A 72,089-nucleotide genomic window follows, 5' to 3' on the forward strand; every position below is an offset into this window, starting at 1 on the left:
AATCCAAAGAAGCAAGGAAAAGGTGGAGAGATGAGTGCCATAGTCATATACGTTTAGCATGATCTCTGTAATCTTCACTAGCATGTGGAGGGGTGTGCGCTTTAATATGCGTTTTGAGGATAATGAAGCAAAGGTCACTTAGTGGACACAATGGCCTTCAGTACAGAGAACTAGCAAGCTCACCACACGAGTGGCAGAACTACCTTGTCTTCTCAAGGCAGTCCTCCCACTGCTTTTGAGGCACCAGTGAGCCTTATCAGTTCTTTGAACATCAGGCCTGTATTATTTATTTCCTTGTCAGCGTTTGAGGCATTCCATTGAAGGCTTGGAGGACATTCTCTCCCTTGTGAGGAAATCTACAGGCCGTCTCTTACACTCAGTCATGAGGGTTTTAAATTTGCAAGTTTGTTCTTAATGCAGGCAGGAAGAAGGTAGACCAGAGTGGACATTTTGTACCCATTTGAGTCATTTGCTTGTCTAGCTTTTTGGTTTGTTGCGGACACTCTCCTTTCGTTAGAGATAATTTCCAAGCAATTTAAAAGCCTCTTTTGTATATTTACATATACTTATGATTTTAAGGGTCAAAGCCGTGGAGGGTAGAGAAGACTGAGAAAGCTGTTTAGGATCACCTCCTAAGAGCCACTAAGATGATGAAGAGCCTGGAGCATCTCTCATATGAAGAAAAGCTGAGGGAGCTGGGACCTTTTAGCCTGGAGAAGAGAGGGCTCAGGGGGAGCTTATCAATGTGTGTAAATACCAGAAGGGAGGGCATAAAGAAGACAGCCAAGCTCTTTCCATTGTTCTGGAAACCAAGGTGTGGGATTCGGATGATACAAGGCAGCGTGAGGATTGCCAACTGACATGGACAAAAGAAATTGGGACTTACTTTGCCTCTTTGTCTAGGTAGCAGGTTAAGTAGCAAAGAATTGTGACTTTTGTGACCTTGCCAGTTCATATACTTAGCCCGGTGTTCAAAGCTTTGAAAGCTGGACAGCAGAGTCTGATACATACCTGGGCTTCTTGACCTTCCCGGATTTTTTCAATTTTTGATACCCAAAAGCTCTATTTTTCTCTTCTGCCCTTTCTCTTATGGTATGCTTTCACTCTCCTCTCCACAGGCCTGTTTCTCCATTTTTCATTTTCTTGGAAAGATCCTGCAAACCTTTATATTCCACAGTGTTCTTAGATAGCTAAAGCCATGATCAACTCGAATCAGTTCTTATTTTAACCAGAGTGAGCTCATTTTACCTTCTTTCCTCTGAAACACTTTTCAGTTCTGGACGTACCCAGGGAGTCTACTGTGCTGTCTGGCATGATTGGAGGCAGAGTAGAGGCGCCCGAACCAGAAATGTTGAAGTTAATAGGCAGCAAGACATGTGGAGGAGTAAGCTACTGTTTTCCAGATTGCTACCTTGGCTGTTAAAATAAGATCCCTTTTGTTGGTTTGCATTATCCACACTTCACACAGTCCCCTGACCCAAAATAGACTTCACAAAGCTCTGATGAAGTAGGATCTTAGCAAAACTCCTCTGAAATTGACAGCTATACCCATGCCTGCTCAGCTGAGCAAATTCTAACGGGATTGTCTCACAAAAGTGCAATGGCAAACCTGCACTGGCCTTAGGCTTAACTTTTGCAGAACTGCAGACTGATGGCCTTGCTGTCGCTTTCAGAAGATTTTAGTCTGCAGCAAGAATGATGTAATTTCTTCAAAGGACCTTACTTCTGAACACAGTTTTCACACAGATGTGTGGTGCTCAGTTAATTTGTGGGGCTGTTCGGATGGGAGCCTGCAGTCCAGCTCAGGGCTCACAGGGGCTGCAGCCCATTTGAGCCCTGGTGTGCTGACATGCAGAAGGAGCTGATGGGCTGCCCCTTGCAGGCCAGGGCACTACACACTGGTGGGCCTCCGAGGGTAGGCTAGAGCTCAGACAAATGCTGAGAAAGGAGAGCAAGAAAAGGCTTGGCAACTTCTTTCTGCTGGGGTTTCTGCAACCCTCCCAAGACATAGTTCTGCTGGTAGCCCTTTGGCAGCAATGCCACCTTCCAAGGTGGGGAGCTTTTTCTTTTGAAATCTGTTGTCTTGTATGTGACTTGTAGGTATTTAGTTTGATTAAGCACATACCTAATGGATCTGAGAAACTTTTTCTTCTGTATCATTCCAGGGTGAGAAAACCAAACACATAAGAGATCTAATGCCAGGAAGCGGCACAGCAGCTACTTGGACCTATGAGAAACTGCTCTAATACATGAGAATCGTCACGGTGTTTGTCAACCAGACATACCTCTCCCGTTTCCGATTCCACCACCTGCTGCTTTGTAGAGGATGAGCAGAGGCTGGTGTGTACAGAAAGACTTTTGCCTGATGCTCTGTGTCTGCTTCCCCTGCAGGGCCACTTTGCTCTTCCAAAGGTAGCTCTGGAAAGCAAAAGCATATACAGCAAAGTGAGTTCTTGGAAGTGAACAACAGCTAAAGCAAAACCCAACCAAAGCCTTAAACCAGCTGTCTCCTTGGCTCTCTGATGCCCTGTTTTCTGTCATGTCTGCTGCACTGAATGGAAACGATTTGTAAAAGGACATCTCTGTGAACAGGTCTCTGAAGTCAGAGCCCAGGCCCTCAAGCTTCAGCTCATCTTGCAGAGCAAAGCATTCATGCTCTGAGAGGCAGTGACCAAACAGAGGCAATGGGAGAAGCAGAGCTTAGAGGACAGCACTTGATGCCCAGCCCTGCTAGAAGTGACGCCGAGGTAGGAGCAGCTTTTGCAAAGCATCTCCTAGATGCAAGCGAAGGGCAGATGCCAGACGTCAGCAGTGACGTTTGCTGTGTGAATCCTATCACTCTGACTGTGTGGGAAGCCTACCAGTAAGGAGAGCACCGCTGTCAAGTCTCGAGCGCTAAGCAGCTCTCTCCATTCGCACAGGTGTCCATGAGGAGCACAATAAGGAATAGGACCTTACACAGGGGTGACAACCCTCAGTCCCTTCTGATACCTTTGGATCTACCCACAGGTGCTGTCGACTCCTTGGCTAATCATAGAATGTGTTGGGTTGGAAGGGACCTTTGAAGGTCATCTAGTCCAACCCCCCTGCAGTAAGCAGGGACATCTTCAACTAGATCAGGTTGTTCAGAGCCTCATCAAGCCTGGCCTTGAATGTCTCCAGGGGATGAGGCCTCCACCAACATTCTGGGCAAGCTGTTCCAGTGCCTCACCACCCTCATTGTAAAGAACTTCATCCTAATGTCTAATCTAAACCTACCCTGCTCTAGTTTAAATCCATTGCCCCTCATCCTATTGCTCCATGCCCTTGCAAACAGCCCCTCCCCAGCTTTCTTGTAGGCCCCCTTCAGGTACTGGAAGGCCGCTATAAGGTCTCCCCAGAGCCTTCTCTTCTCCAGGCTGAACAATCCCAACTCTCAGCCTGTCCTCATAGCAGAGGGGCTCCAGCCCTCTGGACCCACTCCAACAGGTCCATGTTCTTCTTGTGCTGACGGCTCCAGAGCTGGACACAGTACTCCAGGTGGGGTCTCACGAGAGCAGAGAAGGGGGAGAATTGCTTCTCTGGATCTGCTGGCCACAGTTCTTTTGATGCAGCCCAGGATGCAATTGCCCTTCTGGGCTGCAAGCACACATTGTTGGCTCATGTCCAGCTTTTCATCCATGAGTACCCCCAAGGCCTTTTCAGCAGAGCTGCTCTGTATCACATCATCCCCCAGCCTGTATTGATAACGAGGATTGTCCTAACTCAAGTGTAGGACCTTGCACTTGACCTTGTTGAACTTCATAAGGTTTGCTCGGGCCCACCTCTCTAGCTCGTCCAGGTCCCTCTGGATGACATCTGGCACATCGACCACACCACTCAGCTTAGTGTCGTTGGCAAACTTGCTGAGGGTGCACCTGATCCCACAGTCTATGTCATCAATGAAGATGTTGAACAGCACTGGTCCCAGTACAGATCCCTGAGGGACACCACTTGTCACCCCTCTCCATCTGGACATTGAGCCATTGACCACCACTCTCTGGATGTGACCATCCAGCCAGTTCCTTTCCCACCAACCAGTCCACCCATCAAATCCGTATCTCTCCAACTTAGAGAGAAGGATGTTGTGGGGGACCATGTCAAAGGCCTTGCAGAAGTCCAGATAGATGATATCCGTAGCTCTCCCCTTGTCCACTGATGCAGTCACTCCATTGTAGAAAGCCACTAAGTTGGTCAGTCCAGACTTGCCCCTGGCGAAGCCATGGTGGCTGTCTCATATCACCTCCCTGTCTTCCATGTGCCTTAGCATAGCTTCTAGGAGGATCTGTTCCATGATTTTCCCAGGCACAGAGGTGAGGGTGACAGGTCAGTAGTTCCCAGGGTCCTCCTTTCTACCCTTTTTAAAGATGGGTGCAATATTTCCCTTTTTCCAGTCAGCAGGGACTTCACCTGACTGCTGTGATTTTTTCAGATATCATGGAGAGTGGCTTGGCAACTATATCAGCCAATTCCCCCAGGACTCTGGGGTGCATCTCATGAGGTCCCATAGACTTATATAATATTCAGGTTCCTCGGGTGGTCACAAACCTTGTCTTCGCTTATAGTGGGAGTGACTTTGTCCTGCAGGTGCCTGTCTTGTGGTCCTTCAACCCACGAGGTGTGAGGGGAGAGGCTGGCAGTAAAGACTGAGGCAAAAAAATTGTTCAGAACCTCAGCCTTCTCCTCGTCTGTTGTTACCAGATTGCCATTCTCAGTCATAAGGGAGGGCACGCTTTCTTTGACCTTCCTTTTCTGGTTGACGTACCTGTAGAAGCCCTTCTTGTTATTCTTAGCATCCCTTGCCAAGTTCAGCTCCAGCCGTGCCTTGGCCTTCCTGACCTCATCCCTAAATAATGGGGCAGTGTCCCTATACTCTTCCCAGGACACCTGATGCTGCTTGAACTGCCTGCGCAGTTCCTTCTTGCCTTTTATTTTGACCAGCAGGTCCCAGTTTAGCCATGCTGGTCTCCTCCCTTTCTTACACCTGGGGATTGAGAGCTCTTGTGACCTGGTCAGCTGCCTGTCTCTGTGGGAGCTCTGTCTGGGTTCCCACATGCTTTCTGGCTGAGGCTGAGCACACGACCTTCTTCCGGGTGGAAGCCATAGCTGAGCTCCTTAGCCTCTTCGAGAGTGGGATGACTGCCCTTGTCGTGGTGCTCTCAGGCGATGCCCCGGGCGACGCCCACTCACCGCTTGTTTACTCAAGTGCCCAGCGACCAGGTCGCTGTGCTCCTGAAAGGCTTCTTTTATGGGGGGGCGGGGAGGGGAATTTACGCCTCGTTTAGACCTGCCGCTGGGGGTGCTGGCTCGGCCCCACGCCCTCTCAGCTGCCACCAGCCCCCGGAAATGCTGGGTATCGGCCCGGGATGGCCACTTTTCCAGCCTTTGAAAAGCCCCAAAAACGAGCCTCTTGCTGGCCTTTTTTTGCCGCGACTCCCTTCCCCAGTATGGGCTTGCCTGCAGTTAGGCTGCTTTTGTCGGCAAGTGACCGTTGGCGTGTTCACGTCCCATTTAGATCTGCTGCCGGGGGTGCTGGCGCGGCCTCATGCCTCCTCAGCCGTCACCAGCCCCCGGAGCTGTTGGGTATCGGCCCGGACTGGATGCTTTTCCAGCCTTCGAAAAGCCCCAAAAATGAGCCCCTTGCCGGCCTTTTTTTGCCGCGATTCCCTTCCCCAGTACGGACTTGCCTGCAGCTGGGATGCGTTTGTCGGCGAGTGACCGTTGGCGTGTTTACGCAATTGACAGGAAGGGTCAGCCATCTCCTCCCGCAAAGATGTCACCACAGTTTTCAATCACAAACTCCACTAGCACATTCACTTGCACACATCAAACCCTTGGTCTCAACCCAGCTGCCTTGAAAATGTATCAAGCAGCCTTTCCCATTCCTGACCCGTGCCTTTACACAGAAGGCTGTGGCGTAGCTCTTCCAGGCAGCCACCCCACAAACATTTGCTCAAGAGAGGAGGCAGTTGGGGACCTCTGAACAGCCAGGCTCTGATGGGCCAGGAAGGCTACTGCAGCTGCTCAATACAGTGTGCCTTCTCGGTCCCCTCCAGCATGGCCTCGAGTGGGAGTAGGTCCTTGTTGGCTGGGCTCAGCAGGTTTGGCCCAAGACAGATGGCCAGGTTGCTGCAGCTCATCTGCTGATGGACACGTTGTGGCCGATGTGCTGGAGGAGGGACAGCAACCGACTCGGGAGAAGATTGGCTCCATGCACCCTGAGGGAACAGGAAGACAACATTAATAAAGCAGTTGTTGCCCACAGCTGTCCCTGAAGCATGCCCAAGGCAGTGGGAGCCAGCAGCTGTGTTGTGCAGCTTTCCAGGTGCCCTCAGCCAGCAGTCAGGGCTCCTGCTTAACAGGCAGAGCAGTTCCCACACTTACACTTTAACCTTTTTCACTTTGCCTGCTTGCTTGTCCTCTCCATGGCTTGCATCCAGTCCTCATAGAGGTTGATGACAAGGAGCTTGGAGGGGATGCTTTGGAGAAAGTCCTGCAATGCCAAGGGCTCCAGATGAGCCTTTGAACACTCCAGGGCAGCCAGGACCTCTTCCAGCTGCAGGTTAGGAGTGTTCACCTTCAAGATGACAGCCAGCAGCAATGCAGTCTGGCTTCTCAGGTCAACATCTGCACTGCTGTCCAGGACTTCCTGCAGCTCCTGAGGTGATGTCCCACTGGCAGCTCTGTGAAATATCCCCTCTGTCGATGGCCCTTTTTGCTGCAGGACAGCCAGCAGGTGCTGTAGGAGAGGCAGGAGGGCAGTTGCTTGGCTGAGGAGCTTCCTTCCAACAGCAGTGGCTACAGAGGAGGCTCCTTCCTTGGGATGAAAAGCCCACTCCCGCATCCAGACACCCCCTGGGGATACCGACCTCCTCTCTGGAGCATCTGGAGGCAGGGCTGGGGATGCCCTATCCAGGCTGCCTTACCTGGATGGGCTGGGGCAGCGTGATGTCCTCCCCACAGATTGCTGCAAGGGACTGTCCAAAGAGTGCCCTGCGGCAGCCAGAGCCCACCTGCCCTGGTGCCTGGGCAGGTGCTGGGGTCCATCACAAAGCAAAGGGCCAGGGCAGCCCCCTCCTCCTGCTCCTGCTGCTTCTGCTCCCAACTGCAGCAAAGCAGCTGGAACTGCAGCTGTGACTCAGCAACTGTGGCTTGGAGGCTCTTGAGAGGTGATGTGCCACTGGGACAGCCTGTTCCATCCCTCGCCCTGCCCTTCTCCTTCTCTGCAGCAGCAGAGGTTCTGTGTCCCCACAGACCACGGCCAGCAGCTGCTGCCCTGCCAGTGTCCCTCCTCGTCCAGGTGACGTCCTCCCATAGGGTGCTGCTCCTGCCCAGCGGCACTCAGGACAAGTGAGCACCGCTCAACTGGTTGCAGGAGGTTGCCTTTCTTTCCAAAACTCACCTGGTGAGCGATGAAGTCATCCTTTGTTGCCGGATGGGGCCATCTTAGGCCCTTGCTTGGGATCTTCTTGCAAGACCCAGGCTGTGCTTTGCCCCACAGCAGAAAGTGCCGCCGGCGAGCTGCCACCCGGCACCAGCAGCCTGAGTGCAGCAGAGCTGAGACCCTCTGTCCTCCTGGGCTCTCCGCCCCACGGGACAGGTTTCCTCCCAACACAGTCAGCCAGGATGTGCTGACATTCCTGGTGGCTTCCCAACCCTCTCTGCTCCTTGACTGGCACCGTGGGACCCTCCCTCCTACCTTGCGCAAGTTGACCCCACTCGTGGCACATCTCTGGCAACCTGATACAGAGTTGGGTGAAAGGCAGCCATTGTCACCTTTGCTTGGCCCTTCGTCAGCTTCTCCAGGCTCCTGGCCCTCAATGTTCCCCACGGAACAGCAGAGAAGGAGTGGAAGAAGGTGAGCAGCATTTTTTCTCTTGTATTTTTATTGATAGTCCAAAATATTGGTTTGTGATCTTCTCCGAATAGAAAAATCCCTTGTGTAAGTCATTACACCTGTAGCTGGTACCACTTTCGTAGAACCACTCAGTCCTCTTCAGTGAGTGTACTTGTGTTACAGGTGTACCTGTGTAATCTGTGTTGTGGGTACAAGCATGTGGCCATCCAGTGGGTTAGCATGTGGGCAGGCAAAAGAGGCCTGAAGTCTTTGAAGCGGCTTGTTAGGAGCAGGCAAAGCAAGCAGGAGATGTGCCAAGTGCTCATGGTGCTGCAGTTTAGAAATGTGTGTCAAGAAAATGTGTGGAGACTGGCTGTAGGGTGAGCATGGGACTGCCTAACAGTCTGTCAGGCCCAGAGAAGTCACCATAATTCATTGTTCGTCTCTTCTGGGCTGGTAGGATGAAGTTTGGGTATAACCTTGAGAACATACCTGGTAAGGAACACAGAGGAAGCAGTCAAGCACAGAATCTAAGAGGAGTGCAGTCCTGGGCATGTCCTTTATCGAGGTGCTTTAAAACATTCTCGGACTACAGCAGACACAAAAAAAATTGGTCAGCACATGGAAGAAGGCTCAGAATGATGGAAATAATACTGCCATTTACCGTAAGAAAGGTGCAATTTCAACATTTGTTTCTGTTCTTCATTCATTCTAGCATTGTTCAAGAGAATCTGGAGTGTCCAAGATAAGAAGTGACTGTGTCTGGTCCAACGGTTAGAGGAAATCTCCCAGCTGTAAAAGCAGCTGCTACTGCCTGTTTATCAGACGAAAACATGATTTCTTGATGGTAAGTTTAGTTCCACGTTCCTCTTTGCTAATGTCAGCAATGTTGCTGTTAATATATACACCATCAGGAGCAACAGAAGGAGTCACTGTGGCAACTGTATTTTTGCTTCTGCAGTCATGGGCATTCCTGCCTTTTGTTTGTACTTTGTCTTCAGAAGTAGAAGCAATGTAATAGGGTGTACAGGGTAACTTACCAGTTTCCAGCGGTCTTTTGTGAGTAAATACCAGTCCTGTAAGTTCTAACAACTGCTTGAGAAATGTGGGATGTGAGCCTAATACGATTACTGAATAGAGATTTTTTGTCAAAGTACTTACACATCCATGGAATTAATAAACAAAATGAAAACACCATGTTTTGGCATAGAATTGGCATTTGCCAATTGGAGTTTTGTTCTGCAGAACTAAGATTAAAATCAGGGCTCATTCCAATTGATGTCTGTCAAACAAATGGAAATGTAAGCCTTGCCTTTGTAAGACAAACGTGGGAGAGCTTGAGTATCAGCCCCCATTTCCATTCTATAGGTTGCTGCGTTCTAGGTTACACACATCTTCTCAATTAAAAGTCTAGAGGTTAAGTGGATGCTGTGTGTGCTTTTTTGTTTATTTATTTGTAGTTCTGTACAAAACAATCCTATGTGAAACCTTGCAGATGGCTTTGCAATAGGTGATAGCTAGTATGTACCCCCTTGCCATAGTCTCACTTGTAGATTTGAAATTAGTTGTTCTGTTCTATTAAGAAAGAGAAAGCTTCTTCAAATACCAGCTGCAGTTGCTAAGAAACTGGCAGGCAGGCAGGCCTGTTCCTTTCTTTTGAGGGAAAAAAATGCAGCTAATTGTTGTATTCACAGGCAAAAACATTCATATTTTTTTAGGAGGTGAATTAGGAAGACCGTAGAATTGGGTGAACATGTCTTTTATTTTAATGTGCCTCACTCAATACTTTGTACTGTTATGTGTAATAGATACATTTTCCATGGTCAAAATAAATTTCAGATATGTTGCGTATAAATAAAGCATTATTTGTAAAAGCAGATAGGCACAGAATGCTTAAAGTTTTATATGGAGATGTGATGGTAGTCTACCTTAATCATTATTTTAACTAATGTTTAGATCCTTACATACCATTCCTGAAGCAAGTGAAGTGAGGTAATAGTTAAATAACTTGGACAATTAGACACGAAACATACATTGTGGAGTTTTCAGATGGCTGCTTTTGCTTCATAAGTCAAAATATCAGAAATATATATAGTTAACAATATTTGCTATAATAGTTATTTATAGTTCATAAAGGGAAAATGGGCTTTTTACAGAATATGCACTTTAAATGAATTCAAGGCAAAAAAGCTTAAAAAAAATAACGGAGGAGCTATAGATATGTTACTGGTGGATAAACAGAAAGAACATACATGAGGTTTTTTCCCTCTTTTCTGAAGGAAGAAAACAACTACAGTGAAAAGAAGAATGCATTGAACTAACTTATGACCAAGGGAATGCAGAATAAAGCAGCAGGAAAAACCAGCTTTGTGAGACAGGGTTAGCAATCATCTTAAGTGCATAAGTATTCGTATGTGTTCCCTACATTTTCTGGGTAATCGCTCATAGTGCAATAGTGTGTGTTCAAAATTCTATTCATCTTGCACTTGCATTTTGCATTTTAAAAATTCATAAGCAAGAAGTTTTTTATTGTTCTCCAGCAGTAGAGATGAAATCCAGAGGCTTACAAAAGTCAGAAATATCAGTAGGAAAGAAGAAAAAGATCATTTGGTTGTAATCTTTAAAACTAGAGTTATCCACTAAAGCCTTTTTATAAGACAAGCATCTAGAACACCTTTGTTCCATGGGAAAATAATAAAATTGGTAGAAGAATGGAAGTCTTTCAAGAAAAAAGAAAAAAGAGGGTGTTGATGATGCCCAGCAAAAATTGTGATTTTTCTCTTGGATCTTGTGGTTTTTGGTAGGGTGTTTTAGTCCTGTTTTTTGTATTGCTCAAAGTCTGTTAAAAAGCTGTCATCCTATCTTGAGACACATGCTGAAAATATATTGGCTGTTGTAAAATCTCTCTTACCTCATTATTTGAGGGATAGGGGATATGGGTCTGATTTGCATTTCATGAATGTCTGGGGTTCTTAGTGACAGGAAAACATCTCACAACGTCTTTCATGGCATTAAAATTTATTTTCAAATGTATTTTCTTATTGTCTTCTGTATTGATGTTGAATCAGTTAGAGAACAGAAGCCTGAAAAGTGACTTGTTTTGCCAAGCCTAATTCCGATAAAAGAACAACACAAAACAGGTCATTGTTATTAAGTGAATTGGGTTAGTCAATTTTGTTCTATAACACAAGTGTAGTTAGTCTTGGTAATTATTGGTGGTCTGAGTGGTCAAGCAGCAATTTGCATTTAATCGTGAGGAAAGATTATTTTTTGATAGTGGCACATGTAATATGTATGTTTTTATCAGGTTAGAATAAGCTTAAATCCCGTTTCTTTTCTTCCTAGGAAATACCTTAAATGCCTGTTTAAAACGAAGTCCCTGTTTAGTATTTTTCATTTTCATTGCCGTTATTATCTGAATAATTTATCATAGAATAGTTTGGATTGGAAAGGACCTTTAAAGATCATCTGGTCCAACCCCCCTGCAATAAGCAGGGACATCTTCAACTAGATCAGGTTACTTGGACCCCCAGGTCCAGCCTGACCTTGAAAGCTTCCAGGGATGGGGCATCTACCACCTTTCAGGGCAACCTGTGCCAGTGTTTCACCACGCTCAGTGTAAAAAAATTCTTCCTTATATCTTATCTGAATCTACCCTCTTTCAGTTTAAAGTCATTACTCCTTGTCCTATCACAGCAGGCCCTGCTAAAAAGTTTGTCCTCATCTTTCTTATAAGCCCCCTTTTAAGTCCTGAAAGGTCTTAATAAGACCTTAATAAGGTCTCCCTGGAGCCTTCTCTTCTCCAGGCTGAACAACCCCAACTCTCTCATCTTGTCTTCATAGGAGAGGTGCTCCATCCCTCTGATTGTCTTTGTGGCCCTCCTCTGGACCCACTCCAGCAGATCCATGTCTTTCCTGAGCTGAGGACTCCAGAGCTGAACGCTGCTCCAGGTGGGGTCTCACCAGAGCAGAGTAGAGGGGCAGAATCACCTCCCTTGACCTGGTGGCCACGCTTCTTTTGATGCAGCCCAGGATGCGATTGGCTTTCTGGGCTGCAAGCACACGTTGCCAGCTCATGTCCAGCTTTTTATCCACCAGTACCTCCAAGTCCTTTTCCACAGGGCTGCTCTCCATCCCCTTCATCCCCCAGCTTGTATTGATGCTGGGGGTTGCCCCGACCCAGGTGCAGGACCCTGGACTTTGCCTTATTGAACCTCATGAGGTTCGCATGGGCCCACTTCTTGAGCTTCTTCAGGTCCCTCTGGATGGCATCCTGAGTATTCATCTGAGTATGAATACTTCAGAAATATTAATTGAATTATATTCAGTGAAAACCAGCAACATTTACAGAACAATATATTCACAGAATAGTATTGATAAGGTATACTTGCAACACAAACACTGCAGTCTTGTTCTACTTGAGAAGAATGTCTCGAGAGAAATGAAAGGATCTAATCTGCATTCTTTCTCTATAGTTCCAAAATTAACCAGCTTTAAGTTATGTTTGCAGGCATATACCTGGTTTGGGTAATGTTTTTAAGAATACACTTTTAAAAAACTTCACAGTATTTATTTTTTTTTAGGAAGGAGTGATAACTGAGAAATACTTGTAACTGTCTATCCAGAAGATAATGATTTTCTGTCAGTATGTTCAGTTGTAGTGCTATTAATAATAATGTTAAGTTCTTATATGCTATTTTTCATCCAGGGATAAAAAATGCCTTAGGAAAATTCATCTCAGCTCTGTGTCACCGTAAGGCTCGTGAAGTGATTAAAGCAAGGACATCAGTGCAGAGAGAGAACCCTTATGTTCCAGGCCGATGCTTGAACCAATCAATCAGTGTGCATTTTGGGTGCACTAGGACCTGCACAGTTCATCCAGGAATACACAGCAGATCAAAGCTAGTGATCAAGCAGTATATTTCCCAGTAAGGGTCATTTAGCAGCAAAACAAATAACTCCTGTAGTCTGAGTTTTGAATATTTCTAGGGAGGCCAAAAAGAGCATGCTGGCAATAAGCTCTTCATGAGCTCTTCAAAGATTTAACGTCTGTTACATAGTAAATGCTGCATAAAAGAAGTACTCAAGGCATTATGAAGAGATGTTATATTACCATAGCATATCTATATTACAATTAAAATAAGGGATGTAAACCTATTTTATGTGTTTCAGAATAGGTTCAGTTTGCAACATAGTAAATGTTACTGCTTACTAGTTGGATGAGTTCATGCATCGGCAGAAGACACAGTTAATACACAGAATATTTTAGTAAAGCAGATGAGAGAGGGTTATGTTCAATAACATTGCAATTATTAACCTCAAGTGTTTTGATCAATTTAGGTGTAACACTTCAATAGAACAATCAGTAGAAGTGTATACTATGAGTGATGGCTATGTGGGAGCTATACATCTGGGAGAATACAATAAATCCCTGTGTATTTTGATGCTGTCTTGGCTTGAACCTGAATGGCTATACAGGTCCTTTATTTTGTATTTGTCCTAACATCTGTATTATATGAGTGATGCTGTTTTAAGCTTTTGATACATGCTCTTCTGTCTTCAATGAATTACGAATGATCACAAACATGGAGCTAATGTCTTATGACAGTTCATTTAAGAAAAAAGAAAAAGAGGATGATCATTTGTGAGTTAAATAGAACCAGTTTTACAGAGTCCATTTCTATATCCCCACCATCAGCTATTTCCTCATCAAAACAACTTATCCGAGTATACCATTTAATTAGAGGGAAAATAGCGCGCATTGCTGCCATAGCCTTTTAAAGTGACCTGCATGCTAAACTTGCTGCATGTAACTAACCCTGTTAAAGTCCAACTTTGCCTTAGTTTTTAGTAAAGATGGTGACATAAAGGTAGTGCAGCTGGTGGAAAATAGTGTATGGATTGGCGTATTGCCACATCTAGAGTTAAGGCAAAGGACAAAAAAAGTTCTTTGTCCAAATTAGAACCACGTGAATAGCTATACATTTTATAGTAGTAATTTTTATTTTAATAGTAATATTTAAAAGTAATTGTAATAGTTCTTTAGTACCAGAGTTTCCATATGACTGAAAGATGGCAAATGTAGCAAATATACCTTTTAAACAAGGGTGGAGCGGGCTAGAGGTTGCAGTTAGCTGTAGCCCTGTTAGTCTGACCCTAACAGTATGCAAGGCTCCAGAAGAAATTCTGAAGTTGTAGCAATACATAATGACTACAGTAATAAATACAGGAAACACACAGTTTTCCTTTATCAAAGGAAGAAAACAGCAACTGTACTAAAAGAAGACATACCAAACTAATTTATGACCAAAGGAATGCAAATTAAAGCAGACAGTAACCATTAAAATCAAAACAACTTTTTTTTTTTTTTTCCAGAAGGTTAGGGGTCATCTAAATTGTATTAGTACTTCTTTGTGTTTTTTACTCTTTTAAAGTAATTGTTCCAGTTCTGTATTCTTGACGAATTATATATGGGGCACTTATTTCCCATGATCCAGGGATCTTAACTGTTTTTTATTTCAGTACAGTTTTTAGCTTGGAGTGTAGTGTAAGTAAAATGGCTGCTTTTAGCTAGATTGGAAGCCTTTGTAGCTTTTTCAACACGTGTATGTGCTTATGTCTTTGCAAGGTTGACTTAAAACCTGAGAAATAATCATCAGATTTCTGTTGTTCCTGGGGAGTTGGTTGAGTTACCTATACTTGCCTGTTATAATGTGGGTGTAGTGACGAACTCTTTACCTTCACGGAGTGGTTGTATCTGCAGTGCAGGTTTGTTATTAGGTGATAGCTTGTAGCTATCAGCCATTATGAGTTTTCCATGCCACATCACTTCTGCGTTTGGAGACAAATTGTTCCCCCTGATTCTACATTAGAAAAGCAATCTGCCTGGATGCATCAGCAGTTTGAAACAAAGTAAGGCAAAAGAAGTTACCTCTTGTGAGTTCTAGTTTTCTGTGAAGAGAGTTTAAATTGTAAAGAAGTCATCAGTAAAACAGATGAAAAGCCAATTATTTGGATTCTTTTTCCCAAGCTTTATCGTCTGTTGGTTTTTAAGCATAGTTTCTTTTCTGACTTCCTCTCTAAGTATAATGCTGGATGTGAGGATGTAATGTACAACCTTTTTTTGCAGCCTTTTAGAACGCATTTCACATCGTTTTACTTCCACAAAACATCAGAGAAATATTCCACTGCAATATCTGTTATGTGTTTTCGAATGTTCAGTGTTTTGCTGAAGTCCTATTTTTCCAGCTCACTGCCATAGGTCTGGAAATAAAGCTCTTGATTCTAATGAAAAGGTGAAATCACAGAAGAGAAAGTTTATGGCCATAGCCTTGTTCTTACAGGCTGACAGATTATTTTAATCATCAACCAAAGCATAGAAGCCCCTGCTTGTTACTGCAACCTTCTCCACCTTTGGGAGCAATCTTCAGTGACATCAACGAACTTTATGACAAAATGATACCATCTAATGAGCTGCAAGATAGAGGCATTTAAGGTGAAGGCTAATATTGAAAGGGACTGGAGTTCTTTGCCTCTTCTTCGTCTTCAATGTGCTACGTTAGTGCTAGATTGTGCCTGTCTGTTGATCTCTCCAGAGTAAGCAACATGCAGCTATTGTAACTCAATGCCTGTTACCCCAAGGGGAAGTAATTTTCTTGATCTTTTTACCAGGTGTAGCATACCTTCTCCTCTGTTAGGATGAGGAAGTGTTTTTGACCCTTTCCTTGTTCCCTCTACTCGCTTGTTTGTGAGAATGTGTGTGCATGTGTGTGTATAGCCAAACAAACACTAACATCTTATCACTCATCCCATCATTATTTCTTTGGGAACAGTGCAGTAATAATATGTCATTGGTTTTGCTTCAAAGTTTAGAACTAGCTAGAATCTGAACTTTAATACATAAGTAGCTCATTTCGTAAAGAGATGACTCATTTAATAAATACATGATCCGCTTATGAGATGAGAGGGAGTAGTGGTGACATTTTGTAGGTAAGGAGAACATAGGCTGGAGTTCAGCCTTTAAACTCTTTGTAAAAAGTTTAATGTATTTTCTTTTTGTATCAGTACAACTTTCTGGATTTCAATGTGCCACTTATTTTTGTACCCAAACGAGTTTAGACTCATGGCACAAGTCTCAAATTTACATATGATTAACAAACATAGCTTGAAATGAAATAATTTATAAGTTCAAACCTAGCACTTTCAAAATTCAGTACTTTATATATACTCCATTAAGTAGATTTCCCCCAAGGTCCTTACACAGGCTGTTGTAGCCATGTAACTTTGATTACAGCTCTTTCTAAGAGAGGAGTGATGTAGCCCATACCAATTTGCCTTAGTTTGAGATTAGGATTTAAGGTGTCTCCATCATTTCTTCTTTGGGTGGTCTTAAAGCTACAGAAATTTTGGTAAAAGCAAGGACACAGTTCAACTTATCTACATCTACAGTAAGGCCAACAAAAACTGTCAATCTCACTCCAACATTCAAGACAACAGAAAGAGAAGTGTAAAATTCAAGCTTCTAAATATTGCCGTATTTGGATGGCAACACTGAAAAAAGCGTAATTTGCATAGGATCCTTCTGACATAGGCTAGAATGTGATAAATATATAGAATCACAGAATCACAGAGTGATAGGAGTTGGAAGGGACCTCTGGAGATCATCTAGTCCAACCCCCCTGCCAGAGCAGGGTCACCTAGAGCAGGGTGCACAGGAATGTGTCCAAGCGGGTTTTGAATGTCTCCAGAGACGGAGACTCCACCACCTCTCTGGGCAGCCTGTGCCAGTGCTCTGCCACCCTCAAAGTAAAGAAGATCTTCCTCATGTTTAGGTGGAACTTCCTATGCTCAAGTTTGTGCCCATTACCTCTTGTCCTGTCACTGGGCACCACCGAAAAGAGCCTGGCCCCATCCTCCTGACACCCATCCTTTAAGTATTTATAAGCGTTGATAAGATCACCCCTCAGCCATCTTTTTTTTCCGGACTGAAGAGACCCAAATCCCTCAGCCTTTCTTCATAAGAGAGATCTTCTAGTCCCCTCATCATCTTGGTAGCTCTCTGCTGCACCCTCTCCAGCAGTTCCCTGTCCCTGTTGAACCGGGGAGCCCAGAACTGGACACAGTACTCCAGGTGTGGCCTCACCAAGGCAGAGTAGAGGGAGAGGTGACTTTATTTCTTTCTTCTTTGAGTGGCCTATCTGTCCACATTTTACTTAAAACCAGTTTATTAGTAGTTTATCTTCTCCATTTCTCCAGGCCTCTCAATTTCAAAGTTATGCAACACTCTCCCTATGTCCAGAGCCACCTTTTTCTTCAGGTTATAGACACACGTTGAATTTTAGTTCGTGTGTCCTCTGTAGGTAACTAATCTGTTCTTCGTAATCAACATTTGTTTCTGTTAACAATATTAGGTTGCACCATTGCTCTTTTCCCAAGATTGGTTATTTAAAGAAGAGTCCATTCAGTTTTTCCATGTTTTAGTTCAGATTTTAATGATTCAAAAGGCAATTTAATGTCTCTTGTGATTAGCGAGTGAAAGTCAAGGTGTCTGAATGTTCATGTGCGTGCCTATTGGTCTCAGCTCTGCGTGTTCCATCCCAGCCATCTGATTTAGCTATACCTTTCTCTGTTACTGCTTCTTGGGATACGTTTATAGCATGGAAAAGAATTTCTTTGCTGAGATGACTAGCATGAAGTGTCCATGCTGTGCATATATATCAGTTTGGGTCCCTAGCAAACATGTAAAAGGAATTCTTGAGATGTTCTAAACCCTGGTGAGATCAGCAACTTTCAAATCTTAGGCAACTCATTTCCAGGCATCTTGGCCCTCAATGACCCCACCAAATTCCTGTATGTTTTCTTGGGTTAGCAAAGGCAGAACTAGCATGGGTGAGTCTGCAGAGGACTACTTCAGAGCTAAAAAGCTTTCTTGGAGTGTCTTTTTACTGTTTTGTCAGAACGGTACTTTTATATACTGTAAAATACGGATTAGTGTGTACAAAGTCATTTTGTACATGTTTTATCAGCACCAGGTACATAATAAGATCCCAAAATTAGATCAGTTCCCTTGATCAACATTCAGCTAATTTAGACAAAAAGTATTCTTTCCATTCTGTCACATTTTTGAAGCATGAGGGAAGGATTTAAACAAGAAGTTCTTTATCTTTTTAAATGGGAAATTACAAAGATACCAGGTAATTTATAGCAAGATAAGTTGATTCTCTACAAACCTCTTAAAGGGAATGTCCATCACCCTTCCCTGAGAGGGAACAAAAAAAATACCCTTTAGGTGATTGTTCCATTCAGAAAATGTCTCAGTGGAATATATTGTTCTTATTTATAGAATAACTTCTGTAATGCATTTTAAGAAGAGAAGGACGAAAATTATACTAAAGAGAAGTAATGCATTCTGCAGCCTGAGTGAAAAGTGTAGGAATGAGCTTTTGTGAGCAAAAGGCTGCACAGTGAGTAGGAAAGGTAAGTACATAAACAAAAATCCCACTACTAAGCCATGAGTAAGATAGCAGACAGTATCAGCTGGGCCCACTGAAATCGCATTGGTGAAGCTGGGTGTGCCCAGGTGGCGCCTGACAGAACTATGTTTTGTCTGTCCACGCGCACATGTGGTTTATGTATGGCCAGGACCACAAGCAAGTGGCTCCTATGTCAGTGATTCCCATCATTCACTGCTGTTTCCTCTGGGCTTAAGTTACAGGAACTGTGAACTGGTTTGAAGTTTTACTAGGAGCTCGACTTGAGCTCAGAGTACACGAACAAATAAAAAAGTGAAGTATGGTAAGATGGTGGTGTATAAGCTTGCATAAGCTCTGAAGATAGTGTTTATTGTATGTCAGAGTGCATATCCACTGTCGCTAACTCATTTGTAGTTCCCATCATCTGCACTTCTGCTCCGTTGCTCCAGCTGCAGCAAGATTAGCTGCTGGTTGTTTTCGTTAGAGTGGCTTTGAACGTTGTATTCAATGCCTGTAGCAAGCAGAGTCAAGAGGTACTTGATTTTCCTTTTGTTATGGCATGTTTATTTTCATCTTCCTTCTCATTTAATTTTTTTCATAAGCATTCATTTCAGGTAAAAGGAGATCACTAGGAGAAACAGGGCAAGTAAATAAATAAAAAATTTTGTGATCAAGGAATATTCCTGGATAGTCTAGTAAAAGAAAAACTTTGCAAGAATCCAGTATTTGTTACTTAGAATGCAGTTTTAGCTCATTTCTTATTTTCCAAGGAATCTAGAACATTTGCTCGTATTTTCATAAGGTGAGAATAAATAAAGTTCTGTGTTACCTTCAACCGTGGTAACAGCACAGGTGACCAAATTACTAGAACGCAGTTACCTTCCTCTGCCAAAAGAAGTAAAAGGCTTTCATTGTGTCTTCTCCCGTTTGTACTTTGTTGGTTGATCATGACTTTTGTATTCAGGGTATTAATTCAAAATACAAGTTGAAGGCAAGAAAAAGTTTTTTGAAGGTAAGTTTCTTTTACCACATGTTGGCTTACTTATTATAAAGATTAGCTGGCAGATTGAGTATTAAATCAACTCGGGGCATTACTGGAGGATATTTCTATTTAGGTCTGCCAATAAAAAAGCCAAAACCTAGCTTTAGGCTCTTCATTGCTTTGACATTTCTGTGCTGTCTAAAAGCTAACTGTAATGCAAATACAAAAAGAATACTCATTAAGTTTTATTAATTATATCATAGGTAAATCTATTTGACATGCAATTAACTTATATCACACAAGTAACAAATGCAGTTATATTTTCTAACATCAAATTAATAACAAAAGTTATATAACATGCATTTAAGGGGTGTTTAAAAATAAAGCTGGATTAAATTGCAAGTGACAGCAAAAAATTATTAACTGGTTAAGTGACATCAGTGTGAAAGTGAAAGGGTTGGATAAGTCATGGGACTGCTACAGAAAAAAGGAATTTCCATGGCTCTTCTCTGACATGTAAGATTTCACAATTTAATGCTGATTTTGGTTATAAATTTTCTATACTTTTTGTTTTAATAAAGGGTAATTTTCTTTGGTCAGAGTAACCATGCAGATATACTTTATTTATGAAAGCTGAATTATAGACACAATGCTCTCCCTTTGCTTAGCCACGGTACAGTGTTTTGGATGCAGATGCAGTTTAATATGTATTGTGCTCCACTTCCTGTCTTATTTAGTAATGTGGTAGACTGTTAAATAGCTACTGGAGTCTTGTCTAAGGCAGTGTTTATCTTCATCAACAAATGTTACAACTTAGAATAATTTTTTATAAAAAGCTTTTGGCATATTCTGTCAGTTGGCTGGTTCTGCCTAGAATATGAAACTATTGCTGCTTTTTAAAATATGTCAGTGTAACAAAACAAAAACAATTAGCTTTGGTTTAAAAGTGGGTGAGTGTTATTGGAGGGGAACAGACATACATTTTCGTGACGTGATAACTTCCTTTGACTTTCAAAACATCTTGGCATAGCAGAAGATCAGGCTGAGAGAAATGGTGTGCAAGTCCTTGGGAACAGGATTCCTTGTCAGTGATTCTGATTTGAGCATCAGAATAAAAAACTGTGTTGTTGGAATATATATGTGTTTCTGTTGTTGTGGTACCTAGTTTCCCACTATGTTCAGGCCCCTGGTCATTGTATGTACAGAATGGAAAGACGATGGCTGTTGTGTAGTTTTGTGGCAGTGTTGCAGGTCACACAGGAAAAAAGCACTGTATGCCCTGTTGTTTTCATGGGTATAATAACAAGAGGTTCAGTGAGTCTAGACATAAACAGGCAGAATATATCTGTGTGTATGGATCCATACATTCATACACAGACATAACTGTGATTAAAATACACAGCTAGCAGAAAAGGGCATATAATTTCTAGGTATATAAAGACAAGAACTGAGCCAAATATTCCCACAGAGAAGAGATTAGAAAACCTGTTGTTTTCTCAGAAACAATGAGTCTCCTAAGGGATTAAAATTGAAATGAGAGTTCAGACTTTACAGGTATTTATACCTGTGAAGTAGAATAACCATCAGAGCCCCAAATTAAAAGTTCTCTTCGAGGACGCTCAGTGGAATGACAACTCCTGATTTCTGTGTAGCCAAGAGGAAAAAAATAATATTTACGTTTTTATAGCATCTGTCTTTAAGCTTCAGTCCTTTAAAATCTCTTGCTTCCAGCGACGGAAGAAACAAAGGGGCACATAATAGACTTTCTTTTGCACATGGAACAAAGCTGTATGTAACTTTTATCCTTGTCTGCTTTGTTTCTCCCCGAATCTATCCCTCTTTGAACAATCTGCCACTACTCTGTGCCAGCAGGAGCTTTAGAAGAAGGCCATCTGCACTGGCTGCTACGTTTGGAGACGGATTCTCTTAATTCCTAATGTACTGGAATGGAGATTTCGCTCTGTGTCAAGAAATCCCAGCCATCATGGGGCAGGGGTATAGGTCTTACAGACCCTAGGTCTGCTGATGAGTGAGAAATGGCCATTTACTCCCATACTGTGGAGGTGAATACAGCACATATCGAGTCTACCCTTAAAAAGTACATGAAAGTTCTACTATCATTTCATATAAGTACTGCCAAATAAATGAGTAACTTTTGAGGAAAATTTTCATAGTAATATTTTAAGTGGGTCACTTAAGTTATGCAATTCACTGGAGAAAATGTGAAGCCTTCAGCCACAGTAAAGGGTCATCAGATGTTTGTATAGTGGCAGTACTCGAGAGGGTCCCGTTATGCTATGCAAGTATGGAAAAGAGGCAATGCTTGTCTTGAATGTGTTTTCGCAGCAATAAATCATACTTAAACTGGAGCTATATCTCTGCAGTAGGCCAAGAAAAAAGGTTATTTTGATTAATTTAGAGACATCAGGCAGAACTTTCTTCTCTTTAATTCAGTCTTGCAAAGTATGAACTCTCCTAAGTGCTTTCGGGACTCTTGTCTTTCATGTCTTCCTGTTTCCCTCCTAAAAGTTCATTTGTGTCTTTATTATGACCCCTGTCTTTGGGAAGACTGTTAGAGTATTGCCTCAGAAACAGAGAGGAGATCTTCCCAGATTCCTTTTGTTCAAGGAGAAAATGACTTTACATCAGTTAAAAGGTTCTTCTGCCTCTTCCAGTGAGCTCATTGACTTGTCTTTTCCCCCTACCCTCAGTGTAACAGGTGGGTTGAGATTGGTGGAGGCCATTTCCCCCAGGGAGGAAGCATGTTTGCAACAATCTGGGGGTTTGACACTCTTGCCTGGTTCATTACAGTTAGTTGGTATTTCATCTGTTTTTCTCATCCTGAAGCATTGTTCCATAATTGCCATTTTTAAAAGACAAAAGTGATCATAGTGATTTTCTCAGACAAGACACAAAAGCCTCGCTGATGATACAGTAGCACATTTATTAATCCAAGTGACTATAGAGATGGGAGGCATCAAAGACTCTCTGTGTCCTCTATTGAGGTATGTACAATTGTACGTCATTGTAATAGTCTACAAATAGTGAATTCTCCTTCTTTCATTAAGAAATAATAAAAACAGATAGTGCCAGAATAGTTTTTGCCTTTTCACAAGGTTTTCTTCAGTGCTAAGCAACAGTTGCATGGGTTGCATTACAGCTCTCTTTATAACAGTGGGATCATATACAGTGCTAAAGTCAGATACATGAAGGAGTTTGTCATCACAAACCCAGGAATTCAAAATTTGTAAGGAAACATGTAGGATGGGCAGTCTTTAATTAGATTTTAAGCACAGAGTTGAGTTTGACACCTTCCTTTAAGTATTATGTCCAACAAGGACAGAAATCCAGGTCACTGCCAACATAGGCTTGTTTCTGCACTGGGGAACATTTACAGAACATTCCCACTACTGCATCTCCACTGACATTAGTGATATGAGGAGCTGCAATATTCACAGCTCTCCAGCACTAGCAGCTGTTTCAGCACTGTGTTAATTAGATTGGCACTGAGCTGGTTTAAGAGACATGATGCCACTGACAGCTGCTGGGGTGCCGTCGACACTAGGGCTGCCAGCACTGATGAAGCTGTAGTAGTGTTGGTAGCTGTGGCAATTATTTGCAGAGTTCTCCACAGTAAGTAACTGAGATGTGTGGGATGAAGTTATAGTATGTATATGAAAGCATGTCCGAGATGTAATTTATTCCCTGTTTTCCCCTAGCATCCTACTCATGTGTATATACTTTACTGGTCATTTGTGAAAAACTGAAAATCTCATGAATCGTGTATCTTCTGGTTTGATACAGTCTTAGATGAGGGAGAGTGGAGGGAACAGGAAAGCTTGGTATTCACGATCAAAGATGTGAAGGACAGTGCGTCTGGGTAAGAGTATAGGAGGGACAGTAATTATCTCAATGTGCATTGTGCGATCTGTGAAGTGGTGATGAGTTGCGTATTATTGGTTGTTAAAGTAGTTTAAAAAGCTTTCAGTGCTCAACACAACTTGATGATGTTGGTCTCATCCACACGTATCTGTATGTGATACCTGCTTTCCTCTTTGAAGCTAGATATGTTTGCATGAACCAAGCATATTTCTAATGAAATATAATTTATAAAGGTAAAGGAATAGAAAGGTGTCTGTACATTAAAATGTGTTAGATCATTAATTTTTTGTACAATGTTTTGTCATTTGTCTTAAAATTTTAAAGGAGTAGAAACACTTTATTGAAATTATAGGTCTGATCTTTATTTCCATTTTCCTTATTCCGTGTACTTAAAGTACCATAGTTCTTGACAATTTTTTTCCTTTACTTGAAATTCACACTGCTTGGCTTGAGCCATAGGTGAGGTTTCTTAATAAACTCTTTGAAGGATAGGTAATTAAAAAAATAACGTTGGCCCAACAAAGAACATCATTGTCCCCTTTCTGTTCCTTCTAATACAATTACTTTTGAATAAACTAAGATGATATTTTTCAGAAATAGCCCTTGGGCCTCATATTGAAATAACTTTGAGATAAGTCACTTCTACAAAAAGTTGCTTCTGTGCGTGCAAAACCTTGTAAACAAGAACAAGAACAGAATTGCATAGGGGGTCTGTTTAAACCATTTTGTACTCCTAAGAATAGTTTAAAGGAGAGTTTAATACTCCTTCATTCTTGCATATTTTAGTATGTGTTACCTGTGCTGGAAAGTGATAAAAGCAATTGTGAGCTCCAGTCATTTGAGACCATAAGAAAATTGTAATGAAAGGTCTTCAGAAAAGCAGTGTTTATCTATGATATCAGATGACAAGCATATTTATTAAAAATCAATGTAATTATTTTACTGGGTAGGGCCATGCTTTAGCTCTGCTCTTTTTCTGTGTAGTTAATTTCTAGTTCCTAAGCCTCTGTAGAACTAGCAGCCCTCTTGTGAATTAGACATGATAATGGTACCTATCGTATGCTGTTCTTTGGCTTTTTTTGTTCTTGTAAACTTCATCCTTGAGTAAGTATATATATATATTTATATTCACAAGTAACCATGAAATATTCATGGTTGCCTTGTGTGTGGGGAAAAATGGATACTTGATTTTTCACCTAAACCCTTCATCGAATTCAATAGTGAAAGTTTTCTAGAATTAGTGAATTTAGACTAAGGTTTTCCGTAGTTCAATAAAGACTACAATTTTACAAATCCATACAGTTGCAATGAGAACCTTGGATGACCTAAATTCTGTCATCCTTCACTCATTGTGCCTGTTATTTTGAATGTGAAAATAACTGAAGATTATAAGCAGGAGCTGTTTAATGATTTCACAGTATATTCCTGCCCCCAGTTAGCTTGTGTTATTCTTAGTCCTTGTCTTCATTTATAAGTCCATATTCTTTTCCCAAGGGACTACATCTTTTTTTTTCCTATGGAAGTGTATAGTTGGTGGCTGTGATGCTGCAAAACTTTTTTTTTACATGAGGTAAGACCCACAAGAGCAGAAGATTCTTACTATTAGTAGTAACACCTTTTTCCATACGCAAAGGAATATTCAAGCCTGACTTGAATAATTGCAAAGTATAGAAAACTTGCAAGGTCTTTCAGTGATCTTTAGCTCCTGGACATTATTGCTGAGAGAAGCATATACATTAGAAGAACTGAAGTCAGCCCCTTGACAATAGCTCTCAGCAAGCATTGACTGGTAGGTGCTCCAGAGATGAGAGGGATGAAAGCATGAAGGAAACATTTCAAGGATCAGAAATATGGCTACTTTTCCTCACTTCTCTCTGTTCCCTTTTCCATTCAACTCTTCTGGCTTTGCTCGGGAATTCGTAGTCATAGCATTGAGGAAGTGAGTGAAAGAAACCTGAAACAGTTCTTCACACAGTGTTTTCAAACCTCAGTGAAAACTAAGTGTGTGGGGAAGGAGACTAAAAGAAATGTGACAAAGTTCTAATTCAGAATTTCTAATTAGAAATGGAAGTAGAAATTACACACCAGAAGGCAGTATGGAATTAAAAAAAAAAAAAAAATTCAAAAATTCAAGGTTTTAGTTCAAGTTAAAGAGTAATAAAACAATGATTTAGTCTGATGAGTCTCTGGCAGGCAGTATTAGTTTGCTTTTTCTTTCTTACAAGACAAAAAGAACTATCCAAAAAAATACTGCATTAAGAACAAGATTCTTTCACCAGCTACTGAAAATTGTCATGCAACTGTCATCTACACTAATTTACAGTATTGCATGTAAACAAATTAGCAATGGGCTTAGGTTTAAGACCAGCAAGGGGGAATGGTAAGGGTAATATTAAGTATGATTAACTGGGTCAATGAAGTACTTTGAGTAGGAATTTAATTTAGTTACTTAAATTAAAGCAATTTTGGTAGGATTTGAAATGAAGTGAACTCAGCACTAAAGTGAGAATAGAGAGCATGAGAAAGCAGAAACGGAAAAGTATTTTTTACGGTAATGTGGGACCAGTTGGTGTAATCTGCTCTTGCTGATTTGAAGCTACAGAGCTGAGACTGTCTTTTATGCAGAGAATGTATTTTAAAATGGCTTCCACGAGCAGTAAAGAATAATGATGATCTCAGATACTAACACTCATACTTTTTATCTTCAGCAAGCCCAGCAGGTAATCTGGGAAATGATCCAGATTCTTAAACATAGCTATCTAGTGCCACCTTACATGTCCTTGAGTATCTGAGGAACTTGGCTGGCAGGTAAAAGAGTATTGTCTTGTAGGATGTACTTCTGTAGAAGCTGCTGGAAGCCAGACTGGGAGACCCATCACATATAAAATGACAGATAAAGTAGAAAATACTTGTGTTCCCCTTACTAGAGGCATCTGATGCCTCTCCCTCATTGAAATACTAGAAACACAGTTACATTTCATTCAAACCTTTTTTAGTGGAAGCAAGTATAAAGTGCAAGTTAAGCTTTTTCTTCAAAAAACAGTGTCTAAGGATACTGTTTACCCAGTACAGTTTTACCCAGACGTACCTCAAGCCAAACATCTGTAAGAGCATTAAGTCTTACTTCCACCTTATGATACACAAAATGTCTATATGTCTGGATGCAAACTGATAACTACTCCATGCATTAAGTGTGGCTATTAATCTGTCTGCAGAGATAGCACTTCTGTCGTTCTTCAGTAACATACTAGATTGAATGCTTTATTTTTCCCCCTGACATAGTTCTAGCCCCCAGCTAGATAGTTTTGCGGGTGGGGTGGTGCTGTGGGAAATTTTTTCAGTTCGGAGACAGGGCTGGAAATGGAGTGGAGAAGGAACAGCTTCATTCCTGTTCAGCTTTTCCCAGAACAGAAGTATTAAGGCCACCTCTTTCAAAAATTATTGGTAGTATGAATGGGGGTTTTTCTTTGAGAGGAAAACTCTCTTAAATACATGAACTCATCTCCTTGGAGCACTCACCCAAGGATCAACAAGTATATAATAAATGCGAGGTGCCTTATTCATCTGGTGGTGCTTTTAACCCACTTTCCCGTACTGTGAATTACTAATACTTATTTTTCATGCAGTGTAACAAGACTTTTGTTTCCAGTAATAAGAACACATGGGACAAGAATAGCAGTGGAAAAAGAATAGCCTGAAAAAAAATAAAGAGAATAAAAGTGTATTCACAGAGAAATTAGTGGACATTAACAATAGAATTTTCCTACTCAAAGGCAGAAGAATGGAACTTTTCTGCAAATGTCAAGTAATATACAAACTGGTTTGGGGGTGGGGAGTTTGTTGATTGGTTTGCTTTTTACTTTTTTGAAAGTTTATGGCTGTTAGCATCAATTTGGTACAGGGTGCCAATGTTTCAGCACAATGCTTTTTCTGAACTGGCAGCTGGTTTGTTAAGTTTCATGGCCATCATGTATTGGCAGCAAAATTGTGCTCTAGTTCAGAAACTGGAGTGGTCAGAAGCATTTGCGGGATACTTCCATTTTATGCAAGATTAGTTGCTTGCTATAGTAATTTGAAAAACCAAAAATGTACTAAGAGGTAGTGTACCCAACTTACATTAAATGTTTTGGAGTTGAAGGCCTCAGCTGATCTTAGATTTTGAAAAACAGAATATTCAAAAAGTCACCGTCTACTTGTGCACCTGCAGATTTGTGGGAGGTGCTGCACTTGGGAACTCTGTGCAGCCCATGGATCCCGCACAGCACTGGGCTCTCTTCTCCCCTGTAGCTATTGTCCAACAGGCTCACCACCCAACACTATATAAATGCAAAAGCAAGGGAAGCTCCTGTGGGCTTAAGTCTGAAAGGACTAAGCCTGAGGAGGGGCACATAGGCAGAGGGCTCATTTGAAAGCTAAGTCAGAGGGAGAATACAATGAATTTGCACCCAACACTAAACACTTATGCTTCTAGTGACCCGTTGTAGCCCTGGTTATGGCACGTTCTGAACACTAAGGAAGGCTTCAAGGGTAGCATGTGGAAGATTGCACAAGGCTCTGGAGAATCCCAGCCTGCCTAAAATCCTACCCTAAATCGGTATCCTTCACAAAGAGAAGCAATTGTTTTCTGCAGTTCACATCATCTCAAAAACTTCCCTGCCCTTTGGAAGGAAGGAGTTTTTATTTAGCTTCTGCAGCCAAGTTCTAAGCAAGATACAGATACAAGTATTTCAGTGGTTTTGGTGGGTTTTAATCTTTAGAAAATTATTCAAATCAATGCCAAATTTTCATATTTTAAATCTTTAAAAACGTCTATGATTAGAATGGGGGGGGAAAGAGTTTAGAGATAGACATATGGATATTATATGTGTATGTAGAAATATACTGTCTCATACCATCCACTAGATGGACTCATGAATAGGGCGTTCAGAATCAAAACTCAGACTCCTGATAAGGAGAAGTATCTGCCGTTAAGCTACTGCTAGAGTCTGGCTCACAGCAACAGAGTTGGGGAAAGGAGCTTCTGCACCTTCACCTGCTGTCAGTGCAAGGACTAATTACAATTTGCCAGGAGAGAGATTCTGGCTGGCTCCCGATGCTCTCTCTAGTAATAGTGTTGAAAAGACTGGAGTATATCCAGCCAAGAATCTCACAGATTTCTGAATATACAAAGCATTATGTAAGTGCTTGAGGTAATTTAAATTAGACCTCTCATATGTGCTCAGAGTGCATGTAAGGGCGCCATATGGCCATAAAAGTGGGAAAGGTATGTGCTGAAATGCGCTAATAATTAGGTTTAGCAGAAAATTGAATATTCTGCTTGAAATGACAGGCTTATTCACAATCGTTGTCTTAACTTACTTATTTTTTTTTTCCAATCACAAGCTAAATTATTATTGCTCTTTGTTTTGGTTTGTTTCCTTACCATAACCAGCTGCTCTTTACTTTAGTTGCTGTATTTGCTAAATGATGCAATACTTTCTCAATCCATAAAATCTGAACAGCTAGCAAAGGTATCAGCAGCAACCATTTCATTAAAATAATTCTCTGTAAATCACCTTGAACATACAGCTGTAGCTATGCCTACAGTAAGGGATAGAAATGACCTCCAGAGAACGCGCTTGCGTTTCCAGCTAGCACAGGGCTGTCATAGCGCTGTATTATCTCCTTACTTAGTTCTGACATCAGAAACAAGCAAAAAAATAGTCAAAAGAGAAAATGGAAAAAGACATCAGCAAAGCTTTGTGACTAATACCCACTCCTATTCCGACTTCTTTCTGTTTCGTGCAGTGTGGAAGCTGAAGTAGATCTTCAGCGGCTGTAATGACACTGGGGCTTGACGAAGGTCCTGGGATACTTGACTGTAAAACCAAGTGGAGGGTATACAATGACTCTATCTGATGCTTGATAAAATAGTCAATGCAGTGAGTAAGTAAGATGTCCCAATAGTAACAAGACAGTACAACACAGAAAGCAGAAGTGCCTTAGTGCTGTGAAAGTAGAGTAAACTTAATGGAAATATATAATGAATACTGTAGAGGAAAATAAACCTACCGCAGCCGTTCAATCCCCACAGCTGACTTTAGCTTATTAAAGAGCAGCACCCTAAATGCTCCAATACTTTTTGGGAATTGGATTAAACTTAATATTGAGTTTTTCTTTCAAATACTAGTATAAGGCCAAGTCAATCTTTTTTCTTTATTTCAAATCTGTAGTTGTCTATCGATATGTCTTTCCGTAAATATTTTGTGATAAATACGTGACAAGATTGATAGTGGAATATGTGCTATATAAGTAAAAGTTTCCAGAATCGTGGAGGCGTAGGATTGCAAGGAACTTCATGAGGTCATCTAGTCCACTATGGGAATATTTTCCCTGTATCATTCCTGATGGATTTTCCATTCTTAATGCTATGAATGGCTATCCTTTTCTTAGAAACTGTCAAAGGCAGATTCCCCAGGCAATCTGTGGCAGTAGTTCATTATTGCTATCATTGAAAACTGATTTTTTTTTAAATCAAAACCCCCTTCCTTTGTCCTGTGTCTTTCGTCTAATCAATTTTTGTGTCACTGAAAGTGTTACCATGTTCCCCTTTTTTGGCCTCCTTTCCTCTATTCTAAAAAAACACCCTGATTCAAATGATTATGACAGATCTTGAGGAAGAAATCTTATATTCCAATCTAAGCCTAATATTAGTAGATACATCAAGTGGATTTGAGAGGCCAACTTCATTAGATTTTGAAATGAAATTGGGATTCACTTTCCTTCTAGCCGTGGATGACTGGCCGCTCTCCACATAAAATCATCCTGTTGCCATGGCCTTCTGTGGGATTTTTGGTGCAGTGATGAGAAAATATTGTAAACTAAAGAAACAAAGACATGCTTAAGATACCACAAGAGAAAACAAGAAGTTTGTTGAGAGACTGTGTTTTCTATGTGGTCTTTCAAATGTGAAGAGTCAACAGTGAGAAGATACATCTGTGAGGCAGGGTTATTAATTGAGTAATGAGGATCGAGGTCAAAATGTTTTAACTGGCTCAGCTGAAGGTGGAGGTTTGAGAAGCAAGAGTCCTTTGCATCTCAGACAGCAAATACTGAGTAAACCTTGTCTCTTCAAAGTTTGTCTTTGGCATAGAAATATACTGGTCTTCTAAATATCCTGGATGGGAGAGTCTTTTAGAAGTTTGCAGGCAGTCTGAGTTTATGTCCTAAATTCTAAGCCCAATTTAAAGAAGGCACCATTGCTAGTACATAGGCAGCCTCTTCTGAAACGAGGAAAGTTAAAGGAGAAAAAAAAGAATTATAACAAAGTTTAAAAATTACTCTTGTTTTTATGTGGCTTTCTTGCAGTTTTCATCACTGTGAAAATAATACAGTAAATAACCCCGTCATTTTCATTATCTTTTGAATAGGTTCCTTTAAGGAAAAGGACATGTACCAGCTTGCAGTATTTGCTATAGTCCTAGTACTTAGAATGGAAGATAACACCATATCAAGTTTCACTAACACAGGAAATAAATGCCCTGGATTTTTACATTACGTATGTAGTCAAATGAGTAATTTTCCTGATGATAGGGCATTGTTCTAAGAAAACGTTAATGGAATTTTCTTGAAGGGGCATTTACACCATTCATGAGAAGGCAATTAACTAGCAGTCTGAGAAAGAGCAGTTCTTTAAGGGCCTCAGCAATGTATTAGGAACTGAAGATCTGAGTTCCATATCCCACTGGCATATTGAGCTGTCTTGCTATGTCACTCCTCTTAATCTGCCTCAGTCTTTGCTTCTGGTTAAGTGGAAACACTGTATGTATAAAGCACATGGAGACCTGCAAGTGAAAGGAACTAGGTGTTATCAGGAAAATATTAATACTAATTAACCATACATTTTTACATAGTATGATATGACCCATACCTCTAGGAATAGGTAAAATCAGTGTCTTGGATAAGTGTTCTATACATCGCATGATCACGTGAGAGAAATCTTATGCTCCATTTCTTTAACAGTCTGGCGATACTTACCTGCTACTAAACTAGCATCAGAACGAAACTGTGAGTTTTGCTAGATTTGCGTTAATGATGTCTGAATCACACTGCTAAGTCATTCCTACTCTGGCTTTCCAAAATCTGATTTAAAGCAATGACTTGAAAAAACTCGTTACTTGATGCAGAATGTTAACAACTGTAGTCCCCTGGCCTAGAGTGACTGTAGTAACCTATATAAAGGTGTTTCATGTCTACGGTAGTCTTTCTTGTCTCATATCTCTCATACCTTCTCTCAGTGTTTCTCTGTCCAAGGTGGGTTTTGTAGTGCTGTAGTGTGCTGTTCACAAAAATTAATAATCCATGGATTAGCACCCCTCTGTGGAGCTGTGAGACAGGCAAAATGCAGCAATAATTTTAAATACCCTCTTAGTTTCTCTCATTAGTCCTCGCTTACTATTCCTGCTGATACGAGGTTACAACCAAGCTTTCTTTTTTTAATGAAAGCTGCACATGTCCAGTAGTTGAATGAATGTATACTTATATGACACTACAAGCATTTGTGCCACTGGGAAAAATATAAATTATTAAAAATGTGTGATAAAATTGCAAGAGTGGGCAACATTCTGAATATAGCACTATTCCCAGCTCACACCCCCACTGTCTGATGCTTTCTTTGGTTGTAAGCCTGTCCTTGAATGTCGAGAAAGCAGCGAGCACCAGGGAGTGGCAGTAACTCTAGTTCGCTGTACTGGTATTGTTAAAGAGTACATCAGCTGTGACAATTTAGCAGCTATAAGAAAACATGATCATGTTTGCATTTATGGAATTCCTGCAGTTTTAAAGAAACGTGGTAAGTGAATTTCTGTCCCCTGCCCTACACCCTTGCTGATGCAAAGGGACTGGACACAGAGACATGGACATTTGCTGAATTAAGATGCTAACTGGCATTGCATTTTCTTAATCTTTAACGCCTGCAGTTGTTGTTATTAAATATTCTTCTTTGCTTTTGAAAAATCTAAAGGCGTTTCTCTTGCCCAGCATTCCAGTACTTGATCTCATCTGAAACTATATTTGGCTATACCCATATCTATTATACATACAAGTATATTGTATTTAGTCCTGAAAAGAAGAAATTCTAAAATTGATGCCCCTGAGTGAGCTGCTGTTGAATGCGTGAAGCTGTTCTGTATGCTTGAATTGATGCTTCACTCATTAGTCAATGCAGAGCACTGAGAAACCTTGCATATGTATCATGCCATTAGAAAAAAAAGCCACACTCAATTGCTTACTCCACTTAGTTTGGCCCCACAAAAGCTGTAATAAATCATTGTTATTACTATGTTACTTGTTATTGTGCTCAATTAGTTATTTCCTTTAGACATTAAAAAAAATCAGGATGATCCAAATAAAGTGACTTATTAAAAATTCACCTCATATACACAGGAGTCTGGAAAACAATTGTCATGGTCTTAAAAATACCACGTGAATTCTGAAAGTTTCCTATGCATTACTTCTGGTCCAGGCCTAGTCCAGTGAATTCCCAAAGTCTATCCGCCTGTAATATATTCAGACATTTTTATCAAAGGGTATTGGCTAATCAAGCCATATCTAACTGAAAGGGGATATTGCTACTTATAGATTGTTCTGGTGAATGTGAATAGTTGGGTGAATTACTGTGATTGAGCTCTGTAATGATAGGCTTTTTGGTGCAGTGGGTTTTCTGAGCCCAAACCTTTATTATCTTTCCAAAGGGATACTACAGATTCTTACATCCTGAATTCTGGTTAGAAGTTTTGCAAAATTTTCTGTCTCTGTAAATGCCTGCAGGATTTAGGGTGGAAAACTAGCAATACAGAAAACCCCAGTGTTCTTTGATGAGTGTCATGGAAAAGAACCTTACTCTTTCAGTACACGTCAATAGAAGTGGATGCCTGAGTTAGTGAACTGTGGAGTTCCATGTAGGTGTCACTGACTGTAGGGAAGGCAAAGCTCTATTTCAGGCATGTGTATTAACTGAATAAAGTTGACTGTGTAAATATCCTGTTCAGCCATTTGAAGTTGGACACAATTTATTTTCACTCATGTTCTCTTATAAGTAGAAAAATCTCTTTTACATGATGAAGAGAATTGCTATATATGTGTCTGAAAAGAGAAGCGAATAAGGTGTGGAGGAGCATTTAATTACTTGCAATACTCAGTGTTTAAATTGTATAGCGATGTCCATTGTCACAGTTTGCTCAGGCATTTTGCGCCGGCATGCAAGCTAATAAAGCTGTTCATGTTTCCCCTCGATTTAAAAGGAAATTATTTTCCAGTGAGCTGGTGAAGAATTAAGAGGCTTTCCCGATTTGTTTTTTTCTTCTTTGTGAAGAATCTGTGATTTTCTGTTTACCATTACTTAGTCTGACAATCTTTTTACAGGTTGACAGGAAACTTCTCTCAAACTGGACTAAAAGAGATCTTTTGATAGCAATAATATAGGCAAGATTGAGAGCAGAGGAGCCAGCCAACAGACAAGGCCCCTTTTTCTTATATGTCTAGGTAGTCTCTTGAATAAGAAGGAAGAGAAGAATCCTCATTGGGGGGTGATATAGCAGAAAAAGGAATATTTCATCTTTGGGGGCCACATACATTTCCTGGTACACTGCCAACACTAACCTCGTGGTGGTAAGTATCCACCTTCCACAACGCCTTGCATGTCACACACAGGTTTCAGGTTTCCACAAAGGTTGGTTTTAACTCGTCCTTTAGCTTCAGGTCCATGGCCCAAGTTTAGTCAAAGCTCTTATTTTCTCACTTTACTCTCTGCACATTTATCTGTAAAGAGCAATTTCTTTCCATGCTGGCTCGACCTTCATCCTATGGCCCTTTCAAGGGCTGTGGGATCCTTTAAGAAAAAGAATGTATGTGTATTTATGCGGGGCGTGTTGTCTCTAATTTAAACAACTGAATATCTCATGTCGCTTAGACGGAGTACAGCTGCTCATTTCTGTTTCAGTCAACCAGGCAGAATAAAATCTTATAAGCTGAAAGTAGGTACATTAGCAAATGTTTTGGGAGTTGTTTAATACTATTCATGATGTTGATTTTCACTAATATGTCTATCTTAAACGTTCCTTTCCTGTTCTGCAGTGATTGTTTCAGGATAGACTAGGTTAAACTGAGGCAACTGAATGATGTAAGCCTTATTTGTGGGATAGACAGGTGCATGCTGAATTAGCTGTGGATTCTTATGGTATAAGTATAAAACAATATTTATAAATTTGCTAAGCAGTTGTGTATATCTTTTGCTTTTCAATGGCATATTTTTCCTTTCTGTTTCTGTTAGCTGTCACCTCTCTAGTGATTTCCATGAAGCCCCTGCGATTGCAGAACAGTCTATTTAATGGCTTAAGGATAAGGTTCAGCTATGGAGCGGTAGGCAGCACAGTACCGTGTGCTGCATGGGAACTGCGGGGAGGATATAGGTGAAGCAACTATACAGAGGCAGTAGCATCACCGTTAAGCGCTACAGAAGTGGTATCAGTACCAGCCACTCTGAGTGCTCTGGAGTCAACCATGATAGGGAAATGGCAAGAGGAGACATGCAATAGTGCTCACCCTCAGCAAATCAGCAACTGCTGTCATACAGAAGAGACCTTTTGCTTATTTGTTTGTTTGTTTTTAATGACAGACACCTCATGAGTATCTCTACCTGGGGTTGTGGAAAACTGCAGAAATTTCCTTTGAGCAGTCCTACCCAACCTTAATAACTGCCTGTTTTATCTGACCATGAATTAGACTGTCAGTCTCATGTGCTCTTTGCAATGGTTCATTTCAGAACTTCAGTTTAGCGTTTTTATAAACATCTGTGTCGCTACTTAATAAATTACTCATTGTACCTTAAAGCAAAATGGTAATGCCTGTAATAGTACTTCAGTATAGTAACTAAGTGAATGAATAATGCATGTTTGTTTCATGGTAAGTACAAGGAAATGCTGCTTCCTTTCAGTGTATCGGATGTGCAATTATTGTATAATTAAGTTCAGCTTACATGACAGGTGAATGACATTTCTACATTGCTCTTCCAAGTCAACTACTCAAGCACACTAAATATGTTGTACAACAAAATTTCAAGCATAAGCAATGCAGACAGCTACTTTAGTGCATTTTGTGAGCCAAAATGGCTTCTGTCTCAGTTTCTGCTACCATGGATAGGCAAAATACACTTCCGATGACATGTGTATGAACTAAGAGACCCAGTAAGCTAGTGAAGTTCCTTAATTAGAGTAATCACAACAATGGATGAGTGTGGAGCACTGGAATTGTGATGGTTAGAATGAGTGAAGTTTAATCTCTTCCATGGTGTAATTTCTGTCTTTTCTTTCTTTGTTTAAATGTGACTACAACCATTTGTCAACTGACAAGAGGTCCCATACCACATTTGCAATTCTAAATGACTGAGCCCTATGAATCATTCTGCAAGAGATGTGTAGGAAGGCAATCTCAAGAGAAAGAAAATACTCCTCTAATCAAATCGATATAGCCTATCCCTCACTCAGCTCTAAAAAGGGTACTGAGGTAAGTTATTTTAGTTTGAAATGATGGAACTTTTAATTTTTAAAAAAATCACATAGTCCCTGTAATTGCATGGGAATTCACAAAGCTGTAATAGTAACCCTTAAACTGCTCTTAATTTGGGCAGATTATTTTTCACGTGATAAACCGATTAACATTTACTATATGGGAGGGTGTTGTAGAACCACTATAGTCAAGGAATAGCACTTTTTAACTGTGCTAGATTTTTCCACTTATGAGTGTTTCAAATTCAGATTGAGACAACTTGCTGGAAAGATGAGTACTATTTCTGTTACTACAAAGCTCTGAATGAACTATGCAGAGTTGCAATAATTCACAATGTCAAAATAAGCAGCATTCCCCAAGTCTGCAGAAGGGGAAAACCAGAGAATGCTGTTTCAAAGTTCTTTTGTTCAGTCTGTACTCAATGGGTGTGACTTTATGTTATTCTGTCTTTTCCAGGGGTTTTCAATGAGGTTTGTCTGGGTAGCATAGAACTCAGGAGTTTTGCCCTTCATTTCAGCCTGTAATGCAGAGCTCCTTCTAAGGATGGAGCGAAACACAAAATGGTGAAATGTATTGTTTAGATGTGAGCTCAGGTCCACATTTGTTAAATTTAAATAGTGAAGGAATTTGTTTTTACCAAGTGTCCAATGTTTTCTAGTCAGAAACTGTGAAGTGAGCTAAGGTAGCTCCCCACACCTTCAAATCAGAAAATAGGGTAAATGTGTAATCAAATATTTTAGTTCAATCAAGTGGAATTTGAAAAAGGTTCAGAGGATTCTTTAAAAAATCAATAAGAAAAATTCCTCGCGAGTTCTGTTCACAATGTCTGGAGATAAAACACATACGTAATTTTTTGAAGGCTCAAGGATCTAGTTGTATTTCTCTCCCATTCTGAAATACGCAGCTGATGTTGTGATACAAAAGAAGGCTGATTGTACAGGGATTAAGATTTTTTATTGCTACTGTATTCACTGATTGAGAGTAAGAGGTGTGAAAAATCAAAATAGTAACTATTCCTTCTGAATGGGTCAGCATTCCTATTTCTTGTCATGTTGGGTTTAACAAATATCAGATATAAAATGACAACTTAAGATTGTCTAATATAAAAATTTGAGATATTAGATTAGATCAGTATTTGTCCAGAAAAGGTCACTACATTTGTCTGTTACTTCGAAGTTATTAATACAAATTTTTAGAAGAAATTTGTAACCAGTGTTTGAACAATGTGAAATTTCTGTACAGTGTAATTTAATCCCACTTCTGCTATTCCTGTTGCCAACATTGTTCTTTTTCTGTACTGATGATGCCTGCCAATAGCTGTGGAATCAACACATTCCGTTAGTACACTTCTTTGTGCCAGGGTAACTGATAAAAATTTTGAGTGATTATGTGAAGTAGTTAGAGTTTTTTGCACTGGAGTATTGATGGGCAACAAATCATTCTTCTACTAAGGTTTCATTCTTATACTAAGTTTATTTTGTGTCTTGAAATTTATTTTCATATATATATGTATACACATATATGTGTATATTTATATTTAATATATATTATATATATAAATTACATTTTAGCTATTCTCTTTGATTAAAATTATTATTACCATTAATGTCAAATCACTATTAAACCATTGTACTGACAAGCAGAAAACAAATCCTTCAAGCTTTTAATCCCTGACTCTATCTATGTTCAGTTCTGGGCCCCTCTGTACAAGAGGGACATTGAAGTGCTGGAGCGGGTCCAGAGGAGAGCTACCAGGCTGGTGAGGGGTCTGGAGACCAGGTCATGTGAGGAGAGGCTGAGGGAGCTGGGCATGTTTAGTTTGAAGAAGAGGAGGCTGAGGGGAGGGAGACCTCATTGCCCTCTACAGCTCCCTGAAAGGTGCTTGTAGAGAGGTGGGTGTTGGCCTCTTCTCCCAGGTGAATAATGACAGGACCAGAGGAAATGGTCTGAAGCTGCAGCAGGGGAGGTTTAGATTAGATATCAGGAAGAATTACTTTACTGAAAGAGTGGTCAGGCACTGGAACAGCCTGCCCAGGGAGGTGGTTGAGTCACCGTCCCTAGAGGTGTTGAAGAAACGTGTAGATTTGGCACTTCAGGGCATGCTCTAGTGGCAGAGATTGTAGGGGGTTCTTTTGTGTGTGTGTATGGTTGGACTCGATGATCTCAAAGGTCCCTTCCAACCATGAAGATTCCATGATTCTATGTTCAATTCATTTATTTTCAGAACATTTATCCATCCAATATTTCCATGAATGAAATACTTGCTGAGCCACGATTTCATGTTAATTACTTACACAGGTCCTGAACACCTTGAATAAATAAAAAAAAAAATCCTTTTATGGATTCATTACTGCTTATACCATTGAATATGTCCTTGTTTTCAGTATTGTGCTGAGGGAAACCCTGAATAGGCTTCATTGTCCCTAGCATGGTTAATGTCTTGTTCTGTTTAATATACTGATTGCATTAAATAAATATTTCTTTACCGCCCCTTTGAGATCATTTGTATGTCTTGACAAAGCTAACTTTGTTCCTGAAAGTTCTCTGTCTGGTGGAGATAGAATTAAAAATGAATACTTATGTTATGGCTGTATGAAAGATCTCAGAAACTTGTAATATAAGTAGCCTGATCTAAGGAGCATCAGTGGTCAATGAGTGAGTGAGATCATAAAAAATGCAGGATTAATAATCATCTAGTTCTACATTCCATCAGTTAAAGTTCCTAAGTGTACCTGGATACACACGCATTATTCAGAAAAACTCTTCGAAGTACTTTGTTGCCATGAGGACGATTTTGAAGACTGTAGCAAATGTTTATCTTGACTTTCTCCAGAAACAGGGAAACAGTCATTACATTTTTTCACAGGAAGTAAAAGGTGCTCTGTAGTATTGCTTTAAATAAGGGCACCCAAAGTTCTGCTTATGCTTAGATATCAATTGTTTTCAAATATTTTCTTAATTGGAAAACAACATAGTAGCCTGTAAGGTGACATAATTCTGGTGTATTTTGTTTTGCCGTGAGAACGCCGCAGCATCCCACCTGACCATGGATAAGAAAAGACCTAATTAAACATCACAGCTCTATAATTTTCAAAAGCTCTTGTGGATGCTAAGTAGTGCGTTCTGAAGGCAATTTGAGAAGGGATGAATCTTTGATGCTGGTTGCATATTCAGTAATGATTTCAGTATTGTACTTTTCTGAGACTGTCACTGTCTTCTTTTCTGGAAGAAACTTTAGTGTCTTGTTTTCAAGATTTGTGTTATACATTGAAAAGGCTCACAATTTATATATTTGAGTGTTATTTAGCACCGTAACTGATCTACAGATAAGGGAAATTCTCAGCCATGGTGTGTAAAAAAAACCCAAAAAAAAAAAAAAAAAAAACCCCAAAAACCCCCCCCCAAAAAAACCCCAAACAAAAACCAAAACAACAAGAACCCAAAAAAAACCCCAAAAAAACAAAAACCAAATATATTTCGATTAAAAATATGTTGCATTTGACTAATGGTTTCCTCCTTATGTATTTTTGTAATGTACTGTATTTTACACAAAGAAGTGCACAACTGCTTGAACTCAAGAAAACGCTTAGTATCTTAATAAGGAAATAAAGTCTGTCTGTTGTTTGTTAACCTCATGTTAGAAGTAAAATAAAAGTAAAATGCAAACAAATGATAGCATTCAAATACATTTTGCTTTCCTGGAGAATGTGGTATTAATGAGTAGGTAGAGAAAAAAAGACTTGGGTGTACTTTCTGTAGCTGCCATCTGGTAGCTATATAACACAGTTGTGATGGTCAAGCAGGTGGTGATTAACCATGATTCAAAATGATGTTTCACAGCAGCCATCCACAGCAGGGAATGAAGCATGGCATTCATCAATATTCTGCTGGAATTCACATGCTGGGGAGAGTGAGGTGACACGCAAGCGCTGTGGGCAGGAGGGACTGGGAGCACGAAGGAGGTTCTTCTCCTTGGGAAATTGTCAGTGTCCTTCAACCGTCTGATAGTTTTGTAGGGTTGTCCAAAGAATTGTAGGAATAAGGACAAGCTGCCTTATGTATACTTTGGATTGGGATTTACATAGGTGGTTCTAGAACTCTGACTATATTATTGAACAAAATTATAAAGGAAGGTCTTTATTCTTCAGCGTCCAGATCGTTCACTGAAAAGAAACAGGCATACTGGACAAAAGTCCAAGTCTTCTTCAAATTGTTCCATTTTAGAATCTGCAACAGGCCAGGTGCGAGTAAGAAAATAAGGGGGGAAAGGGTAATCTAGACAAACCGTAGATGGGTTAGTCTCATCCCAGTGTTTTGTTTGGTTTTGGAACAATTGTTGAGAGAAAACAAGATGCAAATAAAAACATAGAATGGAATACAATTCCACATTCTTAGAAAAGCAGGATTAATGAGCCTGCTCTCTATGTTTTGTGCAAGAGAACTTGGTGACCATCTAAACTGGTTGAAAGTCAGTATAGTATTTGGGATGCAGAATATGGATATTACTAATATCTTGCAGTTGTAAATACACAAGTTGAGCCTTTTAGAAGAGGTGAAATGTTAGTAGTATTCTACACTGCAAATTCATTTGGAATTATGTGTAATTTGATTGACCATGTAGAAGAACAATTAATACACACTGGAGCGGGCACAGAACAGCAGAATGATCAGAGAAAAGAAAGAATATCATGCAAGAGAGTAAACAAGCTTGGCTTGTTTGATTTAGCAAAACACAGATGGAAGGAGGGATATGATTCTGCTTTATAAATATGTCAAGAAAAAGACCAGGATGGGAGAAGAGCTATTTAATCTGAGACTGTGTTTGCACGCACAAAATTTGTATAAAACTGGCTATAAATATATTTAGTATTGAAATTCTAAAATGCTTTTGAAAAAGAGGCAGTGGGCACAGACTGAAATACAGACAACTCCATTTAAATGAAAGGAAAAAAAATTACAGCGAAGGTGGGCAAACACCATTCCACTTACTCTTAGAACTGGGTGGCTATGTGTATATTCAAAGTAATTGAAGTGTACTCAGAAATAGATCACATGTTCTGAGTATTTAAGCCTATTTATTCCACTAATGCTCTCTATTTCTTTTTCAATAGGCTGCCACGGTTCACAACAAGGCAAAACATTTCAAAACATACAGCTCCCATCTACGTCAGAGAGACAACTGATACTGAAACCAGTTGGAAACCAGTAGTCAGATCTTTAGAGATCGACCAGAACAGGTAATACCTGGTTTTCCTATTTCATGGAATCTGACTTACAAAAATCCCGTGGCCTTTTGTTTTTTGGGTTTTTTTTTATTTAGTAGCATAAAATAAAGGAAGAATATTTGCTGAAAGACTGTAACTTTGTTGACTGCGCCTTTGTAAAACTACAGGTTGTTAACAAGAAACCTTCCCTGTTTTATGAAAAAGATCAGAGCAATGGTCTTGCTCCAGTATTACCTTTCCAGAGGTAACATTGTAGGCATTAAAACAAAGAAAAAAGAAATCACTGCAATAACTTTCTGAAGAAGGACAAGGCCTATCTTACAAATACTGAGGCTGTTGAAAATGCACTAGTTTTGTCAATCCGTCTAAATTTCACAAAACTCCCCTTCTAGTTTATCAACAAAAAAAATGGTGTTGTTCATACTTTTATGCACAAGGACTGCTGAAAGGAGTGTTCATATATATATATATATAAAGAAGTAAACTTTATGTATAAGAAGTAATTTTATATATATAAATAAGTAAAGGTCTTCTTTTTTCCTTACAAAATATGTTGTCTTCAATTATCAAAGAGAATAATAAACCCTTCCTGTGACTTAGAGTCAAGCAGCATAGTCTTTTTGAAGTTCTTGAGGGCTTTCTTAGCTATTCAAATGCTATAAATTCAGATACCTTCTCCACATCATGCAGTGCACTTAGCTTGCATTTCAGAGAATTTTACCAACACTGCAGACTCTTGTAAGGACAAGCAGATCAATTGGATTATGCATTCACAGTTTTGCCCAAGGCAGAAAACAATCTTGGTGCAAAAAGGGAGAAATACATACAAGAAAGCTGGCAAAATGCAGTACACAATGTTGTTGTTTGGTTTTTTTATAACCAGCAAAATTTCTCAGGGGGCAGTTCTTTGTATTAATTTTGGCTGTACAGCGTGACATGGTTACTTTGTGTAGTTGCTGCTGCTACCGCAACTTCTATACCGAGACTACTTTCTGGGCTCTGTATTTTATTTTATTTGTCAGTCTTAATGCTCCTGCAGTCCTTGCTTTGTATTTCCCTGTCACAAAAATCATTTGCCCGTTAATCCATTACGCCTGCTGCCTAATCTGGCTGATATAATGCCTCACAGAATTTCTTCTTCAGGTCCTTCCAGGTGTTGCAACTGATTCAAGCTAGTGAATACCTACCGCTTCTTCACATTCTTGTCCTCTCTCCCACGCATCCCAATGGAGGAAGATGGGGATCTGTATTGTCGCGTATCATACACTGAGGCTTGTTTTCCTCCTACAATTTACATCTTCTGTTTGAGGACTGCAACTCCGAATGTTTGCCGAAATCCTACTGACTGATCATGTCTAACGCTAAGTGATCAGGCTCCTCGGTAGTACATACTCATAACTCAATTTCTTCTGACCTGGCTACAAATTCGATTTCATTCTTTCCTATAAAACACTTCTTATTTTAATCCTGGTTATATAAACTCGGCTGTGCAGTATTCCATGGAGTGGAACCTTCTTTTCCCTGTACATGCATTCAGCAGTAAAGTAATATTTTACTTCATTCAGTTGATCGTTTTTGGGCATAGTCATAGGATCATCATTTGCTTTCCTGTGAGCTTGGTACAAGGTAGATGATGTAAAATGTGAAAGGACAGTGAGATTTTCTTCTAGAGGGCCAAGACTTAAAATGAAATCTTTATTTTCATGAATGATCTTGCTGATTTCAGTATAACAGCTTGGGAGAAAACTTCTGCAGGATCAGGTGTAGTTTTTTTGTTGTTCTTTTGTTCTTCTGGAGATAGTTCACATGTGAGAATCTGACTATATTGATGATTTACAAAGTATTTTTTGTCATATTACGGTTTTTACCATGCTCACTGAATTGAGAAACCCTGTGTAGCAACTCTGCATTTTAATTTCTGATTTAGATAGGGTCTATTTATTGCTCGCTTTACTTATTCTAGGTCAACAGCTTTAATTAGTGTATTTTTAGCAGGCCATGAAATATAAATGCATACAGACATGGAAATATATTAACCAGTACAGTTCAGGCGGTTAGTGATGCACCTTTTTGTTCCTCTATAAGCAGAAACAGTTACTTGTAAGCATCACTAAGCATTTGTTTTCTTTTCTCGCACTCACGCTAGCGTTTCTCTATGTCATAGTTTTGTTTTTATTCTACTTTTATTTCTCCTACAGAAACATATTTATAACTAGTAAAATTTAATGAAAAGCAGTCTTCAAAAGTCATGTGTTTGCTCAAAAATTTTTAACTGTAATAGAAAGTTAAACTGATCAAAAGTCCTTTCGTGAAATGTGACATTCATGCCTTTACAGTGGACTGGAGCTGAATTAAGGTGCTTCCTATATTTCTAAATCAAATGTTAGGGTGGAATGGGGGAATTATGATGTTAATATGAATGATAGGAAAAAGTAGATCAATTGGATTTAATAACATGTGCTGGAGATTTTTTTGTAACTAGACTTTGCCATTTGAAAGAGGTTAGAAGGTTTTATGCGTAGGCTGCTTAAAAATAGATATAATTAATTTCAGTTCAACAATAGTGACTGTTGTTGAATAGATCCTGGGCCTGAGAACAGAGTTGTTGTTTTACTAGTACATCCGTGACTATTTTCCAAGTGGAGGCACTGTCTGCTAGTCAAAGGCTATGTTAAATCTTCAGTTCCTAAGTTAATACTGTTGCCGGCGGGACAATCTTGAACAAACCTAGGCTTTTAGTACAATACAATTTTTGTAAAGAATTGGTTAGAAGTTACCATCCACAGCTCATGTTTTTCTGATGTTCAGATCTTGTTGCACCCCTGCTCCGGTATCTGTAGATCCCATCAAGCCACGTGGTGAAGCAGGACTGCGGTTCCCATACGGGTACTCTGGGAGCTATTGTATAGGTAATGTTTTGTATCAGGCTGGAATCAATTGTATGGGAGCTGAGGATAAGGTCAAGTGGAGGACAAATTACCATTGTTGTTCTACAGCAGCAGTTAACACTGATCGTTATAGAATCTTTATTGCAAAATGATATACATTCTGGCATTGCACTTAATGGATTCTGCATGACAAGTAGTAAAAGTTATGAATGACTTCTATCAGGCTTCATTTTTTCCTGCTTTTTAGTTAATATTACAAAGCCTGATGTAATTATCCATTTGGCAGTTCTCCTTGTCAATCATCTGCTGATTCATAAGCCAGTCAAACAATTTATTACACACTGGATCATCTGTGAGGACTTTCTGGCACAGCTCCCAGCATTGAATTCGGTTTTCCAGGGTATCCCAGTAGCATCAGAACTATCCACATTATTCCTGGACCAGTCTTGTTTCCCTGCTGTACACACGGCTGTAGGCTTGTAGGCTGCACCTCTCATGTTGCCTTATATGACTCATACTCCTTTCCTCTCCAGAAAACAGACAACCGTACTTCTTTTGGCATAAGTTTTTCGTGGCCGAAAATGTAAGTCAGGTATATATTTTGCAGCTGTTTTGGAGATATCTGCAGTTGTGTGAAAACCTACTGTTTCAGCTTGAGGGCATTTAGTTACCTTTGTTTCTTGTGGTTTGGTACGCTCTACCTATTAGGGGGGCCTGAACCACTGCAGATAGCAGCAGAAAGGTGTAAAGGGCGAGAAAGAACTTTCTCTATACTTTTACTAGTCAAAAAAAGCTAGAAAAATTTGCTGAGCACAAACTACTGTCACACTGAAGTTCCCTCCTCAGCAACTCTGTCTCCTTGGTGCACTTCCCCTTCCCTGCTGTAGCTTTCCTCTTTGTACGGCTTTCTGAGTTTCCACCTCTGACCAGTCTTGCTGTGTGTATTAAGTATGTCCTCCTAGGTTACTAAGCACTGACAAGATAAACAGTGCACGCTGTGGAGGTCTACATCTAGGCTAAAAAAAGTAATTGTTTTCACAGATTGTCATGAGGAAATACCAGTTGTCATGTTTTCCTTTTCCAGAAAGGAAATCCAAACAACCCTCGATACTAAACTATGTATGGAAATGAAAGCCTTCAGGAAAACATGGAAGGAGTGATCCCAATATTTAACAGTACTGCAAGGTAAGCTAATTGTGTAACCTGTAACAAATGTTCTCGTCAATGTAAACTCTCACAGATAACTTTAAGATGTGCTGCGGGAAGAATTAGAAGGTGCAGAAGGTTCAAAGCAATTAGTTGCCAGTTTTTACTAGATGAACCAGTTCTCAGGGGACAAATCTTTTTGCAATCTACCCCTTCCCTGGGAAGCCCTGTTACAGCTCCACTCCCACTAGAGCTCTAGGCTGTTTCTCTCTCAAACCAAACCCTAAGCAAAACCAAACCCTAATTAGAGATAAATGGTATTGTTAAGCCCAAGCTAAGCCTTAGCACAAGTCCCTCGTTCCCATCTTTAATGAGGAATTTCTCAGTTGAGAACTCTTCTTGACAACCTGTGCCTTCCATTGGTAGCCTTAGCAAAAGCCTCTATACTCAAGCCAAATGAAGAAGTTCTTAAGAAGAGATCTGATTGCAACTTACCTCTTGCTTTGGCAGCCCCTTTTCAGCCCCACTTCGTCTGGAGCTTCAGAAAATGCCTCTCACTCAAACGCAGTTCATACAGGGCTGGGCTTGAGAGAGAGAAAAAAGCTAAGTCTGGATTGGGTTACAAAAGAGCTGCCAAAGGGAGGGGTGTGCTGGAGAAAGTGGTGTCCCCTGAAGAATTCTTAATGTAGGGCAGGTCTTTGGTTTTAGGCCCAAGCCCTTGCCTGTTGTTAGGGTTAGGTTTATGGTTAGTTCTGGGAAAGAGACATTGTAGAGCTTCAGTTGGGAGTGGAGCTGGAAGAGGTAGGCTGCAGACACATTTCTCCTATGAGAACTTGTCCCTCATCTTTGGCAGTCTCTTTGCAGCCACGCTCCAGCTGAAGCACCAAGGCTTTGTCACTCTTTGTCACTTAGCCTGAGCCCCTCAAACATGGCCCCAAAGAAAGGGATCTAAGGGGAGAGTGCTCTAACACCTTATTGGGAGAGTTTGAATTTTTCTAGCAACAAGAGAGCTGTGGAGAATGTTTGACTTGCCTTTTTCCAACCTCTCATTCTCATGGTTGTCTTGTGAAAGGGGAGCTCTTACAGAGCTTGTATTTTAGTTGTTGTAAGTCATCCTGTCAATTTTGTTCATACCAGCTGACCTTCACTGGGCTGTACGTCACAGTAAGTCACTTAAAGCCAACGAAAACAGTTAGGCTTAGACTAGTGATGGACCACCATCTGTTCAATGTTATAGCCTGCGTAGAAAATCAAGTAGAACATCTAATAATTTTGTTTTACATTATGTAATTACTGTAGAGGCTTTTCATGCAACTGTGTGACTTCTGAGTTAGCACAAGGTGTCATTATAGTTGCCTTTTCTAAAGAGAAGGAAGTTACCTAAGAGATTCAGTTCTCTGCTCTGATTGTTATTCAAAGTACAAATCTTTTTTCTACTTAGCCATTAACCTATATACACATAAGCAGACACTTATGTGGTGACACAAATTCTGTTATAATTGTCACTTCTGTTGGTGTGCTGGAACTTTGCCCTGTCTCTTGCATTTCCCTTTAATTAATATAGATTTTCACTTTAATGCAGTTCATAGCTTTTTATCAAAGCTTTCACACAGAAACCTGAGAGTTTTAATGTTTCCTTTTACCTTTTAACAGATGTAATTTCAGTGCTTGTGGGAAATGTTAACTAATGAGAATGTTTTGAAGTAATTTGTAGGAATATATTTTTACAAATGATAAATTAAATGGGAACTTATTTGCTGACCACTTATTAGTCAGGGGTAGGAATTGAGAGATGTTAAACTGTTACTCCTCTTAGGTTTATGCTTAAATATATAACCTCTTTTTGAAAAATTATTTGTCAGGATTTTTTCGCAGTTATTTGTGTGTTAATAAAATAATTAAAAATTAATTACAGGACATTATCCAGAAATAGGAATAAAAACTAGAGTGAATTTGATTGGAGGAAGGACAAATGCTTGGCCAGAAGTTACACACAACTTACTCTGAAATCAGGAAAATCCTAACTATCATTTTCCATGTTTTATTCATTTTTACTCACCTCAGTTTTCCTTAGCAGTCACTGAAACTGAAGAAAGAAGTGCCAGAATCTCATGCAGAAAGGGGCTCTTACTTTATTTCTAGACAAAATGTAGATAGAAATTGCTGAAAATTTTGGTAGGATGTCTTTTATTTCTTTTTCTTCTTTTTTAATCAAAGGTGCGAAAACAAAATAGCTAGCTTTCAAAATAGCTTTTTTTTAAAATTATTTTTCCTTTTACAAGTCAAAGAGCATCTGAAAACTGAAGTGTATGTATCTTTAGAAAAAGGACAGCCCTCAGACACATCATGGAAACCAGATGACAGGGACCATTTGGCATAAAAATTAAAGTAGTAGGTGTTAACTCTACACTGTAGTAGTAGGTGTTAATGATACACTGTATCTGAAAATAAAACATCACTTGAAAACCAAGGTCGTTTCTTAAGAGGATGCTGAAGCTCCCTGTGTAAGACTGTCCGTTTTTTTATTATTCTGTTTGGCAGTGTTGGAGGTAACAGCAGTAACTTTAGATTAACATTACCAAGGTTAACACTCCATTGATATGAATGAAGAAATTCAGATTCATATTGAGTCCTCTAGGTATGACAGGACTAATGGATTGTAGTTATCAAGGTTGCAGAATGACAAAGGGCTAGACAGACTGGCTTAAAATCTCAGCAGTTCTGCTTTTCTGCCACATGCCTATCAGCAAATTTTTTACAGGACATCTGGGCTGCATCACACTGCTTTTTCTAACGCTGGAGTAGTGACAGACAGGGGATTAAGATTTTCTTCCCACTGGAAAATTCTCCATTACTACAGTAGGTCATAATTAAGTCAAAATGGCATTCTTGCTCTCTCTCCAGGAAGAAGCTGATATCCTGACTCCCATGTTCACCGCGTGCTCAAGTGAACAGTGTCTATAAGCTGCTCCAAAGTAGCCCCTTACTTCTCTGGGCATTGATGAATTCTGGTCTCTGTGGTGTTGGAGCTATTTGTTTCCTGGGGCATGAAATTTAGATAAACTCAGCATACAAACTGTTGGGAGAGATTGGCACTGTGAAGTTTTGCAAAATAGTGGCAATAGCAATTGAACATGTGCTCTTATTTCAGTGCTACAACTGAGATAGTGAATGAAATTCTTATGCATGTGAGCAAGAATAGAGCAGTCGGTATGATTCTGATATTATCTCTGTATGTGAAATAAGTAAGACAAATGTGTAAAAGTCTGCCTTTAATTGATGCTAAAAAAACTGGGAAGTATGCAGAAAGTAATTAAGAACTACCTGATCTAAGTTCCAAAGACAAAGCTCTTTTCGTTAGAGGCCTGAGAACTGTAATCTATATTTTTTTTCCAAATGAAGTTTAAGACGTGTTGAAGTGTACCTCATAGCAGATGACCATTTAGAGGTAACAGAAAAGAACAGGAAAAGACCCAAACATTAGAAATTCAAATAAGAAATAAACCGTACATGTTTAGGAATGAGTTACTAACCTCTGGAATGGCTTGTCTAATGATGTGAGAGATTACCAATTACTTCTAAACTTGAAACCAAGTTAGGTCCACTTTGCTTGAAATCCTTGAATTTTTCATGTCTTCCTGCACGTGAAAATCATTGGTTTATTACTAATCTATAAAAATTATCTTCTTTCCATCAAGTCAGATTGTGAAGCACTCATAAAGAGCAATAGGACATTGCTACTCATACATGCATCTCTTCTTTTAAAAATAAGATTGTGCTAAATTGTTTGCCAAATACCAGTATGTGATAGTGTCTCCTTAGAAGAAGCAAAATGCAAAAAGTAGTTTTTCCACGTGGGAAAATGGTATCTGCTTTTAAACTGACAAGTATGATCCTGTGTGGTTGTGAATGCTGAAGAGGATTCCCTCTCTATACAGTGCATTCATTTCAGCATTACTATTTCAGCTTGCCTTCAGCAGACTTTTCGATTCGGCCATAAGTTAAACTCTCAGTGCTGTAGCTGAGCTTCGCCTTGGGAAGTATGTTCCTGACTGCTTCCATTCTGCTTTGGCCTCTCACCTTTAAACCGACATTCTCTTTTTCACTTTGCCATTTCACTATTGTGCTAATGAGCTTTTCTTCTTACCTGAGATGGTTATTGTGCATCTTTTTGCTTTGTTGATACTCCATTTACAGCAAAGCTCAGCTAAAAATAAGTATTTTCCAATGCCCATTTTCTTATTTTCTTACTCTGATTTTTGTTATGTGTAAAGAGATATGTGCCAGTGGCTTACTACACCTCTTGTAAATCATTGATAAACTCCAGTCAGAAGAGTGGGGGCACTTTATGATCATGAAACTAAGCTTGTTACTGCTTGGTGTTTTTTTTAATATTATCTAACAAACCAAGTTGTCTTTTTGAGATCTGTCCTTGTGAATCCAAATTCAGGATTAAGTGTGTTATGCTGTATTTGGATGTTCCTGGAAAGTATTCGGGATATATTTTAGAATCAACTAACAAAATACATATACATTATTTTTACACATTACGCAGCATTAATGCCAAATGTGGCAGAGCCATTTCTAACAAACTTGAATTCAAGAGGCATCTGCATTTTGCTTTTTGGTATGAACATTACATTTAGAGACAAAACAAAAGATCTGATAAGGAGCTGGTATTAGACTCCAAATAAAGTTCAAGCCATGAGTTCTGATTAAATCTGGGGAGTTTTGATTCACATTTATATTTGATGTCACCAAAATCTCATTAATTATTCTCAAGCTTTAGTGTTTCAGTCTTGAGATGATACATAAAATGGCTACTTGGTATGTTGTATAATCTGACTAAAGAGAAAGGGACTCAGGTAGAAAGGGACCAGCTGCCTTCTGCTCAAGATTGAGAAAGGCCCGAGATTCCAAAATAAGAGTCTTTGCATTCCTTGAAGCCAGCTGTGTACAATGGAATACTTCATGCTTTTTGACTATGATTCTGACAATTTCAAGCCTCATGTTTGGAGGTATTAAGGAATATGTGCATCATCCACAACTTCTGTGTAAGGAGTGGCCCTCAGCTCACACCCCCATTCAGATTACCTGGTGGGAGATCCACCTTGACTCACCCCAGGCTGTGCCATTTCTTTATGAGGTCCTGATCTGTTTTACTTTCCAGCCTCAGACATGAGAGAGGTACTGTGGTCACTTAAATCTGCTGTGTTGGCTGGCAAACAGTTCAAACAGACAGAACAACCTGCACAGATGCATCTAAACAGACAAATACAGAGTTTGATTTGAGCAGAAACATACTTTGGCACTTAAATACAGCAGAGATCTAGGATCACAGGAGAAGAAATTGAAAGTGTTGCAGCTGATCTTCTGGAAAACTTAAAATACCTTTTTTCTTTACTTAAGCTTCTAAATGTTTCTCAAATGTATTTCAATCTCGGCATCTATCTATAGATAGATGGCATCTATCTCAGAAATTTTTCATCCAGCTTTGTCAGTCTTCATGTCACCGTGAGTTTAACAGTCAATCCCATTGTGGCTTGATGGAAGGTGACCTATCTTCTTCGCAATTATCTTTGACTGTCATGCACAAGCAGGAGCGTTGTTGAATCAGAACCTGTTTGTGCAAGTTTCTTTATTATCTTTTCCCCCTTGGGAGAGCATTATTAGCTATACTGCTAGTGTACGTGGCCTGCTGATTTCCCTCACAGGAAATGTCACTTTTCATACATAGGACCCAAAACAATGCTCATGGACATCAATAAGAGACATTGTGTTTATTTCAGTGCACTATGTCCAGATTTCCCTAAGACTGTATCCTTTTCCAGTTTCATTTGATAAACATCTCTATGAAAGAAGGAGTAATTTTGCAATGCTACTGTTCTTGTTAAAAGAAGTGGTTCACACTTCATCCTGCTTTCCACAAGTTCTGCTTATTAAATTCTGTTTTGTTTTCTTCTTACTCTTTGGAGTTCAGTGAGTGTGAATAGTAAGGAATTTGGGACTCATTCATTTCTTCCATGTAGGTCTTACTCAATTTTTGTGCAAATTTTTTTGAACTGCTCTCTGTAGAAGCATTTGAACTGTTGCTTCCCTAGACCCTTGTTCTACCACATCTCTTCAAGGCATTTAGTGTTTGTTTCTCCTGGTCCTGTTTTTTATTTCTTTTTGGAGATCTTCCAAGTGAATGCAATATAATCTGATGAAAACAGTTCTCCAGTTCTCCTTTTTCCTCTTGTTTTTCTACTGGAAGGTGATGACAGTAGGTTCTCTTGTTCATCTCATTTCACATCATTAATTAAATAATCTGAAATATTTCCCTAATTTTTCAAATGAAAGGTTATCAAGTTTAAACATTCCTGGCTCTTCTGCGTGTGTAAGAGGCTCCAGAGGTGGACAGCGCTTTTGCTAATTCAACCTGTAGGATGGTTGTGTATGACCCAATTTTATTCACATTGAAATCTATTAGAAGTTTGCTGTTGACTTTCCTGTCGTTAAGATCAGTCATATAGACAGGTGTTTTTTCAATAAACACTTAAGGAGGAGGAAGCAGTACTGTACTGAAGCACATTATATAGTCAATTGCGCAATGGGCATAATTTACTGTGAATGCAGCTTAGGCCCTGAGAAGTCCTTTTAGGCTGGAAGGTGGCTCCCAGGGCTGTCCTCTGCAGAACAGTTGTATGGACTGGTAAGTAGATTTTAATTTTAAAGGTATTGAGGGTAGGACTCGTGTGGAAATTATCCCGTAAATCAACTCTAAGAATCCGGTTACAGACCACAGAGTTACTGACTTAGCAGTTTTATCTAAACCATTGATTCTTGAGAGCTTTAAGGATAATTTGCTTAAATCAAGGTTACCTTAATTATGGAAACTTGATTAATTGCTGCAGTGCTCTGGCTTTCTTAAAACATATTAATCCTAATACAGGCACCTGAGTACCAAAGCCTTGACAAATACCAAGTGTTGTGTATATGGCATATAATTTATGTTATCAGCAATGTTAACTGTTAGGTTCAAAGACACGCTGTTTCCACCAAGTGTTACAGCACCATTTTGTGTAATTGTTCCTGACTGGCCTAGCAATGTGTATGACAAATGAACTGTAATACAGTCAAATACCCAGGAATACATTGTGCAGTGCTTGCAGAAATGCAGCACATCAATACAAAATGAGCAAGAAAGAACTGAAGTTGACTTTGATTGGAACGTAGGGGAATAGCGTAGTTCTGCTCCCCGTGTTGTTCAAACAACGTGGAAAAGCAATTTATAACTCAATAAAGTGCTGGATGTACTTACCTGAAATTGCAAAATAGAGCTGCCTGCATCTGAAGTTCAGATGAAATCATATAGTGTTCTTTGTCTTCTACTCCTTTCATTTAATCTCTTCTCAGAAGGGACTAGGTGGCTAAGGGACTTAGCAATGAGATCTGGCACTTTTCCTTTTTCTTGGTGACACATTGCAAGCATTCTTAAACTGTGCTTTAGTACTGGAATGACACTCAAAAGAAGAAACAGTTAAGCAAGCGAATGCTTTATAAATATTCAACATTAATATTTTCCTTCTCTCTCTTACGTTTGCCAGTAATGGTAAACTGTCAGGTTAATATTCCCCTCTGCAAGTCTGTCACACCATTCCTGTCATACATGACATCACATTTCAGCACGATAGTTGCCTTCAGCATTAGATTCAGAATTGTCTAACTGCCAGCTTAAACAAACAAATTTGGGATTTTTTTATTGACAAGTGTTTCTTAGCTTGTTAACTTTTTGACTGTTTGGCTGAACATAATGGGCATCACTTAGTTTTCATAGTTGCTCACCATTTCGCTTGCTCGAAAGACAGACACGGCTTGGGTTTTCAGCGATAGCTGAGCAGCGAACAGCATAGCTTCAGAAAAGTAGGTACATGAGTGATAATATATACATACACCCACTTACACCCTCACAAGCAAATAGCTTTATAGGGGAAATTTACAAAAGTGCGTAGGTTTACAGATGAAAAACCAGGAGGCTGATGGACTTGAGATGCTTAGGCACATTTATCAGCCTCACTAAGCACCCACTTGAATGTTATAGCATCTAAATACCATTTAAAATATAGCCTTGAGCAATACTGTGCTCCTTTGATCCCCAGAATAACGAGAGCGAGCCTGAAGGCAGTTCTATATCATGTGGGTTATTTGAGGTTCTAGTAATTTGTAGCCAGTCATGACACTGTTCCTCCTTTACACACACGCCAAGAGCTGGGGTGGGTGGTGGCGAGGGAGCTGCCCTGTGCTGCCTTTGTGCTGTGGAGAGCCTTGCTGCGGCGGAGAGCCCTGCTGAGTGCCAGCTCAAGTGTGCTTGGGGTTGCTTGAAGCTACTCCTCCTACAACAGAGATTAAATTCAAGACGAAATTCTGGTCACAGATGGTGAATGCTCAAAAAGGAGTAAGTAAAGGCACAGTGAGTGGTTATGCAATCTTGATACGCAGAAAAACATACTGGTTTTAAAAGGGATTACAGTTCTATGAAAATGTAGGCTAAGGCTTGGTATTGCCAGTATCTAGAATTCATGCTATAGAAATATCCAGTTACCTAAGAGCAACGATGCGATGTTTGGAGATTACATGTAAGAAAAGCTCTCTCTCTCTCTCTCTCTCTTCAGTTTATTATATGACTCAGGAAATGGGTATGAAGTGTGTTTTCATCTAGTCAGGCATCTTTTTAAATAATTAGGAGTGGGAAGAGAGTCCTGTAATCTATGTCCTGGATCATCTGAGATGTAAGAAATAACGATTGAATTGGAAAATAGAGGTTCTTAGGCCTTATGTGGAGTTTACTTTGCTTCCTCATTGTTGTCCATGTTTTTGTGCATCCCTGGCAATCAGATAGAGATCCTCTGAAGAATGGGCATATCATAGAACCATAGGGTTGGAAGGGACCTCTGGAGATCGTCTAGTCCAAGCCCCCTACCAGAGCAGGGTCATGTTAGAGCAGGTCCACAGGAACACGTCCAGGTGGGTTTTGAGTGTCTCCAGAGATGGAGACTCCACCACCTCTCTGGGCAGCCTGTGCCAGTGCTCTGCCACCCTCAGGGTAAAGAAGTTCCTCCTCATGTTGAGATGGAAGTTCCTATGCTCAAGTTTGTGCCCATTACCTCTCGTCCTGTCCCCAGGCACCACTGAAAAGAGCCTGGCCCCATCCTCCTGACACCCACCCTTTAAGTATTTTTAAGTGTTGATAAGATTCCCCCCTCAGCCGTCTTTTTTTTCCGGACTGAAGAGACCCAAATCCCTCAGCCTTTCTTCATAAGAGAGGTGCTCCAGTCCCCTCATCATGTTTGTCTCTTTGCTAACAACAAAGTACCATACAGTCTCCTAACATGGGATTATAAGGCTCTGCTTAGATTTTATGATTTATTTGGTATCTAAGTGCCCTGCTTAGAAATCAGCAAAGTGTATTCATTTAAGAAAAGGTATAAATTTTTACTTTACTACGGGTAAAATAATATTTACATGGGATGTACAGAAATGCAACTTAGAGATAACAAGATATATTTTTAAGATAACACAGAATTTAATAAAAAATAGAAGGTAGTTATTTAACTAAAGTTAGAAATACTGCTTCTAAATATACAGTACATGTTAGAAATTATTCTTTTTACTAAATTTTAGATACAGAGTCTTAAATTTAAATAACGTTTAATCCTCTTGAAATTTGGGGCTTAAGTATTCTATATAGCATCCATGGTCCCAGACTGAAGTTAAATCTGTAATTTATACTTTATTTAGATATCCCAACTATAGTAAGATTGCATATAATTATCTTAATGATGGAGTACATTGCAAGTTTTCGATTCCTTATATTAAATCAGGAATTATATTGCATATGGTAAACAACTGAACATTTCAGCTCTTGCTGAAATGAATGGCATGAATAGCAGAGACCTACCATCAATAATCTTCTAAAGAGTCTATGTATTATGCCATCTAGGAGGTACTTTTTGGTGGTGATAGTAGTTCTTGCTACATAAAAGTCTGTGAACATTGTAAGACAAAGAAAAACAGTAATTCCATCTGTTTGCTTTGGGATAAGGTTGCAAGTGCTATCTTAGCCAGTGCTGTTAGATATCTTCCATGTGAGGAATGATTTCTCCAAACAGACATTTCAGCAATTACTGTTCTGTACACATCTTAACTGGGACTTCTTTCATCCCTTACACTTTTTGATTTTATTTTTCTCCTTCATTTAGGTTTTCACACTACGCTCATCACCACGGACTCTTTCTTCTGAGTCCCTTTGACTGCTCCCAGGCTGCCTGCCATCTGTGGATGCAACTCTTTATGAGCCACCCCTTCAGTTAAAGGGCTTGTGTTTGTAAGACAAACACACCCATCTACCATCCAATATACCTCTGGTTGAAAGCTGTATATTACGTTTCTCATTGTCAGTGTGCTACAGAGGTCCTGTGCACATGAGGCAGTTAGGGTGCAGAATGGTGGAGTGGGAGTTTATGGCATAGAAGCTGCTCCAAACTAACCCCTGGGGTGACTACTCATCCTACTCAAAGCAAGACAGCTCGTCCCATTTTCACTCAGCGTTCCCTACCACAGAAGCAGTCTCATTCACATGGTGGGCTACTGTGCAGTCTATTCCCTGCTTAGGCAAGCCTGAGCATATGATTTTTAGCAAAAGCACTGAAGACAATTGAGTGCTGAGAGACTGATCCTTCAGGACGTACATGCTCACAAGCCAAGTGGAGGGAACAACTCGGGAGTCCTGAATAACAGTCCTTTTAAACACTCCGAGGTATTTTATTTATGAATCATGCATTACAGTTTAAACATTAACTAATCTGCTTACTTCAAATGATGGGGCATTTGAACAACTTGGCATGCCACACATTCCCCAATGAACCATGAAGTTATAGAAGGAAAAATTGAAACTCCAAGCAGAAAAATACACTTGGAACCTTAGATGTCCTAAAGCTCAGTGCAAGTTTTTCGGCCTTTCGGAAATTGAGAACATCCACAGAAAGGATAAATTATTTCAATGGATAATCTAAGTAAAACATACATGGAGATTTTTTTTTAATAATACCACTAAGATTAAACATTTGTACTGCTGGCATTACATGGCACAAGTTATAATCTAGGTTTCCAATCAACAGTATACACAGCAGGACATCTAAAATATTAGAATATAAATTAATTAAGACACATTTTACTCCCAGACCTCAGATGTTTCACACACTGTGTCACTTGAATAGAGCAAGTAAGTCCTCTTTTAGTGTACGTGCTTGTTCTTGCTCTCCTGTAAGCTGCTAGAATTACTCATAATTGTTTTAAACAAATGAAAACTTTGACAAGACCGTGTTCTCCTTCAGGTTCTCTTTATAATCACCAGCCTTTGTATTTTGTACTTCTAGATATGTTTTTTAAAGTCCATATTATTGCTCTTTATCTAGCCCCACAATTTACTGGATTTTCTTAATTGCTTATATATTTATTTGCTGACATGACAACTTTGTGTTCTTTCTACATGCCTTTGTCATAATTGGCCTTTTAAAGACACGTGTCTCTGCATGTATATGTGACACACAGTGTTTCCTTAAATTAAGATACATTCACAAAGTTGGAGATAGAGTTTTACTTAAGTACGAAGTTCTAAAGGACAGATAATGTTTCATTAATAGGAAATTGGCCACAAAATTTAGCCTGTTACCAAGTCTGAACCATGAATTTTATCCTATTGCATTGTTATAAATATGTGATGACTTATTAGTACCGGAGCAACACCTATTGATGTTCTTATGAAAGACTTCCATGTTAAGCTTCTTGTTAAAAAGCCTTGCCGGTATACACATACTTTTGAGGATAACTTTTTTGAAATGTTTTGGGTGCTGTTTCTTTTTTATCTCTAAGGAATTTAGATTTGGATGCAATTACTGTGAGTAGGAATCACTTCAGTTTTCTCATCTACACACAGATAAAAAAGACATTCCTTGGCATCATATATAAGTACTGTCAGCTTCATAAATCTGTACGTGTTCCCCACACCATTAAAAGTTAAATAGTAATTTGTTTTAACATTTAGCTCCACCTTTGTCTCTCTTGTCTTCTAGATAAGACTGTTACCTTCGTAGAGTCTGGTGTTGCCAACCCCTATCCATAAAAGAAAGCCTTTGGGATTTCCCTGGAAAATCATGAATACGTGACTGGCCACAAGCACTCAGGATTAAAAGTAAGTAATATTACATATGAAGTGAAAGAAATTATTCTAGATTTTGGCTGTAGAAAATAAAAAAACACAGCTACCTCTTGATTTTTTACACACAGCTCCTCATCCAATTGAAACCACGTGATCAAACCTGAGAAGACCTGAAAACTCTCCTCTGAAAGGACTGACAAACATCCTTCTCCTCTTGCCTTCTTACCATTCACATCTATGGCCCATTATTCAAACCGAGGTAGGAGAGGAACTCTGAAGTCTCCGCTAAATCAGCTGAGATGGCAGCACAAAGAAACAGAAATCCCTCCAACTGAACAACGTGCTTGGTGAATCAGGTGTGGAGCAAAATAGGATTCACCGAGAATGAAATGCAAATTCCTCATCCAGTTCTCTGTGTGGATTCTCTGCAGGACTGCTTAAGCAACTTTTCTTTCTGGTGTATAACATTAGTGATAGTCAACATCTTTTAAGATCAACAACATTCAAAGCAGAAGGTGAATTTAATAATATCAGCATGGAATCTAGCTAAATTTAAGTGCTAAGAGGAGGTCACCATACATGTGCAAGATCCAAATTTCTACTGAAATAAATAAGGGTCTTTCAGGAAGCTTAATTTTGAAATGGCAAAGTAACAAAAAAAATTTGTTAACCTTACTCCACGAAAAAGGAAGTTGAACTTGCCTCCAAATCAAGAATTGGCCATATGGCCAATGTATGGTTCTATGGAGCAAAAACTTAATGCTTGCCTGTAACAAAACCATTGTGAACGTAGCGCACCCATATCCATTAGCACAGGCAGGGAAAGGCAGGAGTTCCCAGTACCTGAGTGACTGGTGGTGGCTTAACTAAAGAAAGCGTCGGTTTCAGCCCACTCAGTACTCCCTACACAACATTTGTACTTTACTGAAATGTGAAAATTTTTCTTATCTATTACCTAGGACAGTTTAGCACTCAAAGTGAAGATAGCAGTGACAAATAATCTATTTGCCTACTATATTAGAAGTTAACAAACTCATCAGGTTTGAAAATGTTTCTGTACTTAATGAACTGGTTCTACACTGAGCCATCACTAATCGATAGTCCAGCATCTTCTTTCTGACTTTTTTTCATAATATTGTTCTCCTTGCCACCAGAACCTAATAGTGTGTGTCTGTTAGGATTACAGCTACCAAATGCTGATTTGAGCTCTTCCAGGTAACTGAGAACTTTCAAATCATTTTTATGTACAAGATAAACTTGTCACGATCAGTAAAGATCTCTGTCACTTTTCGCATTGACTTTCTTCCCTCTATGCTTTTTTAATACCATCAGATCCCAAGGAACTTGCAATTTAAAAGTAACGTGTAAAAGGAAAAGTAATATGCTGATTCCCTGAGTTCCTGCTGCTACGCTGTCAGATAAAAATAAAGCACAGTAAGATGAAAGTGATCATTTCAACAATTTTATGACTGTCAAGAGAAAAAAAATAAAAAATCTCCGATTTCCTTGCCTTAAATGGAGTCTCATCTGATTACCAGAAAGGGTAAAGACTCAGAGCTTTAGAATCAGATGCTGCTGTTCACTCTTAGTCAGCACCTTCCAAAAGTCGACTTCCTATTCTTAACCTGGATTTCAGGGACACCTTACTTGATCTCTGCATACCAGGAACAGCCAGGTGCTTCAGCTGGTGAAACCTGGTTGTCAGTCATCTGTCTACAGACGTGTGAATAGTTTTAATGATAGTTCAATTTTTCCAGGTAAGGAAATTAGTGCATGGCTGTGCATTGGTGCTAATGCTGATATTTGCACTGACAGTGCTAAGTGATGAGAGGCGAAGCATCTCAAAAGGTGTCATGGGTTATTCTGCTTGTAGAAATCCTTCGATTTTGGCAAACCAGGATGCAATGTCAAAGGCAAAACTGGATGCAGTATCTAGCCTAACATCTGGAATAAAAAAGAACATTTTATTTATTTAATCCGCTAAATTGTGTCAGACTAAAAGCTGTTCTGATGAAAAATGTCTAATACTGGTCTGGAGACATCAACAGATAAAAATCAATGCTTCTCTCCAAATTTTGTTCCATTAGTTCATTGTCTTCATTCTTAAAAGCTCTGAAAAATCAGGACTGTTTATATCTTCATTGAGCTTTCAGAGGATCTCTGCAGGTTGGGATTTCCTTTGCAATTGGGTGGACTAATTTTCCTCCCTGAACAAAGCCCACAGGAAAATCCTCAGAGAATGACAGTTCCAGCTTACTAAACACCAGACAGGTCATGCAGGATTAGTATAGCAGGCTCTTTGTGACATTTGGGACCCTTTTTTCATAGCTCTAGATGGGCACATCCCATTCCGCGCACCTGCACTAATATTTCCTTATGCCTTTATTGTCATAGAGCAGATGACCTCCATAGTTAAAACATGGGAGATTCCTAATTCAGTGTAGAAAAATGTTCCCTTAGTAAGACTTTAAGACTTTTTTTTTTTTTTTTTTTTTACATTTACATTGTAAATGTGGTAATTTAATAGGTGTTTTGTTTTGGATTACTTTAAGGCAAAGTTTGAATGACTTTGGTTCTATATTTTTTCTTCGGTTAGTTCATCAAGAACACCTGTGATCTTCAAAAAATATTGAGGTTATAAATACAAGTGTTGTTCCTTCCTGAAAGCCAGGATCACTGTCCATTAACCATATGAAAAGAGGCAGAACATCTACAGAGCGGTAAGGAGATTTTGGCTGAGGCAGAATTTGACCCCATTTTCTCTTGCAATTCTGTCAAAGCAGAGATGCGATTGTGACAATTATTTGTTTGCTTGCAAACTTCAGGCACTCAAAGGGAAATTTTGTTTAAGAACTATATCCCACTGTAAATAACTCACTAGGACCGCATGAGTTCAAGATAAAAATTACAGTCATTTGAATGTCTAGAGTGAATTCAGTCTATTCCATTTCCTGAGATGTGTGGTAGCTGTATGAAGTAACAATTGGGAGTTTTACACAAGTTATTTTAAAAGCTAATTAAGCCTACTACTTCATTATTTCATCTTGAAAATGATACCATGCACGTGTGAAGCTTAAGAGAAGTGCGGTGTAAGTAGCTGTGGTCACTGTCAAACTGTTGACCATCTGCCTGTCAGAGTGAAAGAACAAGTTGATAAAGTGAATGTGTGATAGTTACCTTTCACAGGCATACCCAGCTTAGAAACTGTTTTCTTCCTAAATAACAAATGGTTGTAGTACCAAAAATTCCCAGAAAATGAAGTTCCTAATTTCTAGGCATTTTTTATTAATTTAACTAATAACAGTTTGTTTATTGAGGATAATTTTTTCATTTGGGAAATGAGAATTCCAATTGGTAGAAAATTGGTTACAGCAAAATATTATCCATTTTTTCTTTGTATTCAAATAAAAAGGGATCATTTGGGGTCACATCTCAGAGGTTTAATCTTCTCCTAGGATAGTATTCATTATGTCCATGAAGTACTTAAGGCTGTATGTACATAGTATACTGGACAAAGAAACAAACTTTCTCAGCCTTCGTTTTGAGATTAGAAGATGGGACCCAGCTTTGATCTGTGTAATATTACAGCTCTTTCTAAGATATCCTTTTTCTCATCAGGATTTATTGTCTGTAGTTTAACCACACTGTTGCAGGATCACTTGCCTTATGGTTGGCATGTGGTTGTTCATGTGAGTACATGAACACTGATGCTAAAGTAACAAAGGATTTTGTTTTTCAGGCTGAGGTCAGCAATGATTTTTTGTGATCAGACTTTGGGAGGAAAGAGGTGCACATGCCAGCATTTTAGGGCACAAAATTCATGAATTCGTATCTGTCCATAGACGCTGTGTGTATGTATTTCATACATTAGGTCAACCCATATGGTTAGCGAATGTTGACTGATTAAAACATAAAGGGAAAACTTGTTTTCCACCATGCTCTCTCCCACCGTTACTCTCCAATGCTGGATCCTTCCTGGATATCATAGAAAAACAAATCTGAAACAACTAATCACAAACCCATACCCCCCAACAATAATACAAGCAATAAATAAAAGCCAAAACCCAAGCCTGTCTGTTATCCTTGCCAGCAGAGAGTAGGACACACTGACACATACTTTCCTGACCTTGAGAACTAATTAGCTGAGTTCTTTACACCTGGGAATGAAGTCTCACACTCTGAAAATAGTTTGAATAGTTTCAAGGACAAAAATCCCTTTGGTCTCAAAAAAAAACAAACCCCAAAAAGCCACCCCATTGTTCTGCTCTGTACACTCCTCTGAATATGAAAAATACCGGCCAATTCAAGGTATTTATCCTGATATTTAAAAGTCTCCATGGAGATTTTTCCTGAGAGGAATTTTCAGCTTTGAAGTTGAAACTGTCAGCCACAAAGAAGGGTCAAGCAGGTGAGTGGCAAATACCTCGGAGAGGTAAACAATGACTATGAAATTCAGTGCAGTGGGAGATCAGACTGGCCATGTCCCTTTTCACCCTGAAAACAGCATGTGAAGCTATCATTTTTTGGCTTGACATCATTTTTTCACACAACACATCCGCTCACAAAAACAAGCCAAAGTGGACAAACCAGACAAGTTATTTCCGGTGGCCAATCAAGGAAGTATAAAGTGAGAGAAAAAGGGAAGGTTATAAGTCTTATTTCTGGGTTTGTATATGTGCAGTATTTCCAGATATTATAGACACATGCACATGAAAAATATAAAGATTGCTTTCCACTTCTTGAGGGTGTATAGGCTTTTGAGTCATCAGTGCTATGCTGCTTGTTACACACGCTATGAGATTTCTGCATAGATGTCAAATTAGATGATGTTGATTTTAGCTCAGCCTTGCTCCATGAAACTAGTGTAGGGACTTATATCACAATTTGCATCTTTAATATATTAAATTCCAAAATATATGTATGAGGTAGGAAATGTCTTTATGCCCATGTTACAAACTGGACACTGTAGCACAGAGAGGTACTTTTGTTTCCAGTGAGGGTCCCAGTGATGCAGTGATGGGTAATGAGGTGTTCAGAAATGTCTGGGCTCCTATCATCACATCCAGGCTTGGTGTACATTATTTGCTCCAGGTCCCATTGGCAGTGAAAGGAACGGATCCAATTTCTTGAATGACTTGTCCTGGCAATCTGGCTGGTGGATCATCCGTTTTCTCTCAGGCATGAAAAAAGGCGATAGCCACAGACAGCGAAGGACGGCAGACTGACAAGTTCTGATTATACAGTGCAGCCTGTGGCAACGGCATTTGTTCTGGTTTTGGTTTTGGGGGAGGAAGTTGGTAAGAAAATACTGTATTGTAAAAGCAGCTGAGGTTTGTCCCCTGTTGTTTTCACATGAAAAGTTTTTTTGTCTAAGTGGTACACTTGTGTTCTTCTTTCTTGCTGTGTCATACATATCTATTTTACATGATACAAACTGACATGAAACTGTGACACTACCCGCCAAACTGTGACATCTTATCAGCTGGAAGCTGTTGCCTGGGGAGAAGGACATGGAGTTCTTGTAGTACAGGGTATTTGCAATGACCCCTCCATGAGGAGAAAGAGCCTAAATTTCTCCATGCCAGCTAGTGCCCTGAACATGGAGAAGGTATGCAGAAGTAATTATTTATTTTATTTTTTTTAATGGGTGATGTCGTATTTGCTTTGCAACTCCTAGCTGGGCTTCTGTGAAGAGCTCAAGGAAGACAGAAAGTTTGTGCTCTCCATCTCTGACACAGATGCACAAGGAAGGACAAGGACTATTGCTACGGAAACAAATTCCCCAGACACTGGTGCTTCTACTTTGTGGAGACGGTAAAACTTTTCTCCCCTTACACCATCAAAGAAGAGGCTTGCTCAAGTTGCTAACTGTTCTGGAAAAGCTGATCAGGCCCCTTATTCTCCCGATTTCCTTCTGGGACTCTTTAATTCTCTAAGGACAGCTTCTACTGCGGTAGACAGTGTGTAGGTGACTCTGCTGCATCCTCAGATCTTCCCCACACAGCTTAACCTTACACCACACTGAGACCTTATTAAGGTCCCCCCCTTTAAACAACCAGATTTCGTGTTCAGTGGAAGAGCAAAGGCAATCGTGTGTGTATACAGCTATGGATCTATTGTGCTTTCATTATTGAACCTCGAGATTTTGCTGGTTGACTGTATATCCATCAAACGTACATTTTATATTCATTATGCAGTACAACAAGAAATGGATACTGGATTGGGACAGGGGAAAAAAAAAGCACAGAAGCGCTAACAGCACCCTCCAGCAAAAGCATTTCAAATGTTTAAGCCACTGTATTCCAGGAGGCGAGATTTCCACTTCTATTATTGCTCAAAATGACTAAATATAGAAGCAAATGAAAAATCTTCCACGGAGGGATGTTAACATGAAGGGCATCTTTTTTCCCTCTCAGAGATATATGACCCTGCCTGAATGGGGGTTAAAGGGATGTAAGTAAAAGCAGCATATGACCGATAATTCTTCAGTTTCCTTTGAGGTACAAAAGGCAAGCCTGAGAGGTGTGAAGTTGGCCTGAGTGGGAAAATAAAATCTTAATGAAATGTGAATAAAGTGAAAATAAATGGAACATTCCCTAACCAGGGTTTACAGTGTCATCTCCAGCCCAAGAGACAGCCTGAACCATGGTCTCTGCTGGTACCTCTGCTTTAGCATCACTGGCTGTGGCTGCTGCTGCTACCCACAGAGCTTCTTAACAAGTAGAAGCTGTTAGCTGAACTAATGAGCCTGGGAAAAGTGCAACGAAACACATAGTTCACTAAAGCTTCTGCTGTAATTCTGGGTCTTTTCTATTCTTTGTGGTGAGAGATGCAGCAAGCCCTGCCTTGAAAATACAGGCACTTGCTGAATTCATTCCCGTTTTGGAAACCACTGGAAGATTTTCATAGATTCGAATGAAGATTTTTCTTGAAACTGCAGAGAAGGGTGTTTGCTTTGTTCTTTCCACCCAGTTCTTAAAATCTAGACAGCCCTGAAATCTAAGGAAATCAAGCACTTCTGCACACACGCCGTCCCCTACATATTTCCCAAACAATTGATACTGATAGTTAATACAGGCTATCCTGGAGCTGCTTGGTCCAGTTGAAGTTCCAATGTAACTTATGCGTTTGAAGCTATAAAAATGATATATAAATAGGGATAAAACCAGCATATTGTCAACTTTGCCATGTAGTGGATTAGGCAGGCAACTAGACCATCCTTAGCCATGCAATTAGGAAGGTCTGCATGCATTTCATTTCAGTAGAAATGCTTGCCCATTTTACTGCTCCATGCTTCATCTTTCTATCCTAATATTATTATTTTAGCTGTTTTTTAAGGGAAAAAATCTTCACTTAATATGTTCTTAAAATTTTCACATTAAAAGGAGGGGAGCTAATGGCATCTTGTCGTCAGATATATTTTTTCACATACCTGCAAAGCTAGATATTACTGTCTCAGTGATACGAAGTTTGAAAGGCATTTTGCCATGAGAAGGCACTAGAAGATACCCTGCAGAGCCAAACCATTGCTAATCTCCGTACACTATATGACTTACAAGACCTGGACGTACATCAAAGAAGAAAAATTTTGCCAGATTTACTTGTATTTTTTAATCTAAGCAAGACATTAGCCTTATGTAGACACTTCTTGCAGGTGTTGTATGACCTGTGTAACAAACTTACTTTGTTATCATGAGTATCAGGCTGTTTGATGTGTTTGTTAAAGCATTATTTCCTGGGGGCATAGGAATATGAAAGCCTTTCGATTTTTGTTTTAAAACATCTGAAAAATCTCCCCTTGTGGCTGCAAAAGAAACTTTGTAAAATGCGTGCCATGCAGGTTCAAAAGTCAGAAAGAAAATACAAAAGAACGAAAATATAAATTTAAAAAGTCTAGAAAAAGAAAAGTTCAAGATTGGTGTTAGTGCCTGACTCCAGATTTTTTATTGTTTAGAATTGTTGAGACAGTACTATATTAGTGAATTTTACTATAAACAAAACATAGTAACACAAAAATGAATGTTAATGTTGCTTGAAATAGTTTTTTCCATGATCTGCATGTAATTCTGACATATACCAGTGTTTCAGTCAATATGTAATACAACCTTTTTAATTTCTTTTACCAGAAAAAAATCACAATTTCTAGTGGAAAACCTATTCTGCTAATATTTCTTTACCATTTCCACTACTTTTTGGCACTGAAAATGTCCTTTGGAAATTGGAGGACAACTTAGCAGTTATTTTAAACACTTCATACTAGTTGACTTGCTAAATCAAGATAAATTATAGTCAGCCTTAGACATGTTTATGAGCTTGTCGAGATCACAACCTACAAACACATGAAACAACACGGGCTATTCCCTTCTGTATGCAAGCTCCATGAGCAGTTTTAAAGTCATGAGGAGACATGAGCTCTGAGTTCCTCTTGAGCCTGAGGGCTTTAGATGGCAGCACACTGACTGCTAATTACAAGAATGAAAATATATGTTTTCTAAATGTCTGATAAACTGCTCTTAGAACGTGAGAACCAGCAAATAGGATGTGGTTTTCAGCTACACATTTTCTAAGGACTCTATGTAGTTGGTTTAGGGTAGGTTTTGCATTCATTTTGCAAACTCTGTTTTAACACAGGACCTAACTTGAAGTCACAAGACTTGGCATTTGAATATTTCTCACATTTTCCTTTTCGTCTAAGGTATCATCCATGAGGCGGTGCTACTACGTGCTATTCCCACTTCAGTAACACAGCTCTCAGGGCCACAACGTAGAGTTTGGCAGATGCAACCTTTAAGTTTAGCTTTGTGATGTGAAGGTGGGATATAAGGCAGTGTGGAAATGAAGTGCATGCACTTCCAGTATTTCGGAAATGATCCCTGCAGTGCACTGGTCCAGATTTTGTTGACTGGGCCAAGACTCAGATTTTCCAAGATGCTTTGCAGCTACCTGCCATTGACTGTGGAGGAAGGTGTGTTCTTAAATACTGGGCTGCCTGGAGCCTGCTGCTGGAAACAAGCAACTCCCAACAATGTGATGGGAGTTGCGAACTGCTGCCTGCCTTTTTTACCGAAATGCTCGCTTTTGCAGGATGTTTCAAAGGGGGTAAAATGCTCCAGCTTCAACCACAGAAACTTGTGGGGTTGAAGCATGCCATGCTTTGCAAAATGCTATAGACTCCTTCTGCAAGTACTTAAATGACATGATCATAATTGCCTTTTGAAAACATTGCATAGTTTCTATATAAAGATTGCACTTCAAATGTGTAGTATATATATAAAGATTGCATTTAAAATGTGTAGTATATATATAAACATTGCACTTACCGGCATGAGTCTTCAATAAGATCCTGCGACTCTCAGGTTCCTCTGCCCACCATAGGCCAGCCAGGTGGGCTCCCGCTGAAATTCAGAGTGAGGAGACAAACTGTTCTCTCTGTCAGTCGCGTCATACCCATTTATTTAAATGACATATTTTGGCCTTTGCCATATCTTTGAATATATTATTATTTATAGTTGGTATTTTAAAGTCATCTTCTTCCCCTCTTCCTGCCACAAGAAAATGACTGCCGGTACATTTTGATCTCATTTACATGCCACAAATCTAGAATGATTCTGCTAACCCCATATCCACTGATTATTTTACAAAATACCAATTCCTGTATTCCAAAGCACTTTCCAACCAACTTAATGGGATATTTCTCGCCATTGTAACTACAGCATTAACTTGAGTCATGATAATATATGACATGCAGTCTCTACTTTTTGGGCTGTGCATTGAACTTATTTCAGAGATCTGCCTGCAGAATAAACTCAGCACTATGTACAATGATGTCTTTCTGTTATGTGTGTAAATACTAGCTTAATAATTTATTATTTTTTTTCAGCAGCAGTTTGCAGTACGCAGGTGGACACTGATCAGCCTGCATTTGGTAGTCATATTGAAGATAAAGGTGGAGTCATGCTTGGAGGGCTGTACAGTTACAGAATCAGCAGTTGCACATGTTGAATGCTCTTATGCTTAAGGTCGAGGTAACTCTTCTTGCAGTGTTTTGCATATGATATATTGGACAACTTGTGTTCAGCAATATTCTGCTGCATGGCTGGGGTATTCACAATTCAGCGTCATGGGCTTGATTCTCTGCAGCAAAAAAAGAAATCTGTGGTAAGCATTTCTGTTAATACCGCTGTAAACTGGTGGGTTAGCAGATGGTTTATACTGCATTTGGATGCCCTTTTCACTGCTTTTCTGTGAGTAGGTCATGTCAGTGGATGTAGCTGCTTGTGTTAAGTTCAGTGCCACCAGCTGCAGGGGCATTTGTTTCTTTTGTCCCTTTTTTGTAAGCAGGTGATTTGGGGTCAGAACTGGAAAACAGTAAATTATTTATAGGGCTTTTATCACTATAATGCTCTAGTTATCTCTTCATCCTTCATTTTCATTATTGCAGTTTGACAAACTAAATTTAAAAAAAAAAAAAAAAAGATAAAAAAATATTACAATCTCTGATAGTTCTTGAAGTAGAAGTTCCAGATTAATACCCGTGAAAGTATTCAGACCAGTGCGTGCAAACTTTTCTTCCTCTGAGATGAGCTTTGCACATCAGTAGTGCAGGTGGTTAAGTGCTTGCCAGTGGAGGATGAGCCCTGAAATTGTAGCACTCATTCTGGACCTTTTCAGAAACAGCCCTTGTCACCAAATCAGTTTGTTTTAATATGGGTTTGGATTGATCCAAAGAAGCAGAATTTCAGTATAGTGACGTGACAGGATATGCATAAAGTTTATTCAGTCTGTGTACCAGGGAAGGAACCTTTTATCTTAAACCAGGCAACTTCGTGGTGTTGATGTAAAGTATAATACTAATTAAAGTAAAAATTAATGTGTTTTGTTGTAATATAATATAGTGTTGTCCTGCAAGGTACTGAATGGCTTTAACTTCCATTGTCTCAATCTGAGATATAAACTTGTATTTAATGGTGACATTGTCTTCAATGTAAAGTAAGAGCTGATGCTTTCATAAAAATTTGCATATTTTTGTCTGCTTTGGATTACTGTTTTATTTATTTTGCAAACAGAAGAGCTATTAGTGAAATTGTTTCCCATGTCAATGCTGCAATGAGCATTTAACACAGAAAAATGCTAGCAAAACCCCAGAGACTGTGTCTTGCTTTCCCTGTAACTGTTTTCCCTACTAATGAATATTGGAAATCATTTATGTTTTAAAATATGTGATTTGTTGGCATTTGTTTTCAGGCTGGGTTGTAAAGCCACCGTATTATGGTGAGAACCTCAAGCAGTGCTGGGAGGGAAAGATGTGTGCAAATGGCTGGAAGAAGGAGCGGGCTGCAAGAGCTTCCACGAAGTGTGGTGGTTGTTGTAGGGATGTCCCCATCCAGGCAAAGGAGGAGAAAATAAAAATAAAGTAAGTGAATTATATGGATATGCATGCTGTGGTGGAAGAGATTATTTTTGTGTCCTCTTTGTGTCAAACAGAAAGTTTCAAGCTAAAGCTACTTTGAAGTTTTCCTCCCTAAGTCATTAGTTTCTGTACTGGAAGGGAGAAGCAAGGCTTTTTCTGCCTTATGAAAATCATGAACGCTTCTTTTTTCCATGTTCATCATCAGCAGCAACAAATTTTAAAAGCTTGGGGAAAGAAAAAAGACTGAGATATTTGAATTTTGGCCTAGTTATAATATGGTTGTGGTGGTCTGGAGAAGCTGTTTTACATTATCTTCAAGATTGTGTGTTTTGTGTATGTGACCACTTTATGTTTCCACCTCAGGTTAGTATTGAAAGGAACATTTGTTCCAGATTGCTTTTCCATCCAAGAGTTCTCCTGAACAGCAAGTGTTGGAGCATAAAGACCTTCTGTACTCATTGAGCGTGGTGTCACATTGATAATGATTATGATATAAGTGGGTTTTAGGATTTTCCCCTGTATCCTTTTCTTGGGAAGCTTTTCTTTGAGAAGACCTGCTGCTAGCAGGTTGTGTGTATGTCCCCAGAAAAAGCAATAACTGTAAACTCCATTTTGTCCCTAAGTTTTTTCCCGCTTTCCTGCTTTGTTAACCACTATCACACTCTGTGTAAGCGTTAACCTGTGAGAGTGGCTGCTCTGATGCCTTTCAGCTGGCAGGGCTCTTCCCCCAGAGCACTGCTGTGCAGGCAGGAGATACTTTTGGTTCTGACATGCACTTCAAGCTCTGCTGTGGCAGGGTTGGTGCTGGCATATGCACTGCTGCCATCCCTGCTTAGTGCAAGAGGGAAATAACGCAGGCAAGATTTTACCAAGGTAATCCTTGGTCAAGATTTGGTGGGAATAGGCCTCACTGTCCCTGATGTTAGAGCTGCCCTGGACCTGTAAACCTAGACCTTCCTGAGACGTGATGAGTCTGCTCACACTCTGGAGATACAGAAGAGACGGTTGGTGTCCTGGAGTTACAAGGGTCAAGGTCTCTGTGTAACAAGGGTGTGCAGAGGAAATGTGCAAGGATGGCTAGAAGAAGTGCCTGTCCTATAACCTGCATAAGCGAAGGGGAACTTGATAGGAAGAGATCAAATGGACGGGTCCAATACAGCTGCATGAGGAATGTCTAGCCAAAGGAGAGCTCAGGCAAGGCTGTGAGAATAAGATTAATATTGGCATTTTTCTATGAATAGAAAAGGAAGCATGTGCTTCTCATTGTTTCACATAATGCATTCAAAACATATGCTTGATAACTGTGGAGAACATTTGATGGCGTGTTTACAGAATAATAAGCAGAACAATTAGAATAACAGATCATTGTGTGTCCCTGGAACTGCTCCTATTTCCCCCATACCCCCTTTCTGCAGCTCTGTTGCGTTTTTTCCCATTCTTAAAGTCTTATTAGATTGTTGCTCCTCTGGCAGTTTGGGCTGGTTTTAGATTTCTCCTCAAACTATTTTATTCACTTTGACAATATATTTTGTGTATGCATCTTTCTGATCCACAGATAACAAATCCCTGCTGAATTTCAGGGTTTGAGCTTGAGCTCAACCAAAAAATTTCCCTCTCAACCACCTATTATTATGCTGTCTTTGAATAACCACAAGTCAGAAGCCTCTAAAACAGCCGGACTGACAGCAGCAATCCCACACTTCCTGGCTTCTCACCTTTTTCACTTGACTTCTCTAACCTGTATTTTAGCAAGTGCAGAGCCAGAAGAAGCTCAGATTGTCCCCAGAGCAGTGTGGAAGAGCTTAGAGTATACCTGAGTGCCGAACACACTAAATAAGGACTTAGGCAGAGGTCAGCGTTGGTGCCAACTGAACCACAAGAAGTCAGACAGTGGATGTCACTGTTGATGTAATTACTTCTGTCTTGATTACAGATTTCCATTTGTTGGCATAAGTCACGTTCCATGACAACAGATATTTAATTGGACTTTGGCTCTGTGTTCGTTCACCAGAAGTTTCTGAAGTTAAATGAATAAATAAAAAGACTGTGATGATTTTTGTTGATGTTTTTGGCCAATGGTTTCTTCCATCAACTGGTAAGAGTAGCTTCACATGAATTCACATATTCAATTGATGTAATTGAACTGGATAATTTTGAGTATTTTTTTTCACCCCTCTTTCCCCCCTCCAGAATTCAGTGAAGTTTGAAATATGAAAAATTAAAAAAATTGGTTAAAAAAAAATGCAGAATCTATCCAGTTTTGTTGTACCTGTGGGCAACACAAAAACTCTGAAATTCAAGTCCTAACTAGATTTGTCTCTGACATTTCCCTTGATCTGAAAGATAGCAAAAGCCTAGATATATATGCATTAAGTGTAGCTGCTTACCTTATACTGTATGCAGCAGTAGTACGCATGTGGATGGCTGTGCTTGTGTGTGTGTGTGTGTGTGTAAGATGAAATAAATCCAGCTAACTTTCCCATATCCTTAGTGCAGATCCGATGAAGCCCTAGAATAAAAAGAGGTAAAAAAAATGGAGAAAGAGGTGTAGGACTTACTGTGCATTAGTGTGGAGACTGAAACTGCTGTAGGGTTCATGATTCATCTGTGACTGATGCTGTGGTATAAAATTATTCCATGCCATTAGCATAGGAGATCCCTAACATTATCTTAAGGGTTGTATTTTTCTGGTTTTTGACTGGCTTGTACTTTAGAAATGTCAGACACCTGGAGATATAGGACAATCACAGAATCACAGAATGGTTCGGGTTGGAAGGGACCTTAAAGATCATCTAGTTCTAACAATCAGCATCTTTCTATAAGGAGAGTTTCTCAAAAGGGGAAAAAACCATCTTGATGTGCCTAAATATCTTCATATCACACATCTGATGGCAGGTGTTCTCTTTCTTTCTGTCTACCAAATGGTGTGCTGAAGCTGGCAGGGAAAGGGAGTAGGGTTGGACAAGCAGCTCAAGACAGATGTTTTATAAGTTTTCAGATATTTAACTACTGAATAAAATTTCAAATATCCTGGTTATTTTTAGATTTTGTGCACTGTGTGTATTTTGGGAATATTTCCACATGGTAGCGTTAACAAGAACGCGGCCTTGTTAAAGTTGCCTCAAAGGGACCATTTGAAGGAAAAGAAATTCTGTCATGAATATTGGTTTTGCATAGTATGTGAAGCTATTCAATAGGACGTGTTTGAAGTAAAATATTGCATCTATCAGAAATATTAAAAATCTGTGTAGTATTCACAGTTTAACACTTAAATGCCCTGTTACTTCCTTTTCACTTTCTTGGTACATCAAAAAAAATGTTACATTGGTATATTAAAAGCATGTTGTATTATATGACTTGGTTTTAGCTAGATGGAGCATATTAACTTTCTTTTAGTCCCTCAGTTGACAAACATGGGCTTGGCTTTGCCATAGCAAAACTCGTCCACTGTATTTCACGGTTCTACAGAGTATTGAAATAGTCTGGA

General features: G+C 39.7%; 2 long non-coding RNA genes across 3 annotated transcripts; both read left to right on the plus strand.

Annotated features, from left to right (window-relative positions):
• The first annotated feature begins 7,495 nt into the window (after positions 1-7,495).
• On the plus strand, positions 7,496-40,940 carry LOC128907179 (uncharacterized). 2 transcript variants are annotated; one of them, XR_008465500.1, is made up of 4 exons: positions 7,496-7,876; positions 8,571-8,702; positions 35,581-35,731; positions 40,846-40,928. It is a non-coding gene; the product is annotated as an uncharacterized LOC128907179 (long non-coding RNA). The 2 variants fall into 2 exon arrangements; XR_008465501.1 differs by lacking the exon at positions 35,581-35,731 and having other exon boundaries at positions 40,846-40,940.
• A 3,988-nt stretch (positions 40,941-44,928) lies between these two features.
• LOC128907623 (uncharacterized) lies at positions 44,929-58,579 on the plus strand. The gene is made up of 3 exons (XR_008465676.1): positions 44,929-45,032; positions 57,107-57,225; positions 57,321-58,579. It is a non-coding gene; the product is annotated as an uncharacterized LOC128907623 (long non-coding RNA).
• The last annotated feature ends 13,510 nt before the right edge of the window (positions 58,580-72,089 follow it).

This window comes from Rissa tridactyla, chromosome 3, assembly GCF_028500815.1.
Source record: "Rissa tridactyla isolate bRisTri1 chromosome 3, bRisTri1.patW.cur.20221130, whole genome shotgun sequence".
NCBI lineage: Eukaryota > Metazoa > Chordata > Aves > Charadriiformes > Laridae > Rissa > Rissa tridactyla.